At 39.7% G+C, this 72,089-nt stretch overlaps 1 protein-coding gene across 1 annotated transcript; it reads left to right on the plus strand.

Annotated features, from left to right (window-relative positions):
• Positions 1-37,672: 37,672 nt before the first annotated feature.
• On the plus strand, positions 37,673-38,995 carry LOC104439674 (stemmadenine O-acetyltransferase). Its single transcript, XM_010052699.2, has one exon. The coding sequence runs from the start codon at positions 37,673-37,675 to the stop codon at positions 38,993-38,995; it is 1,323 nt and encodes a 440-aa protein (XP_010051001.2).
• Positions 38,996-72,089: the final 33,094 nt, after the last annotated feature.

Consider the following 72,089-nt stretch of genomic DNA (forward strand, 5'->3'; position numbering starts at 1 on the left):
ACCCATTGGGTCGGTATGATCCCTAGATGCCCTTTCAAAGAATGAAAAATGAAATAAAAAATTATTGGTTGGTCCTAAGTTGGCCTTGAAACTGGATTGAACCCATTGGGTCAGTTTGGTCCTCAATCATTTTTTTAAGGAGTACAAAAAATGAAATAAAAAATTATCGGTTGGTCCCGGGTTGACCTTAGAATCGGACCGAACCCACTGGGTCGATCTAGTCCGTGGTCTCAAGCTCAATAGGGTCGGTCCTCGGTCCCAAAAACTGAAGACCAGTACTATGTGGGTTGGTTTAAGGTGGGGGGGTGGACCGGCTCAACCTGGACCATGCTCACCCTTAATTCTTGTACTGTTGTTGATTGTGGTCAGGGACTAAGTGTCACACGATAATGGAACTTTGTGGGGGTCACCTCTAGAACCTTGAGTTAGAATATGGAGTTTGGATATTGAGAGTAAATATCGGATGTGGATTGAACCACCGATATGAGTTACCCACGCTGATTATGGGATGAAATTGTGGGATACAAAATGGGACGTGTCATAATGATTTGACCTTATAATTGGGACTTCTATGAATATTTGATAAGTGAATCGATGTGTTCTAGTTCTTAAATGCATTTGCTGATATAGCTAGTATAAGCACCTAGAGGGGGGTGAATAGGTGTAAAAATAATTTCTCGAGATATCAAAACAATACTAGACAAATCAGAAAGGAAGCTCTCCTTTAGTTAACAAATCGAACTATGATTAAAGTAAAGCGGAGAGTAGGGAAGAGAAAATTGAACACAAGGTTTATAGTGGTTTGGCTTATTTCAAGCCTACGTCCACTCTTTCGCACCGATGCCCCACCGGCTGGATTTCACTATAAACAAAAGAGATGTTACAAAGATTGCTTTCCCTTGATTCCATAGTATAGATATTATATCACACTTCCTCAAGGTATCTCAAAGTATATACTCTCTTTTGTGTACAAGATTTCACTCAGTAAATGAATTGACTAATAATCAAAGAGTTTCAGACTTTGGAATTCTTCTATCGTGCACTCCTTGAACACTTGGAACGTCTTCCTTTTATACTCCTTTGTGCCATCATACCCGTTGGCACTTACCAAAGGAATTTTTCCAATCCTCCTGTTGGACAGAATCAATTAGGGAGATTATTCGAGCTATTAAAGGAACATGCCGATAGCCCATCAATCCTGCTCGCCCATACAATCAGGATCTTGGTTTCCATAAGTAGAACCTTCCAAGAATATTTCGTCAATCATCGGATCTTTAATCATTCTTGATTTGAATAAAGGAATCCGTTATGTCATATCCAGCCAAGAGATCTTCTCCAGTTGATAAGGCCAAATCCTTAATGAAGCAGTTCTGGATAGCCTTTCTTCAACGGATTAGAAACTATCAATGAGAATAGACTTTGAGTCTTGAGTCTAGTAGTTCCGGAGGTCTTCAAACTTTAATAGAAGAGTCTGCAAAACTTCAGACTAGACTGATAGAAACATTTTGTCAGCTTCCAAATATTCCAGAAAGATTTCTCCAACATTTGCTATATAATAAGTGTTTATGAGGTGTACTAATATGCAGGAAAGTGCTGAGGTGAGGTAAGTCTTGAGTGGTGCATGTTTAGGATGCCTCTGAGTGAATTCTTGTCCTAATCGGGATTTAGAAGTGTTGACTCACTGAGATTTATTCTCACCCCGTCGTGATTTACAATTTTTTAGGTCTCTAGAATAGAGGATTCAGGGTCCGAGGTGGAAGGGTCCGGAGTTTAGGTGGCCTGGTAGTTTCTTTTGAGATGAGATTCATGTGTATAGATTGGTAGGACCGACTTGCTATGTTTATAAAGTTTGATTCGTGAAAAATGGTTGTCTTGCTTTTACTATCTCATGTTTGTTGTTGTTAGGGGGTTTGTTTAATTTGTTTCCACATGTGCATAAAATAAAAAGAGTCAGCGATGCATCCTAGGAACGTCGCCAATTTTAGTCGACCACCGAGGGGTGTGTGCGCGCCCAGGGTTCGGGGCGTGACAAGTCTTGTTGATGTTAGCATCAAAATACATGACTATATTATGAAGACATAAATTCGGTTGAGGCATGCTCTAGAGTTGAAGAATAACTTTGCTTTGGATTCAATCCAAGTATTGATATACTTTAGAAAGTTGTTCGATATGCTTTGGTGATAATTAAAAAAATCAAGTTCTTTTAAGTGCTTTGGATTCAATTAGGTATCAATATACTTCAAAAGGTTGTTTGATGTTCTTTCATGATAATGAAAAAAAAAAAATCAAGCACAATGACTTGTAAGAGCTTCAAGACGAGATAGTGATAGATTTCACCGCAAAGACATCATATCCATCTATTCAAGAGTTTGAATTTTGGTTTATGCATTTGGGACGTATTGGTGAGAGAAGCCCGGAGTTTCTAAATGAGAGGAATTTACTGAATGATTTTGTGATTAATGAACTAAATATGCAAATGCTATAGTTAAACAAATAGTGGAAAGTGTAATTTAAAACAATTATTAGAGAAATCACAGAGATTTTGAAGTTGATTCATTTGGATGTTCGTAGGCTATCATGATTTCTCTTAAGGAAGAGTGTTATATTTGTGCTAATGTTTGTGGATGACTACTCCAAGAGGACGTGGACGTTTATGCTTAGGCACAAGTATGATGCTATTGTCAAGATCAAGCAATTGAGATATTTGATTGAAAAGGAAACAAGGAAGACGATCAATCATATGTAGCTCTACAATAGTATGGAGTTCTACATGGAACTATAAAACGAATTTTGCATAAAGGAAGTTATGGTGAGACATTCTACCAATGCCAATGAATCATGACATGTTGTAGAGTTGATGAGCACATTATTATTAGAGGCGGTCCATAAAATGCTTTATAATGCTAATAGAGGTAGGGGATATCTATCAGATACATAGCACAACAAGCTAGTTGGTAAATAGATCCTCATCGACTGCGATTATATGTTGGACTCTCAAAGAGGTTTAGTTAGGTAATGTTATAGTTTATTATGTTCTTTGAATGTTTGGTTACCCATAATATTTTCAAGTGAGTGATGGTAAACTTGATAGGAGGTTAAGAAAGTGCATGTTTTTAGGCTATGTATAAGGTGAGCGGGTTCATCGGTTATAGTGCTAGAAATTAAATCACTTATTATTGACAAAGAAATTACATTTGACAAATCTCCAGTATTTATGGATAAGGCTGATTATAGCAGTGTTAATGTGAATCTAGATGGTGTTTAGTTCAAAGTGGAGGTGCAATGAGAAACTATTGAGGTAACGCTTATTAGTGAAATAGTTGACATAGTGCTTATAGCTAGTTGGAGCCTATAAAGCTAATGGTTACTAAGATGCGTGTCAGATCTCCTCACAAATATGGATGCAACAATAGTTTTGCTTTATTTGTGATAAATAAGGTTGTCTCGGAAAATCCTTATGAAGCAATTAAAGGTGCAAGTGGAGTATGGTAATGGTGAAGTTCAAGTGAGGTTTGAACTTGAAAGATATTTGTGGCAATTGAGCCCATGAGGGGTTGTGGGAGAGTAGTATGTCGAAAACTCGTAACACAAGTCCAACACCTACACCTAGAGAGATCTCCAAGAGATGACCTATGTTTGAATCTGTTAACTTATTCAGTTGGACTTACTTTCACTAAAAAATTTAAGTCAATAAATTATGGGCTAGCTAGGATATATTACTTGCTATACACCATATCAATTTTTCAATATAAGACTTCTTTGATATAACTCTTATGTGCATCCCAACAATAGTAAAGTTCATATGTTCAACAACACTAGTGTGACTTGGTTCAAATGTTAAGTCAATATGGAGATTGTTAAAATATATCTTGATTTTGAGCCCGTGAATGAAGCTTGACCAGAGATGAATTAAAGGAAGGTATGAAAGTTCAATATTTGTGAATGTCTACCATGAAATTCTAGTGTGAATGATAACTATTCTATTTCAATAATTAGTTTTTGTCCCAAAAATTGATTTTTCTATTTCTATTTCTTAGACAAATTTTGAGTTAAAATATGTATTTAATAACAATAGAAAATTTTTGTTCCCATAATAGAAATTTGCATGATAACAACACAAAATTTCCCTCTCTCAAGTGGTGGCGATGAATGGCAACGGTAGTGAATGGTGACAGTGATCAATGAATGACGGCCAGCTACTAGTGGACGGTGGGTAGCAACCGGTGGCCAACAAACAATGGCAAGTGATAAAAAATGACAAGTGACCAGCGGCTAATAGACGGTGACCAATGGTTGCAAGCTGTGGGTAGTAGTAAGTTGGCAGCCAACTAGCAGTGAGGGTGAATAATGGAAAGTGTTTATTTTTCATTTCTATTCTAGGAATAGAGAAATAAATAAAAAAATTACTTCTCATTTTTATTCCAAGCTAAAATTTTGTTTTAGAAATAGAAAAATTGAAATTACTTTATCAAATAAATTTATGTTCCAAATTTATTTTTGAAAACAGAAAAATAGTTCTGATTGGAAATAAAATAGTTATCATGCGTGCTTATTCAACATTGGAATCCAAAATGATAGTGGACTTTGATTGTTAAAAGGAAAGTCAATATTGGAGTCGCTGGAGGAAAAATAATTCCTATTTTTGTTTCAGAATATTTAATGCGTGGGTTGCGAGGGCTTTTGCTTCTTTGTGGGTAGAGTACATATGCAATTAAATATGTACTCGTGGGTTGCTCTAGTGGTCACGAAAAAGCGGTGATGGATCGTCTTCTACAAGTGCTTGCTGAGGTTTTCTCATGATTTTCTTCGCGGAATTGCACTCATAATTTTAATGTTGAAGCGGATTAAATTTTGTGGTAAAATTTATAGATTCATTTACGAGATTTAATTATTATTTTGTGAGGAATTATGAGACTGTAAGGTTAAATACTATGTGAATTAATGAGTGTAAATAGGGCTTGAGAAATACTAAGGGTATTTGAGTAATTTAAGTATGATTGTGATTTCTATTTTATCACTTCATATATATTTGAAATATTTACTGCTTTCTTTACAGACCTAAGTCGCTCTAACCAAATCGTATAAATTTAGTGTTTGATTTATTTTCTCATTCTATTTATTTTATTGTTGAGCTGCTTACTTTTCACAATAATATCCAAGGTGTGGTGGAGCCCGGAGGAATTTATTTTTATTTTTGTTTTTATTTTTTTTGTGCTATGTCTCTCGTTCCTGAGGTGTGTGTTCTCCCAATGGCTCCTCTCTCTCTCCCCCTCTGGAATGCGAGCGGTTTTTGAGTGTTCCAGTATGGTCCCTTACTATCGGAAAGAAAAATATAAGCATCACGATCAATTCAGTTACAAAAATCTAGCTCGGCAGATTCCGGGGATATCTCCTCGCGCTGAATTGCTTCCATCGCGCGCGTGCGCTCGAGTTTCACGTTAGACGGGAGATAGAGTAGAGAGAGAAATAGAGATGGGCGGGCTTCTAGCTTTCACGGGCCTTGGAATCTTGGGCTCAATTTTAACCTCACTATCTCTCATCAGCACCTGCCGCCAGCAGTTTTCAGCTCTGCATTTCTCTTGATCCAGCTCAGCCTTCACTCCTTCAGTTGCAGCAAATACATCGGAATTTCTCTCTATGTTGTCATCTCAAGTGGCCTTTGAAAGGGTCAACAGAAGCAGCTGCATTTCGTCTGAATTCAGGCTTCGATTTGTACTATTGCAGCCGCCCATTCAAGGTGCAATTTCGGCAGTTTGTCCTTGCTTGGTGTCCCTCCATTTTAAGCTTAGTTTCCATCAAGCTTCCCTCGGCAGAGATTGCAGCCGTCCAGCTCCTTAAATTAAGCCAGAAAGGCCGTCATTCAGCATCAAGAGTCACGGCGAACACCCATGTTCCCTTTATGTCTTCACAGTTTGCGTGCTGCAATTCCCCCTGCAATTTTTCAGCAATTTTTGTCTGCCATATTTTATAATATAATACGTGAAAATGACGGATTTTCCAATTTACGTCAACGCGAAATCACCAGATAAATAAATGAGAAATAATAAAGACACCAGAAATTTGCGTTATTCAGTTTGAGTATTGGTACCTACATCTACGGGGAGAGCCAGCAGCAAATAATCTACTATAATCGAATAATTAGAGTTTACAATCGCTCACATGCTCGAGTGTTTCCTACACCTAGATTTAACCCCAAACTCAAAGTATTTATAAATAAATAACTCACTTGGACATAAACTCACAGTACAAAAAAAAAAAAAATATATATATATATATATATATATATCACACGTTCAAATTGTACACCAAAAAGAAAAGATCTTCAGCTTCCTTTTCTTTCTTTCGTGCAGCTCTTCTCTTGGCGTGGACATGTGGCGTGGGCATGCGGCTTTCTTCTACGTAGAGCTTCGGCAGCTTCTTACGGAAGGAAAAGAAGACCTGCAAATATTTATGTTTTTATACGTGTGCCCAGGTCAAAGTTTGACTTGAGCCCACCACGTTTTGGCTCCACGCGTGCAGAGGACTTCATCTTCACACTAAAGGGTTCTTATACGTGCGTGTGCCTAGAGTTGACACTTTGATTCTGGGCCCCACGATCTAATTGCCATTTTCAGATTCGGCAGGCTTCTGCAACAAAGAAGACTTTTTAAAAAAAATATATATTTCCTCTTTTGTAAATTTTCAAGAGTCCAGCGATCAGTTTTTTTTGTTTTAACTATTGACCTTCGAAAAAAGGTTAATGCCATGTACTTTGCCTCAGTCGAAGACAAGGCAATATGATCCTGTAAAGATGCTTTCCAACTAACTGCATCACCCGCTAGCGTAAATACATACCTTGCTAAAGACCTGCGATCATTCAAGTCACCGGCGTGATCTAAATCCACAAAATCAGTGGTCTCACTTCCATTGCTATCCCTTCGGTACACTATACTCATGTCTGTTGTTCCCTTCAAATTTTCAACAAGCTTTACCATGACACTTCATATAGCAACTAACCACGCTCATAGCTTGTGAAATATCAGGCTTAGTGCACACCATAGCATACATAGTACTACCCACGGCACTAGAATAAGGAACATGAGACATATGTTCCTCTTCATTCTCAGTTTACAATGATAATTCATCTGAAATTTTAAAATGCTTCGTTAAAGATGTACTTACAGATTTTGCAATCTATTCTAAATATATTTCTTTTGAGATAGACATAAAACTTCTGCAGTCCTATCATTCAAAATCTTCATACCCAAAATTTTCTTTGCAGCACCTAAATCTTTCATCTCAAATTTAGCATTTATCTACTTTTCCAACACATCAATATCAGACATATTCTTAGCTGTTATCAGCATATTATCAACATATAAAAGTAGATAAATCAAAGAACCATTCTTCAATCTCCTATAGTAAACGTGGCTATTCATCTGACTTTTTGTGTAGTCTTGACTAACCATGAAAACATCAAAACATTTATACCATTGCCTAGGAGATTATTTTAGCCCATACAAAGATTTATTCAACAAGCAAACATGATCTTCCTTACTTGGAATAGCAAATCCCTCTAGTTGCCTCATGTAATTCCACTCCTCCAACTCATCGTGAAGAAACATAGTTTTTACATCTAGTTGCTCTAACTCAAGATCCTGCGAAGCAACTAAGGCAAGTAAAACATGAATAGAAGTATGTCTTACCACAAGAGAGAACACTTTATTATAGTCAATGCCCTCATGTTATGTATATCCCTTCACCATAAGTCTTGCTTTATACCTTGCTACCTCGACATTGGGAATGCCCTCTTTCCGTTTAAAGACCCATTTACTTCCAACAATCTTTTGGCTATCGAGTACTTTGAGCAGCTCCCATGTTTGATTTCGATGGAGCGATTCCATCTCTTCACTCATAGCCTCTAACCACTATGATGACTCTAAACTAGCCATCTCCTTAAAGTAAGATGAAGGCTCATCTTTCTCCACCTCATCACATACAATCAATGCATAAGCAATATATGTATAACTATAACGTACCCTTCATTTAATTTGCCTTCTCTATCTTACTATGGCTATAGTGTGATGCGGCTTTGTTGGTTGTTCACTATCACCAACTTCAAGAACTAGCTTCATCTACAATCTCAACTTCTATTACCTTCGAGATCTCCAGAGTCTCCACCTGAAGCTCCACCTCACTAATGACATTATGATTTTTCTTATCTGCTAGTTATGTCTCAGAATTCCTCTGTTGAAGCATTGCAGTCTCGTTGAAGATCACATCTTTGTTGATTAGAATACCGGGTGATCTAGGATCGGTGCACCATAGTCGATACCCTTTCACCCCATGTGCATAACCCAAAAATATGCACTTCTTCACCCTTGACTCAAGCTTACCATCACTCGCATAAGCATATGTAGGATATCCAAATATACGTAATCTGGAGTAATCAATAGGTTTCCCCAACCATACTTCCTCAGAAGTCTTCCACTCAATAGCAAATGATGGAGATCGATTAATCAGCTAACATGCCATGTTCACTGTTTCGACTCAAAATTCCTATTGCCAAGTCCTACATGCGAAAGCATGTATCGAGCTCACTCAAGAAAATTTATGTTCTTCCGTTATGTCACGCCATTCTGTTGTGGTGTCCTAGGTATTGTGCAGTGTCTTACAATACCTTTTTTGCATAACTCACTAAAATTTTACCACAAAACTCAATGCCATTATCGGTTCTCAAGCACTTGATTTGTTTATCTGACTGCTTTTCAATCAATGCCTTAAATTTCTTAAACCGATCGAACATATCATATTTGTGCTTCAGAAAGTATACACATACCTTCCTCGAATAATCGTCAATAAATGTCAACATATATTGGGCATCTCCTTTCGAAGGAACCGAAGACGGGCCCTAGGCATCTGAATGAATATATTCAATTGGTCATTTGGTTGAATGAATAGTTGTAGTAAACTTAAATTGGTACCACTTCCCAAAGATGAAGTGCTCACATAAGTCCAGCTTCCCTATCTTCTAACCCTTCAACGACCATTTTTCACTTAGCATCGCCATACCTGCCTCACTCATATGCCATAATTGAGTCAAGTTAGAATCTGACTCACCTGATGAAACTGCGGGGGTTCCAATCACGGTCTCTCCTAGTAGATGATAGAGAGTGTTCACTTTCTTCCATTCATCACTGTCATGTCATTTCAAGAGATCTTCAATACTCTACCTTCACCGGTGTACCTACACTTGATGTCATCGAGTGTACCCAAAGAAATAAGATTCTTCTTGAGCTCTGGTACATGCCTCACATCTGTCAATGTGTACACCACCCCATCATGCATTCGGATTCAAATGGTCCATATCCCCACAGCTTACAGACTGCATTATTCCCTAAAAGAACTCTACCACCATTTGTCACACCCCGATCCTCAGGTATGCGCACATCTCTTACCTTGGTTGATTTTAAAATGCGATATCCCAGGACAACATATCGCCAACCATTTCCTTTTGAATTGCATATGCGGAAGCAGTTATAAAAATCCCTAGACAATAAAGCAATGTGATATATAAGTAGGACTAGAAACTTGAACCTGAAAACCAACACCCTTATGTACATCTATAACGACTCAATCATATATACAATCCATGTTAAAAAGGTTGGTTTCTACTCAAAATAGGTTCTACAGCAAAAGTCATTAGATAGGAATGGAGGCTCACTTCTCATCAAGATCCTACTTTGGATCATCCTCGGGGTTCTCCTTCTGGTACTCCTCTTTAGGTCTTTCTCCTCAAGTTTCTCATCAGGGTCTTGAAATGTTGTCCCACAACCGAGATGAGACTATGTCTCAGCAAGCTCTACCCCCAAAGACCCGATTAGTAAACTAATATATCTTAGGGCTGCCTATGCACAACATGAGTTAGAGGACTTACCTTGGCCTCAGATTCCACCCGCATACTAGCACGGATCAAATAGGCACTCAAGCAATCACATCACTAATCAAGCATCGATCAAATCGACCTAGTCAATTACACATCATTCGAACCATCACAAGGTCATTTCCACTTAATCAGTCAATTCACAACATCATATCGAACCATTGAATCACAATAAATCCACACTTAGATTGAATCATCGATCAATCGACCTAATCGATTACATGTCAACATAACCATTCCTCGGTCACTTCAATCAATACTATCTATGAGTTCGACCATAGTCTAGGACTGTTCACTCTAGCCTATATATAGATAGTATAGCTCACCAGAAGCTGCCAAATCTACTTATCCGATATAATAATATGCTCACTAGAAGCTGCCAGCCATACTTTTAAGTATGCCAAAAATAATATATATGTTCACCAGAAGTTGCCAGCCATATTTTTATAGTATGTCAAAAATAATATATATGCTCACCAAAAGTTGCCGGTCATACTTTTATAGTATGTCGAAAATAATATTTAATCAAATCACCATTTTTATCATTCCCGATAAAATATTTGTATGTGGGGACACGGTCCGCCTTAGCAAAAATATTATAATTTCATTTCCACAAATCCCACCATTATTTGTAGTTCACAAAAACACTTTTGGTGCTGTCAACCGACATTTAGTTATTTTCCAATTAATAATGAAAGACTATTCCATTAAAGAATAATTCACAATTTCACAAATAATTCAATTCAGCACAAAATAAAGCTCAATTAAATAAACAAACTGCGCCACTACAATCAGCATAAAATTCTAGTCGTCGGCTATCCTTGCCTAATTTTTGAAAATTAATAAATAAATACTAAAAATCCAATTTAGGCCTGTAATGCCTAATTGAAGCCCGATAAAGGTCGGGAAAAATCTCAAGATGCATTCAATAAATATTAGCACATGTCAATTTGCTAATTACACAATTCAATTGCCCAACATACATCACAATTATCTAATAATCACTAATCTATTCTAATCTAACCACCTAATTGCACTTAATTAAATATAATAAATATTTAAGTATAATTAGCAAACTAGGAAGGCATTAGTGAGCAATACTCACACAAAATAACGGGATTGACGCGAGCGTCCGGGCTCGGGAAGCTGCCCAAAATGGGCCACGAAGCTACTGCCATACCCATTTTTCTCCTCTCTGTTCGCTGCTGGTTGAGGCCGGATTCGGGGTTGAGATGGCAAGGCAAGGCCAACGGAGGGCGAGCAAACCTCCGGTGAGTTGAGGTGGCGGCGTACGGTGGCCGAAGGTGGTCGGGCAGCGGCTTGAGGTGGCGGAACGAGGCTGAATAGAGGTGGCTAGAAGTTAGGGTCACATGGCGGGGCAATGAGAGGCGCGGCCAAGCACGGCTGCACGCGTGCTCGCGTGGGGACGGGCGACCGGCGATGACGGTAGCTTTGGTCCAAGCGACGCTAACTACTGCTTCTGCTCTAGCGTGTCCTCCTAGATCTAGGACCCCGAGTAGCAACAGATGGAGGGGAAGACAGAGGGTGTGGACGGGGGCTGAGGTGGGTGAGTGAGAGGTGGAGGGCGAACGGTGAGTGGCGGAGCGTGTGGGCAATGCGCGGGTGGCGACGTTGAGCTGCTCCAGTCTTCCTCTCTCAATGGCTACTATCTCTACTTCCGCCTTGCTTTGTTTGAACAAATGGAGAGGGAGAAGAGGAGAGAGAGTGTCGAGGGGATGAGGGGGTCAGAGAGAGGAGTGAGAGAGAGAGAGTGAGGGGGTATCGAGAGAGAGAGAGAAGAAGATAATAGAGAAAGAAGTTTGAAAAGTCAAAAAGTAAAAAGTGAAAAGGAGAAGTAAAGTTGGAACTGGCAGAGGGAGTCGGTGGGGCTTTCGCATGTGAAGAGAGAGGGAGAGCGAAAAAAAAAAAAGAAAGAAAGAAAGAAAGAAAGGAGAGAGAGCTTGTGGGGGAAAAGGTGTTTGGCCAAATGGGGAAAAAGAAATGGGAATAAATTCGAAAGAAAAGAATTTCATCAAATAGAAAATTCTTATTTCATTTTCTTTTGAATAAGCTCATAGATTCCCAAAAGAATTTTAGATTAGAGTACTTGGTTTCCACTTGCATTTCTGCATCCAATTTCCCTTTTGAATTTCTCTCAAATGACTTTATAAAATCAATTGATGTCTCACTTATCAAATTGATTATTTTCTCATCCAAGAATCCCTCATGCTTCTCAATTTCACAATCGAATTAATCCCGGCTAACCGAACGAAAATGACCATAAACCGACTTATTCCCAAAAAGTCTCAGTTGTCAGAAAAATCTTCTAAGACTGAGTTGACGTTCCTAAATTTTATTGTGACATGACAGAATCTTCAATTTTTGAAATAGGACTTGAATTGGCGGTTAATTTCTATTCGACGCGTTTTTAGCGTGACCTAGACTACTAGGTAGTTTTAAGAACTTTTTAGGACAAATGACCTGTGGTCGATTTTCTTCGAGCCATGATAAACCCACTCGACAAATTGTGGATTCTTGGTTGTCGTGAAAATCTCGAGGTTTAAATACGGACACAAGGTACCAAAACGACAGTAAAATCAATTTAGTGTCGGTCGACGAGATTTTTTCAATTTAGTGGAGTCACCCACGATCGGTCACACATCTCAGTTGAACCGACCTATCTCTAATCTTAATTCGATTTTTAACTATGCCGTAATGATCTCTAAAGATGAGCAAGGTCGAGAAATCGATTTCTGGTTGAATTCTCAAGTTTATCTGCCTTAAAGTCCTTAATGGCTTACCCAGCTAGTCTAGTTATCTCGTGAGTGGCCAACTAAAAGAAAAATACTGTAGTCGCGTCAATGAAATGTCCAATTTATCTAATCGAAATCAGAGCCTGAAAATCAGGATGTCACAACTCTTTCCCTCTTATAAAAATTTAGTCTTCGAAATTTAAACCTTTATCAATCCTTATACAAAAGGTGGGGGGTGTTGTCGTCTCATTGAGTCTCACTTTTCCACGTTGATCCTTCGGTCTCGTGGCGTTGTCCAACCACTTTGACCAAGGAGACCATCTTTGTACAGAAAATCTATTCTTTCTAAACCAACAATTGAACTGAGCTTCTTACATATGACACTCTGTTGTCCACATCTGATTCTGTTCACAATAATTGCAATCATTGATTATTGAGCTTACTCTCTGGCCTATGATCTTTCTTCACTTCACTTTCTTTTCACCACTAAAATTCTGTACCCTCTGCTATGCACTGCTTAAGAATGAACCCTCTGAAAAATCTGTCAAACTTGTAACCTTTGATCTAGATTTGAAATATAATCATCCTTGGCACTTCATGCCGGTGAATTATCCGATACTCACATGCTTTGTCATACCCATTCAAAACTAGATTTATTCGTGATGTACTGAAGTGAACTAGCTTCGTCTATCGGTCAAGCACTATTCTCATAAGGAATCAGTACTTCCCCCTACTCCTTAGTAAGTCTATCACAATGCTCCATTGTGATATATTTTCCTTCCCACTTGGGACTCTCGAGTGATGATAAAAGTCCTCCTGGTTTGCATTACCGAACTTCCACTTACTGACACCTCTGACACTTGAAAATTGCCCGGTGGCATCTATCTTCATATCAGCCTACCAATCTAGCTAACGCGATTCTAATTTACTTGCACCGTCTAGTCAAAAACTTTAATACTACAATGAATTTCTGACAATTTTCCTTACCTGAGTGCTATAATATCAAGTACACTCAATCACTCTCATAACTCGAGTGTTCCATCCTCAGAAGTCTTAAAGTTAGATTCTTTCTTACCAATATCCTCTTATAAGGTCTTATGAACATCTTTGTCTATAAACTAAATGCCTGATAACTTGAACATCTAGTTCAATTTTGAGGGCGGCTATAAAATTCAAAAGGTAGCTTACCTCAAATTCGAAGACCGAATTTTGAACCCTTTTCAAGTAAAATCTATACTTTAGTCAGCCCGGCCACAAATGAAGACTCTCGACTCAAGCATCAGTGGCTTCTTTTGTTCCTTAAGGGTGATACCAAATAACACCATTATAGTCCTACCAAAATTCTGATTCACGACACCGTTTCACATTCAACTTATTAGGTCTCAACTGGCGGAATGTGTATGCAATAATCTTCTCATGTTGTATCAATACGTAACCAGTCCTCTGCAAACCATATCACTAAAGATTTCGTGCTTTACAAAACCAAATGAAAAGTTTAGCACAAGTGCAATAGCCAGTTCTTACTTAAGCTCTAGAAACTATCCTCACACTTGTCTATGCCGATGAATTTCTCTTCTTTCTTAAGAGGTCGAGTCCACGGTGATACCGATGCTGAAAATTCTTTCACAAACCTTCTGTAGTAATCTGTCCAATCCACTCGACTTTTGATCTTTGACATTGTTGCCAGTCCTTGTCCGCTAACAATTGATTTGATCTTGGCTTGGTCCATGAAGATTCCTTCACCTGGACTCACATGACCATTCTTAGGTGGCTCCTGTGATCCTCCGCACTTAATGAATACACTAGAATATTGTTACATCACACGATCACCATTGACAGCAGTTGGAGCATTCATCAAATCAAATGGCTTTACATTATTCTCACAAGGGCTAAATCAAGTGTGAAATGTTGTCTTTAGCATAACCTCCTTCCTCGTTCTCAACTAATGACAACATATCCTCAAGTCGATCCTTGAAGACGTCAACACTCTTTATAAAAAGTCGCCCAATTCGTCGATCTTTGACAATGAACACTTATCCTTGATTGTCACTTGATTGAGTCAACTACAGCTGATGCATAATTGCAATGAACCATCTTTCTTTCTTTCTTACTACGAGACTGATGTTTCCCCTAGGTAATGCACCGATATGCATGAATTCCTCATTCATCAATCCTCACATCTGCACCATTGGTTCTATCAATTCAAACAACAACAACTGGTAAGAAGCTCTAGAGAATGGTTCTGTCACAAGTGCTAACTCAATCCCAAATTCTATCTCACTTACTGACGACAGGTTTGACAATCCCTCTGGCAACACTTCCAGAAGTTCTTGGACTATCGAGGAGTCCTAAATTTTCAATTCTTCAATCTATTTTATCTTTGACAATCACCAAGTAACCTAGGCGTCCTCCGTCTAACAAACGGATCGCCTCCAGTGACGAGATTAAAGAAGTCAAGGACCCTTCTCGCTCTCAATAAAACTCGGCACTTCTACCTGCTCCAGGAATAAACTGGGTTACTCCCTTATAACAATTCATCACCACAAAATGCTCTAAGACCAATTCTTTCCACACTTGACAAATAAGTTGTACACCAATAGCCAATCAAGTACAAATCTAGTCAATGATTCTTTTCCTACAGCCTTAACAAACAACTGAAATTCCACAATTGTATTCTCAACACTCTCTGGCACCATTCTAATGAAATCACCTCAAAACATTCTTCCATTGAATAAAGCATAGTCAATTCCACTCCTCTTCCTTTTGCCATCCTAATGGCGTCTTATTTGTGGTCTCGGTATCAATGCTCCCTTGGACTCACACTGATGGTTTTTTTTTTCACCTGACAGCCGTGCTACTACCATCATAGCACATTTTAGCCATTCTTAGACATAAGATTAATCCATGCATTCCTTCCATACTTTTGGCACTTACCTAGTGAGTCTTCTACCTCCTGTCAAGTGCCAGCATGCACTAATTCTTGTACCGGAGGCCTATCCCAAAAATTCCACAGTGCGTTCTATGGCGTACTTATTATGACCTGTCCTATCGACAATGATAGTAGTAACCATTGTCAAGATTCCATCTACTTATACGGATACCCCATAAATCATTATCCGTGCTGGCGACACTTACCACAATTTCCTGTCCTCAAAATACATGAGAATGACCCATACCGTCTTCCATGGAACAACATGTTCCATTTGTCTGAATGCTGACCTAACTATTCCACCCTTCCTATTGGGTGGAGTAGAATACCCTTCCCTCAACAACTAGCCTTTACCCTGACCGAATTCCAAACCTGCTTGCGCTGAATCTTAATCCAAATATCGAAATCTATTCCATGATTATCCTTCTAGGTTGGACCTTAGCAAAGGTTGCAACAACAATAAATTGATCCTGATCTTACTGGCTCATCCAGATCCCAAGGAACACTTGCATAAGATCGATCTTATCGGACTTAGGATCATTCAACGCTACTACACTAGTACCAACTTGCGGTGGCACTCTTACGCTCGAGCTGGATAGAGTCACACTCTGCCTTCAGAATCCACACGATTAAAAGCAAGCAATTCACACATGACAAACAATTCTACCAATCGGCTATCAAAGACATGCACCGGTCATGAATTTAAAGGATTTTCCTACTACTATCCCATAGGTCATTGCACCTTATCACTCCAATACCTAACCATTGCTCTAATACCACAAAAAGGGGGATGTCACGCCCTGATCCTCAAGCATGTGCACATCCCTTATCTTGGTTGATTTTAAAATGCGATATCCTAAGACTACATATCGCCGACCCTTTCCTTTTGAATTGCACATGCAGAAGTAGTTATAAAAATCACAGACAATAAAGCAATGGGATATATAAGTAGGACTAGAAATTTGAATCCAAAAATCAACACCCTTATGTACATCTATAACGACTCAATCATATATACAAGCCATGTTAAAAAGGTTGGTTTCCACTCAAATAGGTTATATAGCAAAAGTCATCAAATAGGAATGGAGGCTCAATTCTCATCAGGATCCTACTTTGGATCATCCTCGGGGTTTTCTTTTTGGTACTCCTCTTCAGGTTCTTTCTCCTCAAGTTCCTCATCAGGGTCTTGAAATGTTGTCTCACAACCAGATTGAGATTACGTCTGAGCAAGCTCTACCCCGTAAGACCCAATCAGTAAACTAATATATCTTAGGGCTGCTTATGCACAACATGAGTTAGGGGACTTAGCTTGACCTTAGATTCCACATGCATACTAGCACATATCAAATAGGCACCCAAGAAATCACATCACTAATCGAAGCATCGATCAAATCAACCTAGTCGATTACACGTCATTTGAACCATCGCAAGGTCATTTCCACTTAATCCATCAATTCACAACTCAGATCAAACCATTGAATCACAATAAATCCACACTTAGATCAAATCATCGATCAATCGACCTAATTGATTACATGTCAACATGACCATTCCCCAGTCACTTCAATCAATACGATCGACTTTCCTTAAGGCGGGCTGAGCATCTGGGCTCAGGAAGCCGACCAAAATGGGCTACGAAGCTCCTGCTATACCCATTTTTCTCCTCTCTGTTCGCTGCTGGTTGAGGCCGGATTCGGGGCTGAGATGGCGAGGCAAGGCCAGTAGAGGGCGAGCAGAGCTTCGATGAGTCGAGGTGGCGTCGGCATACGGTGGTTGAAGGTGGTCGGGCAGCGACCTGAGGTGGCCAAACGAGGCTAAACAAAGACGACTGGAAGCTGGGGTCGCACGGCGGGGCGATGAGAGGCGCAGCCAAGCACAGCTGCACGCGTTCTCGCGCGGGGACGGTTGACTGGCCACGACGGCAGCTACTTCTGCTCCGATGTCCTCCTAGATCTGCGACCCCAAGCAACAGACGGAGGGGAAGACAGAGGGTGTCGATGGCAGCTGAGGTGGGTGAGTGAGAGGTGGAGGGCGAACGGTGAGTGGCGGAGCGTGCGGGTGATGTGCGGGCGGCAATGGCGAGCTGCTCCGGTCTTCCTCTTTCGATGGCTACTGTCTTTGCTTCTGCTCTTGCTGTGTTCGAACAAACGGAGAGGGAGAAGAGGAGAGCGAGTGTCGAGCGGGTGAGGGGGTACCGAGAGAGAGGAAGTACCAAAAGAGAGAAGAAGATAAGAGAGAAAGAAGTTTGAAAAGTCAAAATGTAAAAAGTGAAAAGGAGAAGCAAAGTTGGAATCGGCAGAGGGAATCGGTGGGGCTTTTGCATGTGGAGAAAAGAAGAGAGAGAGGGAGAGAGAAAAAGAAAAAGAAAGAAAGAAAGAAAGAAAGGAGAGAGAGCTTGTGGGGGAAAAGGTGTTTGGCTAAATGGGGAAAAATGGGAATAAATTCAAAAGAAAAGAATTTCCTCAAATAGAAAATTCTTATTTCATTTTCTTTTGAATGAGCTCATAGATTCCCAAAAGAATTTCAGATTAGAGTACTCGGTTTCCACTTGCATTTCTGCATCCAATTTTCCTCTTGAATTTCTCTCAAATGACTCTAAAAATCAATTGATATCTCACTTATCAAATTGATTATTTTCTCATCCAAGAATCCCTCATGCTTCTCAATTTCACAACTAGAATTAATCCCACTTCAACTGAAAGATAACGGCCATAAACCGACTTTTTCCCAAAAAGTCTCGGTTGTCGAAAAATCTTCGAGACTGAGTTGACGTTTTTAAATTTTATTGTAACATGACAGAATTTTCAATTTTGAAATAGAACCTGAATTGGCGGTTAATTTCTATTCGACGCGTTTTTAGCGTGACCTAGACTACCAAGTAGTTTTAAGAAATTTTCAAGACAAATGACTCGTGATTGATTTTTTTCAAGCCACGATAAACCCACTCGACACATTGTCGATTTTCGGTTGTCATGAAAATCTTGAGGGTTCAAATACAAACACAAGGTACCAAAACGACAGTAAAATCAATTTAGTGTCGGTCGACAAGAGTTTTCTAATTTAGTGGAGTCACCCACAATTGGTCACACATCTCAGTCGAATCGACCTATTTCTGATCTTAATTCGATTTTTAACTGTGCCATAATAATTTCTAAAGATGAGCACGGTCTAGAAATCGATTTCTGGTCGAATTCTCAAGTCTATCTGCCTTAAAGTCCTTAATAGCTTACCCAGCTAGTCTAGTTATCTTGTGAGTGGCTAACTTAGAGAAAAACAATGTAGTCACGTTAATGAAATGCCCAATTTATCTAATCGAAATCAAAGCCTGAAAATCAGGATGTCACACCATCCGCAGTCTGGTAAGTAGTAAACCAGTTATTATGAGGCGTCATATGATAAGAACACCTCGAATTGAGCACCCATTTGTCTCCTGACGAAGTAGTAGTCATACATAAGACAGCTTCTGCATCACTATAGTTCCCTTCGGCAATGTTCGCCACACTGCTTGTGGCATTCTGCCTATCTGCTTTATTCTTTCACTTTGGACAATCGCTCCTGATGTGCCCCCCTTGTAACACTCAAAGCACTTCACGCGTCCCTTGGACTTTCTATGTCGTGATTTCGATCTGCTTTTACCTCTACTACTACTAGGGCCTCGTTGTTGTTCTCTACCCCGAATTATCAGTGCTTACACTACTCTTTGTGCCAAACCTTCATCTCGCAACTTTCTTAGCCACTCCTTAGAGAATAAGGTAGACTTTACCTATTCTGAGGTAATTGTAGTACGCCCCTGTAACAGTGAATCAGTAAAGTGCTCCCATGACTGCATAACACAAAGTTGTTGCTCCCGTTAAACTTTTCAATTTCAGATTTCCTCTTAGACATAATTGCAATAACAGAATTTCTAGATAATAATCAGACAAGCAAAAGCTCCAAATCACAATCAAGAAATCCAACCCCAAGCTCTGATACCAATTGTTGGAATATAATACGCGACAAGATTTTGCAATTTACGTCAACGCGAAATCACCAGAGAAATAAACGAGAAATAATAAGGATACCAGAAATTTACGTGGTTCAGTCCAAATATCGGTAACTAGGTCCACAGGGAGAGCAAGCAACAAATAATCTACTATAATAAAAAAAAAAAAAACAGAGTTTACAATCGCTTACGTGCTTGAGTGTCTCCCACACCTAGATTTAACCTTAAACACAAAGTGTTTATAAATAAACAACTCACTTAAACATAAACTCACGGCACAAAAAAAAAATCACGCGTTCAAGCCGTACGCCAAAAAGAAAAGATCTCCAGCTTCCTTTTCTTTCTTTCATGCAACTCTTCTCTCGGCGTGGACATGCAGCTTTCTTCTCCATAGAGCTTCGGAAACTTCTTACAGAAGGAAAAGAAGACTTGCAAATATTTCTGTTTTTATGTGTGCCTAGGTCAAAGTTTAACCTGGGTCCACCACATTTTTGCTCTATGCGTGCAGAGGACTTCATCTTCACGCCAAAGGGTCCTTATACGTGTGTGTGCCCAGACTCAACACTTTGACTCAAGGCCCCACAATCTGATTGCTTTTTTTGGATTCCACAGGCTTCCACAACAAAGAAGAAACTTTGCTCCTTTTTTTTATTGTTATATTTCCTCTTTTGTAAATCTTCAAGAGTCCAGCGAAGTTTTTCTGTTAACTGAAAACATCCAAGCGAATCACACGTTTTGCAAACATTCAAACTCGAAGATAATTTAACACCATTTCCTACTTGATTCTCCAGCCTAGTCTACTGCAATTCCTAGCCCTTTGGGACTAGCCAACATCATGGCTATTCGAACTTTGTTTGCAGATGCACATGGGTGAGAATTGCTTCCATTTTCGGTTCTTGTCTTGTTCTCCAAATGCACATGCATGGTTGGAGGTCTAAAGAGATTAGTTACATGAGAAAATGAGAACAAATGGACTTGTATAGCATGAGAGAGAGAGAGAGAACCAAGGGAAATAATAATAATAATAATAAATTGCTAAGACCATTAATAGTTTGATTGATTTGGGAGCTCTTACGGTCTCGTCAAGAGTGAACCAAGGGAAATAATAATAATAATAAATTGCTAAGACCATTAATATTTTGATTGATTTGGGAGCTCTTACGGTCTCGTCAATTTGAAAATTTCAAATATAGGGCCTAAGTATCTTATTGGGCTTGTGCATCAGGCCCAGCCCGACTAGGTTTCCAGCGGCCTGAGTGGCGTGGCTCAGTCTGGTCCGGGTTCTAGCCGTTGGCCAAATCTGGTCCAAGCTCGGGCCGTCTTTTCAACGAACCGGGTCAGACCCAACCCGGGGATCTGACTTGGGTCTTTTTTAATATATTATAATTTTATAATGTTAAAATAATATTTTAAAAAATAAAAATATATATTTTAAAATTAAATATTTCGAAAATTATAAGAAATTGCAGGGTTTGTTTAGAAATTGACATGTTTTGCTTTCTTAGTGTAATTAGACCTTTATTTGCTTGCACATTGATTTATCGCGTGTTTAATCTGCATAGTTAATTATGTTTAATTGCACGTGCTCAATTTTATTACAATTAGGATCTTGGCAACTATGATTGTTACTATAAAGATTGTGCACATGCATGATCACCTCACATGTCAGTGGATAGGTATAAAATCAATCTAAACTGCTTGACAAAAATCTCTTCTTCTAAAATGAACAAGCTTAGGTACCAAAATCGCACTAATTGGTCAACTAGTGTAATCAAGTCCCCAACCCTAAAATTTCTAGTTGCGTAGGAAGTGAGGTATAATCTCCTACCTCACTTGGTTTTTAACTGACCCCAATAGGCTAGTGGTGACTCCATTTTGCAAAATTATTAGAAATACCCTAACGTCACATGAGGTATGGGCTTGGGAGAGCCCGCGCCTATCATGGGCCTTTCGCTCAATATTACCATTCGGCTTGTCTTGTTTGTATTGCCTGACGCATGAACGCCCAATATTTGGCCGAGTGAGCATCCATTCTGTCCATATTGCCGGATAAATCCCACTGATTCTTTCCCTAAATTTGTTTACCATCATTGCCGTTCCACAGCCTTGCTAATTTCCGGAGCACTAACTTCTGCAAATATCTTGATTCTTTTTGTGGCACCCGAGAATTTCGCAAACCGTGATGTGCGACGGTAGTGACTGATCAATAAAAGTATCGCCGAATGGTATTATTAGTATTTTGCATGAGCATTGTTTGATTCCATCGACGGACCGATATCTCATGTTTATTAAGGGTCTGATCATTGAATAGACTATTGACATATATTTCTTTTGATGACTCGACACAATTATACCACTTGAGTGCACATAAGATAAGAAAAGAAATTGAAACATCAAGACCATGGGACCGAGAATGCTCCACATTTGTGCAAGTTTAAGGATCAGTTTTTATTTATTTATTTGGGCTTTGTTATTGAGGGACTGGACGTCCACTAACTTACTAACCCAATACAATCCGAAGACCCCTTAATAGTCGACAATTAAGTCAACTAATTGGAAGAGATGTTGACTGAAGCATGGCTGGATGATGCCACATTGCTGGCGTATGGATAGCCAGCGAAATGCATGGGGAGGCCTGCTGAAGACACGTCCATCCCAGCTGTCCGTTCCCCTTGCAACCACCGAAACATGCATCTCTTTTGTTTAACTGGTTTTAGCAAAACCAGTGGTCTTGTGCTCGTGAAAGTGGGTAATCGAGAGAGTGAGAGAGAAAGGTTGCGAGTGAGCAGCGAGAGAGTGAGTCGGCAAAGGAAGGAAGGAAATTAGCCCTTGCCGTGCGTGCACGTTGCCACCGTTGTCGAGCTGCGCACTCCTCACCGTCTCACCACACGCCGTGGAATCGTAGGACATCGAGGCAAGTGAAAGTCCATGAATCTATATAATGTGATGTTGTTATTGTCCAGTATGGTGCAATATACTTGGAAACAATTGAATTCTGAAAGTATAATGTTAAATTGTGGGTAATCGAAGTAGAGCGGGACCATGAGATTGAGGAATTACTTTGGTTTTGTGTACATTTTGATCCTGTTGATGTATTGATGAAAGACCGACTATTAGTGGACTTGTGGAAGTAAGATAGTCACGGTGGGAATGGGATTTCATGGGATTCGCTTAATCCAGTGCAATTTCATGTGTAACCCTGTAACTTTGTGAAATTTTATGAAGAGTTCTAAAATGAATTTGATCCCGATTTCTTCACGGAAGTTGTGAGGAATTGCATGAGCTAGAGTATATATTTTTATCAGAACTTCTCGGAATCAATACGATGGCTTAAACCTCTTTTAATATGCAATGCTTTCTGTTGAATTTTATTCTGTGATAAAAGAATCTTGAACTGAGTTGTGTGAACTACCACTCATTATACATAACGAATCTGGCTTAGTGTCCTTAATGAAACTTTTTTTTCTAGATCTCAATTATAACGTGTTAAAATTTCAGAATTTTTCATGGTCATTTTCTGGTTATTTCGAAATCTCTATTGAAGGCGTGCATTCTGGCCTTTACACTGTTTTACTATGAAACTGTTCATTTTGTTTAAGAGTCATTGTATCTTGAGTTGTTAATTTTTATTCACTTGATAGATGCATTGACATTCAGTATATCGCATGACATTGGAAAATGTAATAAAGTCTTATAGATCCATGGAATCCATGACGTCATTGCATCAAAATGTATTTTTGTAATGAGATGTATATCATGATGTGAATGTTACCATCGGAGGTGTGAGCCGACGATGCCCCGGGAGTGTCGGGATGCCCAAGGGTTGAGTGAGTCGACGCCGTTGGATGCCCGGAGGTTTGTGCCGGAGGGTCCTCGGGGTTTCGGGATGCCCGGTTGTAGGGATTGTACGTAAATCCGGAGGGAAGGGGCAACCATTTTCATGGCGAGCCCTGGATATACCTCGTGATGCCAGGTGGGGTGCGAGATGCCCAGGGGTGTGACGGAACACGCTCGGATGCCCGGAGGTTTGTGCCGGAGGGTCTCACGATGCCAGGTTGGGTGCGAAAGCCCGGAGGGATGCAAACACTGGTCCTCGGGGAATGAAACCTTTCTTTGAATGCTAAAATCTGGTACATTAAAGGAGTGCATGTGTGTGCATGTGGCATGATATGAGAATTTGTTTATGAAATTGAAGGGGGCTTCATCTGGTATTGAAAATGCGTTCGTTATGGCATTGAATTGTTTTTATGAATGTGGTGCAAGTAAATAAACTCTTGATGGCATGTATATATATAAAAATGACATATGTGTTTTGCATGCATCTGGATGGTTGGAGTTTCTACATAATATAGTGTAATGGATCTTCTATTGCTGAGTGGTTGTACTCACCCCTCTTGGGGACTAACATTTCAGACTAAAAAGAAAAATGATGCTGCTGCCTGCGACTCCTGGTATGTTTTATGGACTCTTGATTGACCTACAGTGGGAGTGGTCAGAGCACCGTTATCTTGGGGTGCACGGGTTGGTATTTGAGTGCGTAAGGATTTTATTGACTGTTGAGATAGGCCTCTCTGCCAGGCCTATTCACCAGGAGTACATATCAGTTGTTGTTCGTATGGATGGCCGCCTTCTGAGGGTGCTACCACCACCACCGGCTAACGGACCTGACTGGATATGACCTAGAGTTGAGGGTAGCAGGAGATGCATTTTTGGGACGCCGACACATGGGTGATGGATGGATGCGGATGATATCCAAGGATAGAAGTTGGTTTTCTTTTGGGAAATCACCAAGCACAAAAAGACCTCGGCGTTTTGTTGTACCAACTATCATAGTCCATCCCTTATATAAATAAAAGTGTTCGGCCTAAATTATGAAAGTTTTAGTATGGTGTGCATCACTTTATATTTTGATGAAGGGTAGTTGAATTATGCTTCTGCCATATTATTTGCGCAGGGACCGGTAAAGAAAACAAATGAAAACCCCCATGTATTATAAGTTATGTTAAAATTTCTTTGGTATCAGAGTATTATGCTACAAGAGAATGTAACTGTGGCGACCCTAACGGATCGGGGGCCGTTTCAAGGGTGCCACACTTTCCATCATTACATCTCTTCATACGTTATTTTCTTTTCTTCCCATTCCTCACTCAGTATCTTGGTTTCAAGCCTCTGTACTTCATCTTATTTTGATAGAAAATGAAATAATCAAATGATTTTTCATTGAATAACTATTCATCTATTGTATTTTCATGTAAATAGGGGTAAGAAAGTTCTATGGAGAAATGGTGGTTCAATTCAATGTTGTATAAAAGAAAATTAGAAAATTAGAATATAGGTGTGGGCTAAATAAATTAATTGATAGGTTTGGTAATCCTATTTAATGACATTTACATATTTATACCCAAAAGGATTTCATCTATCTTGCCCCTTTGCCCGATTTTGTGGTATCCTTTTTAGTTCTGTTTTCAATTGCATGAATCGGATCTTTCATCGGCGCGCCTATAGTTCTTTTCCCTGAACTGATCACTTATGAGATAATTAGTCTATCAAGTGAAGCCGATAAGGGATTTTAATGTAATAGACTTGAGAATTCGATTAGGAATCCACTGCTCGACCATGCTAGTCTACGAGGTCATTACGATACAATTAAAAATCGATTAGAGACTGAAGATAGGTTGATTCGACTTAGCCATGTGATTAAGTGTGGGTGATTCCACCTAATTACAAAAATCTTGTCGATTGACACTAGACCGATTTTTCTATTGTTTTGGAACCTTATGTCCGTATTTGAAATCTTGAGATTTTCACGACTACTGAGAGTTACCAATGTATCAGACATGTACAATGTGGCTCAAAAATAACCGACCACGGGTCAATTGCATTAAAAAATCCTAAAAGCTACTCGGTAGGCCAGATCACATTAAAATCACGCCAGATCGAAATTAATCACGAATTTGAATCCGATTTCAAAAATTGAAAGTTATGTCATGTCACGATTTATTTTAGGAACGTCGACTCACTCTCCAAAAATAATTTCTGCAAACCGACATTTTTGGCGAAATTTCAAAGTAGGGCCATTTTTTATCGGAAAAATCAGGGGACCGTTTTTTATCGTGTTTTTGGGATTCCAATTGCATGAAGTGACGATAAAAAAAGTTGAATGTGATGATGGCACCTTGGTTGAATTTATGGGGACGATTTAGATTTCATTAAAGGAGAATTGAAGTGGATTTGGGAGAATTTGTGTCAAATTAGTAGGCCATGGTCACCACAACATTTGGACCATTTGGTGAAGCTTCTAAGGGAAGTCTTGGGCTGCAAATTGGCTTGGATGACAGCCAAGGCAAGTGGGGCCTTGCCAATGAGTGTTTGAAGATAGAATAGAGAGCTTTGGAGGCCAAGAGGGACCCTCCAACCTTATGTTGTCCCTTTCTTCTCCAGCAAGATTGTTTTTCCCATTGCAGACCATTTTGAACTCCCAAAAAACCAGAGGAAACCACCAGCCTTCCCCCCTGCCATCGCAAGCCACCCGTTAAACCGCTAGGATCGTCGTGTTACCATAGAGCCCCCGTGCGAGTATGTCACGTGCCGTCTGCCCATTCGCCCGCTCTTGCTTGTATCATGACCCCAGCTGTGCCCTCGAGCCTCCGTGGTCGCCATAGGTGCTCAGCCGAAGCCCCCTGGCCACCGTTGCCCTTGCTTGCCCGCTGTAGCCCAATACGCCCGTCCCTTGTCGTTTCTAGCTCCGTTCTAGCTTGCTCGGTCCTTGGATAAAATCGAGAAGCCTAGCTAACCATGAGCCTTTGAGACCCGTTTCAGACCTCTTTCGAGCCTTGCTTGGCTTCGCCACCAAGAGGTTTGTCGCTCGTCTCCGCGTCGTCGTTGCGTGGACTTACCGGATTGCAAAACCGGTGAATTTACTTGCTAAACTCTACTTAGGGAGTTAACGACGTTTAAGAGGTGTTTAGATTAGGCTGATTAGGGATTAGGTGGTTAGTTGGAACGGATTTGTGATTTAATTATTCGATTTTGCATTTTAGATGGTTATAACAGCTTTATTAGGGACTAGATAAGTTGTACTATTTACCTAGATAAGTTTGGAAATTTTCCCGGCCGGTTTGGGTGGTTAATTAAGTGTTTCCGGCCTAAGTTTGCATTTTTTGTAATTAATTGCATTTATTTAATTATTTTTAGTATTTATTTAATTATTTATTATTTTCTGAAAATTATACTCGAGATAGCTAGTGACCAAAATTTCGTGTTCATTGAAGTGGTATGTTTAATTTATGCAATTACTATTTTGTGCAAATTGAGTGGTGATTGTAATTTTGTGTATTTATTCCAAAATTGTGTAATTTCGGTATTTATTCAAAAAATATCAGGGCGTTGGTTTTAATGCCAAAAATATTTTTAGGCACTAAATTAAATAGTGAGATTTTTGAAATGCAAGATATAACATTTTGGCTTAAACAAACTGTGTACCACACACGACTATTTTTCTCCAGTATTTTTATCACAATGATATTAGGCCAAGTTCATTATTTGATTTGAGAAATGGGTGTGCAAAGCACAAGGTCTTTGGTCGAGATTGATTTATTGCGTATCAACTTTGATGATCAATAATAAATCTCAGCTTGTGTGAGCAGTGATCGAATTGAGTCGATTGATTGAGTGGATCGATGGATTGATGGTTTGGGTTGAATTGATTGGTTGAGATTATGACTGTCTTGATGTGCAGGAGGGAACTGAGGCGAGGTAAGTCTTCTGACTTGTGTCTATAGCTTTTAGGGGATGAACTTGCTGAGACATTGTCTCACCCCGTCGTGGGCTCAACCTTTTCGGGTCCTCAGATGGCGGTTCCTTCGGAACGTTTTGGCCAACCCAAGAGGATCACCGAGTAGGTCTTCATTATTCCTCTTCCCGGGGGCCAAGGAGCCTAGGTCTATGAACTCGTAAGGATCATTGTCAGGTTGATGCGGGTCTACCTCGGAGGGTACCCCATCAATTCAGAGCATGGTATCGTCCCGTGTGAAATGGACCCGGAGAAGGTCCCTTGTAGGATTATGAGATCGTAGTGTCGGTGTTAGAAATCACTTTTAGCAAGGGTACAGCGAACCCTTCTGGTGGTGCAGTGGTGGACCTAAGTCCCCAGGAGAGCTCAGGGTTATCAGTTGGGGGTTCAAACGCCTAGAGGATTTGTAGACTTTCTGTTTGAGTATACTTTTGTTTATAGACTAGTATTGTATATAAACTAGTCAGCTGTGTATAAAGGTTTGTTTTGGTTGTGAAATTGTGGTCCTACTTTTCTATCATATCTTTGTGTTGTTTGGAGATTTTTTTATACACTTTGGCATGTGCATTAAAATGAATGGGTCGGTGAGCGTCGTGGGACATTGTAATTTAATTGACCACCAAGGGATGGGCACATGCTCGAGGATCGGGGCGTGACATCCCCGCCCAGAGTGGTATCAGAGCAAGGAAGCATTTGTAGTGATAAGGTGCGATGGGTTATGAGATAGTTAGTAAGAAATGCATTTTTCTTATGTAGACGCATGTGATTGATTGATTTATTGTTTGTGTGGGTTGCTCAATTTTCCTAATTTTGAGTGGAATTGGAAAGTAGGTTTGTGGAGATCCTGTAAGATGACCGATCCGGAGCCAAGGATTTCTCAGAAGAGGAGCCCTGCGTTGGCCTCTTGGGGTAGGACGCCAACTAGGGTCGGTACTCGAGGTAGTTGTGGTAGAGTGTAGGCTTAGGCCAGCACAAGTGAGAGAGTACTGCTACAGGCCGGTACTGGTGTAGTAACATATGGTGATCCTAGAATCAATGGGATCGTTTAGACACTCGAGGCTTTGGGAAATCTGATGGAGTAGCAAGTTCAAAATCAAGCTGCCCTGCCATTGCTTGCAGCCGCACCTGCTAAAGTCCAACCTAGGAACGTGATCGAGGAGAGATCTGGAGAAAGCCTTTGCACTTCTGATGTGCACTGAGGAGGAAAAGGTTGTCTTGGCAGTATATCAGCTACAAGGTAACGCAAATACTTGGTGGAGAGCCACCGGAGACACAGTTTTTCTTGAAGGCACAGTCTCAGTGTGGAATGGTTTCCTCAGAGCGTTCAACAACAAGTACTTTTTGGGTAACGCCTAAGAGCAGAAGATAGAGGAATTTCAATGCCTCCGTCAAGGCATGCTAACCGTTGATCAGTATGAAGCAAAGTTCACGGAGTTGTTGTAGTACTCTCCAAGACTGATAGAGGATCCTGAAGACAAAGATCGAAGGTTCAGGAACGGACTCCAACTAGAACTGAAGAATCCACTGGTACCGCTTGATCTAAAGGATTATAACAAAGTTTATAGTTGAGCCCAGTTGATAGAGAGAAGTTTGAGTGAGCAAGCCGCCTCGTTTGGGTCGAGGTTCAGTTCGAATAGAGATGGGAACCGGTTTAGGAAGAGGTCCATGATCGATAGAATATATCATGTTCCACCCAATAGGAAGGGTGGAATAGGCAAGTCAGTGCCGAATCAGAATGGCTCGTGTCGCTTCTATGGAAGGCGACATGGTTCGGCCTTATGCCATCTTAGGATGGGTGCGTGTTTTGAATGTGGCCAACATGGTCACTTGGCCAAAGAGCGTCCTAGAAGACTAAGGCGACTACAACAGTTACTGCCACCGCCGCCAATGGGTCAAAATAGAAGGTTTGTATCGCAGATTGCATAGCAAGGAGAACATAATAGACCTCCAGCTTAGGGAAGGATGCATGCTATCACGAGAGGACAGGCTGAGGATGCACCTAATGTGATTACAAGTACAGTTGAATGACCACGCTGCTTATGCTTTATTTGATCCTAATGCAACTCATTCGTTTATAGCTGAACAATTTGTTAAGCTAGTAGGATTGATTCCTAAGTTGTTGGAGTCAGTGGTTAGCATATCTACACCGTTAAAGAATAAGGTGTTAGCTACACTGGGTTGTCCCGGTTGCAAGTTAGCGATTGATGAGCGAGAGAGGAGGATATATTTGATAGTCCTAGTCATGTATGATTTCGATGTGATAAATAGCATGGACTAGCTCACCAAGCAACGAGTTAAGATAGACTACTATCATAAATCGATTCAGTTTAACCTATTAGGGGGTGGAAGTTTCAAGTTCATTGGAAGTCGAGGAGGACCCTCGATTTCCTTAATCTCGTCGCTTGAGGCAACCTGTTTGTTAGATGGGGTTGTCAAGGTTACCTGGCAACTGTTGAGGAGCTAAAGATCGAAGATATTTCAGTGGTACAAAAATTTCCATACGTGTTTTTGAAATAATTGCTAGGCTTGCCGCCAGAGAGAGATATAGAGTTTGTGATTAAGTTAGCACCTGGGACAGAGCCAATCTCTAAGGCTTTTTTATCGGATGGCATTGTCTAAGTTGAAAAAACTAAAGGTGCAGATGCAGGAGTTGTTGGATAAGGGATTCATACGTCCCAGTGCATCACCTTGGGGAGCACCAGTTATGTTCATGAAAAGTAAAGATGGTTTGTTGCGCTTATAAATCGACTATCGCTAACTCAATCAAATGACGATCAAGAACAAGTATCCACTCCCAAGGATCGATGACTTGTTTGACCAGCTGCAAGGAGCGTCAATATTTTCAAAGATTAATTTGAGGATAGGGTATCATCAGCTGAGGATAAAAAATGAGGACATACTGAAGTCAGCATTTCGTACTTGATACGGCCATTATGAGTTTATTATAATGCCATTTGGTTTGACAAACGCTCCAACTACTTTTATGGATCTGATGAACCGAGTGTTCAAAGAATATTTGGATCAGTTTATGATTGTAATCATGACGATATCCTAGTGTATTCGAGAAGTACTGAGGAGCACGAAAGGCATTTGAGGATGGTACTTCAGACCTTGAGGATTCATGGATTGTACGCCAAGTTCAGTAAGTGCGAGTTTTGGTTGACTCAAGTTATGTTTCTAGGTCATGTGATTTCAGGCGAAGGAATCTCCGTGGACCCAACTAAGATTGAAGCAATTATCAATTGGCCAAGACCGATGACAATGACAGAGATCAGAAGCTTTCTAGGTTTGGTAGGTTATTACATGAAGGTTTGTGGAAGGGTTTTTAGCGTTAGTGTCGCCGTTTACTTGACTACTGAAGAAGGAAGAGAAGTTTGTGTGAACAAACAAGTGCGAGAGTAGTTTCCAAGAGCTTAAGCAGAAGCTGACTACCGCATCTATGCTGACCATACCATCTGATCCTGGAGGATACAAGATCTATAGTGATGCGTCGTTTAGAGGACTGGGTTGCGTGTTAATGCAACATGGTAGGGTTCTTACATACGTGTCCCGTCAGTTGAGACCTCATGAACTGAATTATCCGACACATGACAAATTATTTTCGCTCTGAAGATTTGGAGACATTATTTGTGTAGAGAAAAGATTTCAGATCTTCACTGACCATTAAAGTCTCAAGTTTCCATTCTCTTGGAAGGAGATGAATATGAGACAGCGTCGCTGGATAGAACTCCTAAAAGACTATGATTGTGACATTTTATATCACCTTGGAAAGGCGAACAATGTTGTAGATGCGCTTAGTCAGAAGTCTTCAGTTGTGCATATGATGGTTAAGGAATGAACTTTACTTGAGAAAGCTCAAGACTCGGTTTTCAAATTTGAGATAGGCCACCTTTCAAATCTTGCTACCCTCAGAATTGAGTCAGAAGTGCAAATCAGAATCAAGACGCTTCGGTGGACAGGCCTAGAGATTCAGAAGATTCTGCAAGAGAATACCGAAAAGAAAAAGGATGACTTTCAGATTTTGGAAGATGGAACACTAAGGTTCCGAGGACGATTGTGTATACCTGACGATGTAGAGCTTAAAGAAGAGATCTTATTAAAAGCTCATCGTAGCAGCTACAACATTCATCCCGGTAGTACAAAGATGTATCAAAATCTGCGTCAACATTATTGGTGGTCCAAGTATGAAGGTGGACATTGCAAGCATGTCACCAAGTGTCTGACGTGTCAGCAAGTAAAGGCGCAACATTATAAGCTATGGGACTTTTGCAACCTCTCGAGATTCCCAAGTGGAAATGGGAGCACATCACAATGGACTTTGTAATAGGCTTACCAAAGAGTCGGAGGGGTAATGATTCCATTTGGGTAGTGGTCGACACACTGACAAAGTCAGTTCACTCCATCGCATACGAAATAACCTCGATTTGGACAGACATGCAGAGTTATATGTGCGTCAAATTGTTCATCTGTATGGAGTGCCGGTAATGATTACATCAGATTGAGACCTGAGATTCACAACTACATGTTGGCAGAGTTTACAGGCTACCTTAGGAATGAAGCTGCAGTACAGTACGGCCTATCATCCTCAGACATATGGCTAGTTTGAGAGGACGATTCAAACCCTCGAAGACATGCTGTGAGCTTGCGTGTTGGATTTCAAGGGAAGCTGAGAAGAACAACTTCATCTTGTCGAGTTTGCCTACAACAACAGATACCAACAAAGCATTCAAATGGCTCATTTCAAAGCATTGTATTGCAGAGCATGCATAACGTCAGTGTATTGGGATTAGGCTGGAGAACGAAAGATCACAGGCTCAAAGTTAGTCCAACGGTCAGTGGATGCAGTTGCCGTCATTAGAGACGGATTAAAGACCGTTCAAAGCCACCAGAAAAGTACATTGATAAGCGTGGAAGGCCATTGAAATTCCTTAGTGAGCACGTCTTTTTGAAGGTGCCATCGATGAAGGGTACTTTGCACTTCAGCAAGAAAGGGAAGCTAAGTTTGAGGTACATAGGTCCCTTTGAGATTCTCTGGAAGGAATAAGGATTCTAGCGTATCGTCTTGCATTGTCACCGAGGTTGGTGCAAGTGCATGACGTCTCTCACGTGTCGATGTTGAAGAAGCATGAACCTAACTCGACCCACGTACTGAATTTTTGAGGAATTAGACGTGGACGACAGGGTGTCGTACGTGGAAAGACCAATTCAATTATTGATCGCAATGAACATGTTCTGCATACCAAAACGATCTCGTTGGTTAAAGTGGTCTGGCAACACCACGGTATTGAAGGAGCAACTTGGGAAAGTGAAGATTCGATGAGACAACTGTAACCCCACCTTTTTGTTTAAAGATTTATAAGAGGAGAAGACTTATGCCATATTGAATTTCCAGTTCTGTTTTCAATTGAATAAATCAGGCCTTTCATCGATGCACCTATAGTTCTTTTCCTTGAATTCATCACTCACAGGATAACTAGTCTATCAAGCGAAGTTGTTAAGGGATTTTAATGCAATAGACTTGAGAATTCGATCAGGAATCCACTACTTGACCATGCTAGTTTGCAAGAGTCATTACGGCATAGTTAAAAATTGATTAGAGACTGAAGATAGGTCAACTCGACTTAGCCATGTGATAAAGTGTAGATGATTCCACCAAATTGCCAAAATTCTCATCGATCGGCACTAGACCGATTTTTGTGTCATTTTGGTATCCTGTGTCCATGTTCGAAATCTTGAGATTTTCACGACAATCGAGAGTTGCTAATGTGTCAAAGATGTACAATATGGTTCGAAAATAACCGACCACGGGTCAATTGTATTAGAAATTCCTAAAAGCTACTTAGTAGGCCAAGTCACACTAAAATCACGCCAGGTCGAAATTAAATGCGAATTTGAATCCAATTTCAAAAATTGAAAGTTCTGTCATGTCACGATTTATTTTAGGAACGTCGACTCACCCTCCAAAGATTTTTCTGCAAACCGAGATTTTTGGCAAAATTTCAAAGTATAGCTGTTTTTTACTGGAAAATCAAAGGATCATTTTATTTTTATTTTTGCGATTTTGGGATTCTAGTTGGACGAATTGATGAGGAAAATGTTGAATGGGATGATGGCACCTTGGTTGAATATGGGGACCGATTTAGATCCAATTGAAGGATAATTTAAGTGGATTTGGGGGAATTTGAGTCAAATTCATAGGCCATGGTTACCACAACATTTGGACCACTTGGTGAAGCTTCTAAGGGAAGTCTTGGGCTGCAAATTGGCTTGGATGACAACCAAGGCAAGTGGGGCCTTGCTAATGAGTGTTCAAGATAGAATAGAGAGCTTTGGAGGCCAGAAGGGACCCTCCAACCTTATATTATCCCCTTCTTCTCCAACAAGCTTGCTTTCCCCATTGTAGACCATTTTGATTACCCAAAAAACTAGAGGAAACCGCTAGCCTTCCCCCCTGCCGTCGCAAACCACCCGTTGAACCAACAGGATGCCGCGATCGCACCCCCGCGTGAGCCTGTCGCACGCCATCTGCTTGTCCGCCTGCTCTTGTTCATCTCACGACCCTGGCCATGCCCCCGAGCCTCCTTGGTCACTGTAAGAGCTTACTCAAAGCCCCCTAGCCACTATCCAATAGCCGCCGTCGCCCCTGCTCGTTCGTTGCAGCCTGGTCCGGCCATCCCTTGCCATTTCTAGCCCCATTCCAGCTTGCTCGGTCCTTGGACAGAACCGAGAAGCGAACCAGCCGTGAGCCTTCGAGGCCCCTTTTGGACCTCTTCTAGGCCTTGCTTGGCTTCGCTACCAGGAGGTTTGTCGCCCATCTCCACGTTGCCGTCACCGTGGACTCACCGGATAGCTAAACCAATGAGTTTACTTACTAAACTTTGTTTATGGAATTAATGATGTTTAAATGGTGTTTAGATTAGGCTAATTAGGGATTAGGTAGTTAGTTAGAATGGATTAGTTATTTAATTATTTGATTTTTCATGTTAGGTTGTTAGAACGGCTTAATTATGGACTAGATAAGTTGTGCGATTTACCTAGATAGGGTTGGACATTTTCCCAGCTCGTTTGAGTGGTTAATTAAGCGTTTCCAGCCTAAGTTTGCATTTTTGGTAATTAACTGCATTTATTTAATTAATTTTGGTATTTATTTAATTATTTATTATTTTCTAGAAATTATACCGAGATAACCGGTGACCGGAATTTCGTGCAGATTGCAATGGTATGTTTAGTTTATGCAATTGAATGATATTTTGTGCAAATTGAGTGGTAATTGTAATTTTGGGTATTTATCCAAAAATTGTGTAATTTCAGTATTTAATTAGAAAATACCAGAACGTTGATTTTAACGCCAAAAATGTTTTTAGGCACTATATCAAATAGTGAGATTTTTTAAAAGAAAGAAGCATTTTGGCTCAAACCGACCGTGTACCCACACACGACTATTTTTATTGAGTATTTTTATCACAATGATATTAGGCCAAGTTCATTATTTTATTTGAGAAATGGGTGTGCAAAGCACAAGATTCTTGGTGAGCAATAATATATATATATATATACTTTGGTGAGCATTAATAATAAATCTCAGCTTGGGTGAGCAGTGATCGAATTGAGTTGATTGATTGAATGGATAGATGGATTGATGGTTTGGGTTGAATTGATTGGTTGAGATTATGACTATACTGACGCGTAGGAGGGAACTGAGGCAAGGTAAGTCTTTTGACTTGTGTGTATAGCTGCCTCTAAGCGTATTTCCTTCGTAGTCGACATTTAGGAGGTGAACTTGATGAGACATTATCTCACTCCATCGTGGGCTCAACCTTTTCAGGTCCTTAGATGGCGATTCCTCCGAAATGTTTTCGCCAGCCCAAGAGGATCACCGAGCAGGTCTCCGTTATTCCTCTTCCCGAGGGCCAAGGAGCCTGGGTTTATGAACTTATAAGGACCATTGTCGTGTTGATGTGGGTCTACCTCGGAGGCTACCCCATCATTTCAGAGCGTGGTATCATCCCGAGCGAAATGGATCCAGAGAAGGTCCCCTACAAGATTTTGAGGTCCAAGTGTCGGTGTTAGAAATCGCTTTTGATGAGGGTACAACTAACCCTTCTGGTGGTGCAGTGGTGGACCCAAGTCCCCAAGAGAGCACGGGATTTTCAGTTTGGGGTTTGAATGTCTAAAGGACTTGTAGACTTTATGCTTGAGTAGACTTTTGTCTATAGACTAGTATTGTATATAAACTAGTCGATTGTGTATAAAAGTTTGATTCAGTTGTGAAATCCCGGTCCTGCTTTTCTATCCAATCTTTGTGCTGTTTAGGGATTTATTTATATGCATATGCATACGCATTAAAATGAATGAGTCGGCGATATGTCTTGGGACGTCGCAATTTAATCGACTACCGAGGGATGGGCACGCGCTCGAGGATTAGAGCGTTGTGGAAGGAATTCCGCCGATTCCTCCACTTAGCTTCAAGCATGCCCCCACAATCACAGTCCTTTCAAGATCGTGATGTTCAATCCCCCTTTTAAGCTACTATTCTAGCCGTGATGCATTATCCTCTATTCATTATTGGCCAAATTTAGACTCCAATTCGGGTTGCCATGTCAAATATCCTAATTCAAATTGCGACCCTGATCCATTCAATGAATTTAAGACTTTCACTTAAAATATGTCAATTTCAATGGGCACCTGTTAATAAGAAAGATTCTGTAATACTCCACGGTATTTTGCGTGCCACTGAGGATGCCAATGGTAACTATACAATATTGATTTTTATTTTTATTTTTTGGGTTTAGGGATTGGACTCAATCACTAATTTTGACTAAAGAAAAATTAAAATTTAAATGTCAACATCGTCCCAAAAAAAAAAAATTGCCGACCAGTGCAATAAGTTAGTAATCTCGCGGCCAACATCGAATGGGAGCAAAAGCTCCAGCGAAACGACCGTAAGATGGGAAACTTTAACACTATCTTTACGAAGAAAAAACAAAATTTATCCTGCAAAGTCAGACACATGCAGACCTCATCTTAATAATTCATCGACATTTGAAATCCAAGCCGGCGATGATTCCGCATGTAAAAATAACATTCTTAGTTTGACTTTTGCAATTGAAAAAGGAAAAAAAAAAAAAAACGAAGGATACTTGCATAGGTATTATCCTTCCCCCTCATGGCATATACTCCAAATTAATCTTATTTATAATATGTAGCTCAAAGCGTCAACACAAAGCCGGCTCTTTCTTTTAACTCATAACAATTACTTTGTCTCATGCTCTTATTTCATCTAAAAATAGAAAGATATGCAAGGCATTACTCTTACAAACTTAGTGTTAAGCTAAGATAATCGAAAAGCATGGCTAAGATCACCAGGCACAAGTCCACCATCTTCTTCAACTTGGTTTCGATACTCTTGTTCATCCTCATGGTCACCTGGGTCAAGAGCCTAATAGTTGGAAGTAATGGGTTTCTAATCTCCATCAAATATATATTTTCTTCCTGCATACTTCAAAATCTCGTTCTGCAACTTCATCGTACATTGAGGATCCGCTTTCTATTTCAAAACCTCGGCCAACCACAAGTCACAACCCTAGTACCAGTACTTTCGACCAGTTTTGGAATAAAATCTGTTTTAATGCTGCAATAGTAGCTGGAAGTTTTTCTTTCCTACAAAAGGATAAGCAGCTTGACAATACCCACGTTTCTCATAATATTAAAGTAGTTTTCAATGCACGCGCTAAGCACGATTCTTTTCATTGCTATTGTAAATTATGCAATTAGTGTTTCCCTAGTCATCAATCAAATCATTTCGTTGGGACTCAAGTATTTCTCTGGTTTATGCATGGTGCTTTACAGGGGAACCTTTCCTTTTGTGCCACGAACTGGTGCAAGTGAACAGTAGCACAGCAGTAGAAATTATTCTCAAGAACAAAATGTCATTTTTTTTTTTGTTCCAAATTTATTTTCCCATCATTTTCTATTTTAAAGAATAAAAAAATTAATTGACGTTACGAAATATGTTTCTATGCTTTTTCTATTCTAGAGAGTAAAATGATAGATTAATAAAGAAACACAAGCATTGCCAAATAGAGCCTTATCTCTGATGCGGATCCCCAAAATCCATGTTTTTTTATTGTTTTCTTGGAATCATGCGTTCCCTTCCTGAACATCATGTGGATAAACTCGTTGACCTTCTTTTTTGCTTAGGAAAGCAGCACATTTTTCATGATTTAAAGCAATTAAAATGGACCAAAGAAAGTTAGAAGTGCAGACCTTCAAATCTCTCAATTTTCCAACGGACATGGCCACGAAAATTGAGGTTGTCTCCACAGAGACCATCAAGCCGTCCTCTCCAACTCCACCTCACCTAAGGAACTTCAATTTCTGCCTCCTCGACCAGCTGGCTCCATCGTTTTATGTTCCAGTAGTCCTGTTCTACTTGGCTCCTGACCAAAAGGCGGCGCCAGACTCAGCCTTGGTTTCGGGAAACTTGAAAACTTCGCTTGCGCAGGCGCTTTCCCTCTTCTACCCTCTAGGTGGAAGGGTGAAAGGAAATGCTGGCATTGATTGCAATGATGAGGGTGCACTCTATATGGAGGCGAAAGCTCGCTTCGAGCTGTCTAAAGTCCTTTCGAACCCAGACATCGATCAGCTGCAGCAATTCCTCCCATTCTCCCCAAGCAGAGTCAGTACCAACATTGACGAACAAGTCATTGTAGGGGTCCAAGCCAATTTTTTTGACTGTGGCGGCATGGGGATCGGCATCTGCATCTCTCACAAAATTGCTGATGGGGCGTCGGTTTCTGCTTTCCTCAACGCATGGTCTGAAATCGCCAACAATGGAGTCGACGGTGAAGCGAGCCTCATCACTCCCTTCCTGAAAGCATCCGAGCTCTTCCAACCAAAGGACATAAACTACCAAATGCCATCTGGAGTCATCAGCAGAGAGAAGCTTTCGACCAAGAGGTTTTGTTTCAACGGTGAGAGCTTGGCTTGCCTCAGGGCGGGGTTTGGTGGTGCCAATCCTACTCGTGTTGAGGCCGTGACCGCCCTCATATGGAAATCCGCCGTGGCAGCAGCAAGGAAGAGGCCAGAGTGGAAGGACAAGTATCCCCCATCGTCAGCAGTCATACATGCGGTGAACATCAGAAGCAGGATAAGGCCACAACCATTGCCTGAGACTACCTTGGGCAATCTGGTGCAGGCCGTTGTGGCACCACTCATGGAACCAAACAAGGGTGACGAATTGCAGGACTTTGCAGGCATTCTCAAAAATTCAATAAGGGCAATTGACAGCGAATATTTGAGCGCGCTTCAAGGCGAGAATGGATTGGCCAAGGCCTGCGAGAACCTCATGACGACACGGAAGCTGGCAGCGTCGTCTGCCATCGAGCTCTACAGGTTCAGCAGCTGGGCGAGGTTCCCGTTCTACGAGGCTGATTTCGGCTGGGGAAGACCTGCTTGGGTGTGTACCATTGCTCCCATAAAAAATTTGGTCATTTTGATGGGAACTAGATGCGGGGATGGGATCGAAGCATGGATCACCTTGGCCGAGCACGACATGATCGAGTTCGAGCACAACGATGAGTTGCTACAATTTGTTTCGCCAAACCCCCGATCATGAGAAGGGCGACGCGATGATGATAGTGATCCTTTATGGTCTGTTTTTTTCCATTTACTTAATTTAAGTTTCATATGTTCGTTTGCTTTGTTAGGTGCCATAAACTGGTTAAAGGGTTTGTACGTTATTATCTATGTGTGATTCAAAATGCAAATAAAAGGATGTTTGAAATTCAATCCTCGGACATTTTAGTTTGAAAAACCTTGTTGAAATGGAAAAATACTATATATAATATTTTTTATGTTGTATTATCCACAAAGAAATCTTGTTAACAAATGTCTTAAAGGTACTTTTACCGATTTATAAAATATTTAAAATTAGTAAATAAAAAATTCAGACACCCTAAGAAAACTTCAATATGAAAGCTATATATATGTGTATATATATATTTGTTATATCAAAGCACATCAAACCTAGCTTGGAAAATAACCGAAGGGTGCTGCAGTCATAATATTTATTATTAAAACAAGCAATGCTACATGTATTAAAAAAATTTATTAAAACATTTTTACTAAATGATGTGGCAATTTTGTATTGGATATTTCAAGAAGCCAACGATTCAACGCATGGCTTTCATATATTTATACCCAAACAAAACTTGTTATATTACTTAGTAAGTAATTTTAGTAAGATTTTTATGTGCATCTAGCATTCGTCTGTTAAAACTTGTTATATGGACTGAATTCAAGATTGCATTGGGTTATAAACCACATAGATGAGTTGACAAAGCCAACAGCCCAAACATCAGCCTGATGTTTCCAGCAATTCAATAGATAGAGCAACAGAAAAATAAATAAATAAATAGAGCGATATGATAGGAAAATGTAAGCAAGAATTCAAAATAGGAGAAAATATTAGATAGGAGTGGGATTCCAGCATGTCAAAATCCCACTTCATTTATCGGCAACATGTGTCATCTGGGGCCCACCATACTATAGCCGCCTTACCGTCTCGCCTCTCTCTTTCCTCTCTTATATTTTTCTTTATATTTTCTTCTTCTTTCCTTTCACTCCGATGAGGACGGCAACAAATGTTTGTCCATTTCCATCACCACCACCCCGCCGTTGTCTCAATCCACCACCTCGCCACTGTTTTAGTCCTTAGTCATTGAGCTTGAGCTTGGCCGGTGAACTTGGACCTCAAATTTTGGATCAAAGTTCGCGTGAGCCCTAGATTTGTGATCTAGAGCTTAGCTAGAACTTTAATCTAACTTGATTCGAGATCGACAAGGGTCGGCTTAGGCAATGAACAATGTGGAGGTGGCAGTGTGGTTCATCAACATGGCATGGGGCCTTGACATCTTGATTGTCATGGGTGTAGATGTAAAAGGCATCGGAGGAGTTGGACAGGAGGATGCGGCGCTGGAGGTCGGAGAAGGAGCGGGCAAAGATCGAGGTGATGTGCTAGAGGCAGTGATGGTGGCGGTAGGTGTGACATCTTGAATTTCAAATTCTGTTTTTGATTGAATAAGTTAGGCTTTTTATCGACGCGCCTCTAGTTATTTTCTTGAGTTGACCACTTATGAGATAACTAGCATATCAAGTGAAGTTGTTAAGGAATCTACATGCAGTAGACTTGAGAATTCAATCAAGAATCGACTGCTTGACAGTGCTAATCTGCAAGGGTCATTACGGAATCGTCAAAATCGATCAGAGACCGGAGATAGGTCGATTCAATAGAGATATGTGATTAGTGTATGTGTGATTCCACCTAATTGCAAAATTCTCGTCAAACGGCACTAGATCGATTTCTCTATCATTTATGTACTTTGTGTCCGTATTTGAAATCTCGAGATTTTCACAACAACCAAGAGTCACCAATGTGTTGAAGATGTACAATGTGGCTCGAAAATAATTTACCACAGGTCAATTGTGCTAAAAATTCCTAAAACCTACCTAATACACTAGGTCACTCTAAAATCACGTCAAACTAAAATTAACCGTAAATTTGAACCCGATTTCATAAATTGAAGGTTCTTTTATGTCATGATTTATTTTCGAGACGTCGACTCATCCTTTGAAGAATTTTCGGTGAGTCCGGGATTTTTACGGAATCATTTCGGATGATTCGGAAAATAACAGAAATTCAGATGGGCCAAATCGAATGGATTTTTGGCCTCCTTACCAAGCTATTTGGTGAAGGGGACTTGTAGAAATTTTGTGGACGTCTTCATCATCAAATTTGGACCTCAATTTGGAGAGATTGGAGATGCAATTAGAGTCCAAATAAGTGAAATTCGAAGCTAGGCTTGGGGGGTGCAACATTTGGTATTAAATTGAATTATTTGTGGATTAAAAGGCAAGAAAGTATTAGGGGGACAAGCAATTAATTGAAGGGATAAAATTGTTGACTTTCCTCCCCCTCCTTGGCTTCCTTTGTACGCTGGCCAGCTCCCTCATCTTCTTCGCGCTTCTGCTTCACCGAAGTACACATCTGTTTCTGCCTTGCTTTTCATTTTCCAGCAGCTCCATCGTTTCTCTCTTCCTACCAATGGCTACTACCATTTTCCTTTCTGTTTTCCCCTTGTAGTTGCCATGTCCGAACCCACCATCTTTGGTCTACCATCACCCTCTAGTCCAATGCCACATCCAACGTCAACCCTCGCCAAATGAAGCCCCTCCGAAGTCAGCCCACCATCCCACTCCATCATTTCTTCCCCATCTTCGGCCGCGCGTCCTCAGCATCGCCTCATTCAGTCTTCACCCCAGCAGCTCCCATCGATTCTTCTCCCCAGTCGAAGCCCAGGTCAGCCTAGTCTCGAGCCAAGCCCGCGACCAGCCTTGAGCAGATTTGATTTTTACCTCAAGCAGGAAGCTTGCGGACCGTTTTAGCCCGGTCAAAGCCTCTGTTGGCATCATTGCTTTGGAGTTTATCGGCCACCGTTGCACCGCCGTCGCGGTGAACCGATTTTCGCACTAAACCGATGAGTTTATGCACTAAACTCTACTTAGTAGGCTAATGACGTTTAATGGGTGTTTACTTTAAGTTAATTAGGAATTAGGTGATTATATTAGATTAGTGATTTAATTAGTTAATTATGCATGTTAGGTGGTTAGAGTAGTATAATTAGAGCCTAGATAAGCTGTAGTATTTATCTAAAGTGGTTCAGAATTTTTTCGGACCTGTCTCAGCTTTTAAGTAGGCATTTCTGGCCTAAGTTAGTATTTTTAGTATTTAAATTGAATTATTTAATTAATTTTGGTAATTATTTAATTATTAAATATTTTCCAGAAATTAGACTAGGATAGCCGATTACCGGAATTTCGTGCCGATTGCAATGGTGCACTTGGTTTATTTAATCGGATGCAATTTTGTGCAAATTGAGTGGTGATTGTAATTTTGGGTAATTATCCCAAAATTGAATAATTTTAGTATTTAGTCAGAAAATACCGAGGCGTCGATTTTTAACGCCAAAAATGTTTTTAGGCACTATAATAAATAGTGGAATTTTTTAAAAGAAAGTTATTGCATTTTTGGCTCAAGCAGACCGTATATCCAAACACGATTATTTTTTATCGGGTATGTTTAATATGAAGAAAATAGGCCAATGCATTATTTTAATCAAGGAATTTAAGTGCAAAGCACAATGTTCTTGGCCGTTAGTGAATAATCGTGTGATGGTTTATAGCCATGGCAAGATGACTATTGAAAATTGAGGTGATGTATGTTGTGTTGAGGGAACCCAATGGGTTGTGAGCCGGTAAAGAACTAAGTACTACACGATAATGAGGATTCGTGTGAGCCACCTCTAGTACTTTGTACTGTGGCCTATTTGTAGTAAAGGTCTAAGTGCTACATGGTGACTTGAGTCACATGAGAATCACCTCTAGAAGCCTTGTAGTACTGTCTTATATAGTCAAGAACTAAGTGCTACACGATATCGAGACTTCATGTGAACCTCTAGAACCTTGCACTAGTACTTTATATAGTAAAAAACTAACTGCTACACGACAACGTGACTTCGTGAGAGCCACCTCTAGTACCTTGAGCTATTGTTTAGTATAGTTAAGAACTAAGTGGTATACGATAGTGTGAATTCATGGGAACCACCTCTAGTACCTCATACTATGACTGATTATGGCCAGGGACTAAGTGCCACGCGTTATCGAAACTCCATGGGGAGAGGGCACCTCTAGAACCTTGAGCCTAGTATTGAATATTGAGTCAGAATATTGAGTGTGGATGTCGAGTTGAATTGGGAAATTGATTATTGAGAATGAATATTTGGTGTGGATTAAACCACTGACATAAGTGATTTAGCCATGCCTGATCATGGGACAAAATTGTGTGGCACGGTATGAGACGTGTCATGATGATTTAGCCTTATAATCAGGACTCCGGTGTTTGGTTGGTTTGAAAGTGAGTTGCTTCAATTGATGTGTGAAATTTCTATATGCATATAGTTGTGATATGAATTGTGCTAACGTGCAGGAAGGAACTGAGGCGAGATAAGTCATCTGTTCTATTTGTGTGGTTGTGTGGTTAGGATGCTTCTAGGCGTATTACCTTCCTAATCGGGGTTTAGAGCGTGAACTCGCTGAGATTTATATCTCATCTCGTCGTTGGCTCAATTTTCAGGGCCATAGAGCAAAGGACCTAGGAGTTGAGCTGAGGGGATCCGAGGAGTAAGTCAGTTAGGACAATTTCTTTTTTAGAGTTGGTCTTTTGAAGTCTTTTCATGGTAGACTTTTGTACATGATTCAGTATGTTTTTAAAAGCATGTTTCATTAGTGAATCTGTTATCATGCTTTTCTATCTCGAGATAGTTACTGTCGGGGATTTATTATTCGCTTCGGCATGTGTAATAAAATGAAAGGGTCGGCGACTCGTCTTGAGAAGTCGCAAATTTTAATCAACCACCGAGGGATGGGTGTGCGCTCGAGGATCGAGGCGTGATAGTAGGTCTAAGGTCTAGAGGGAGGAAGAGCTGAGAGTGTGAGTAGAGGGAGAGAGAGAGAGAGAGTGTGTGTGTGTGTGTGTGTGACATCTTGAATTTCCGACCTTGTCTCGACTAAATGAAATGGGCTTTTCATCGATGTGCCTATGATCCATTTTCTTTGAGCTGATCACTTATGAGAAAACTAATATATCAGGTGAAGACGTTAAGGGATATATATGCGATAGACTTGAGAATTCCATCAAAAATCGACTACTTGACCGTGCTAATTGGCAATGGTCAATACGACACCATTATAATTGATTAAAGATTGGATATATGTCGATTCGATAGAAGCACATAATTAAATTGTGGGTGATAACACCTTATTGCAAAATTCGCATCGAACAACACTAAACCGATTTTTCTGTTGATTCTGTACCTAGTACCCGTAATTGAAACCTTGAGATTTTTATGACAACTGAAAGTCGCCTATGAGTCAAAGATGCACAACATGAATCGAAAATATTCAACCACGGGTCAAATGCGTTGAAGTTTCCTAAAAGCTATCCGATAAGTTAGGTCACGCTAAAATCACGTCCGGTTGATTTTAACCACGAAATTGAAATTGGTTTCGAAATCGAAAGTTCGAGCATGTCACGATTTATTTTTAAGACATCGTCTCATCCTTTAAGAATTTTCGGTGAGACTGAGATTTTGGCGGAAAATCAAAATTTGGTAAATTAAATTCAAGGAAATTCGGATGGGCACTTTGTTGTGAATTTTTGGCTACCGAGTTAAGTTGGTTTGGGAAGAGTTTAAGGGAAAATTGTAAGGGCTGCTACCATGGCATTTTTGGGCCACCAATTTGACTTGATTTGGTGTGAAATTGAAGATGGAAATCAAGAATTCGTAGGGCTGCTGAGCTGCTGAATTTTGGCCATCAATTTGGCTTGATTTTGTGAAGGTGTAGAAGGAAATTAGTCCTTGGGTGACCTATTGATCAAGTTGGCTGAAGATAAGGGTGAAAAACACTCAAATGCAAGAGATATTTAAGTTTGACTTGCTTGGCCTTTGTCCCCTTGTCCCCCTCTCTTCCCTCTTGTCCCCTCTCCTTCCCCTTATACTCAACCAGCCCTATCCCTCCTCCTGCTGAACACTTCTTCTTCTTCCTCAGCTTTTCTTCTTCATTTTCCTCCATTGTTATGTTGCCACCCCTTGCATCGTATAGGCCAGCCACCGCATCACGACTTGCATCGTCCGAGCCGCCCGTGAGCCAACCAGCTCCCATGACCAGCGTCCCCGGGCCCAAGCCAGTCCGTGTCGCAGCTCCTACTCGACCGTCGTCTAGCCCAGTCGCGGCCTCCCTCCCGTTCGAACCCCAGCCCATCTCACCACCGCTCATCTGCCACTCACCTGCCCTACTCCAGCCCCTAAGCCGAGGCCTAACTAGCCCCTTGGTCTAGCTTTTCTAGCCTAGCTTAGCCCCAAGCAGAATCGGTCCTCCTAGCTGGACCTATGAGCCTTGTGGGCTTTTTCAACGTCTTTCGGGCCTCATTTGGAGTCGCCATAGGCCCGAGTCTTGGTCGCCATCACGCCGCCGTCGCCGTGGACCATTAGCTCACTTAACCGGTGAGTTGACACCCTAATCTCTAATTAGGGGTTAATTGCACTTAAAGGGATATTAGTTTAGGCTAAGTGAGGATTAGGGGGATTAGTTTAGTCCTAAATAGGATTAAGGTTAATTTAGTTAGTGTAATTATTTATTTGGTTAATTAGTTAGATTAATTAGGTGGTTAGATAGATTAAATGATTGGCCTAATTAGAGTAATGTACTTATCCTAGCTAGATTAGGTAATTAGTTTAATTAAGTGGTTAGATTAGCTTATGTAGATTAATTAAGGGTTTAATTTAAATAATTTGTAATTTATTTAATTATATATAATGCAATTTATTTAATTATATATAATGCAATTTATTTAATTAATTATTAATTAGCGTAAATTATATCGGGATAGCCGTTGTCAGAATTTTACGCCGGACTATATCTGATTAAGTTCAAATGCCCCACGTTAACGGATGCCGGTCGCAGTGGAGGCTGGGCCTATGCTCCTTCAGGAATAACGTCTAGATGTAGATGTTGCTATGCTCGACAAAGCGGAACAACGCCCGGTTATGCCAGATGACCGCTAGCTATTGAGTTGGCTGTGGCCGTTGAGTAGTAATTAATTGGGACACGCTTGAGTGATTGATATAGCTGCGCCTAATTATGGGACGAAATTGTGTGGCATGGAATGTGCCGTGTCATAACGATTTGACCTTATAATCAAAACCCCTGTGATTGATTGATATATGATATGAGGTGTTCCAATTAATGGTTTATGCTTACTACGTTCATATATGATATATGTGATGTACTAATGTGCAGGGAGAAGCTGAGGCGAGGTAAGTCCTATATGTTGCATGTTTAGGCTTCCTCTATGTGAATTATTGTCCTAATCGGGGTTTAGGGTGTGAACTTGCTAAGACTTTGTCTCACCCCGTCGTGGTTTAAAATTTTACAAATCCTTAGATGAAGGTGTGCCACATTCGTTTTGGGTGGCCACGAGAGATGGAGACCCAGCGTACCAAACTACTAGACCCGTGAGCTCGTTGTGACTACCATTTAGGTCGATGAGGGCTTACCTCAGTTAGTACCTCATCAATTCAAAGCGTGGTTCTGTCATGACCCTAACGGTGTTCGGGAGGGCCCATTAGATGGTTTCGACAGGCCTATCGTCGATGCCGAGTATGTGGTGGATCTCGACCCCGTGCATGATGCCGATATTTTGGCTGATATCGAGGCGAACCAGGGGACCGAGGTTGAAGAGCCCGTTGTAGAGGTAGCTGATCCCCTAGATATCGACATCCCAGATGGTGTCGTAGTAGACCTAGATCCTAAGTAGGTATGGTCTGGGGTAGGGTTAGCCTAGTAGCTTCTTTTGGCTTTAGACTTTTGTATATAAACCTAATATGTTTATAAAGTGTGTTTTGTTTAAATTGGTTGTCTTGTTTTTCTATCACATGTTGATTGTTGTCTAGAGTTTATTAGTTCGCTTATGCATGTGCATAAATTGATTAGGTCAGTGACGCATCCTGGGAATGTCGCATTTTAGTGGACCGCCAAGGGATGTGTGTGTGCCTAGGGTTCGGGGCGTGAGAGAGAGAGAGAGAGAGACCTTGAACATTTGAAATTTGGTTGGCTGACATAGTGAGCCCAAGCAAACCGTGTCGCCCAGTGAGCACCTAGTAAGTGGACTCGGAATTTGCCACACTGGCATCAGAGCTCTACTCAATATTTTATCTCAAAAGAGGGCAGGCTATGATTATTCCCTTTGGCCATGTAATATTTATAACACTTTTTTTTCCATGTCTTCCACATTAGACTCTCTATCAAGTCAATCACTACTGAAATATTTCATCAACACTTGTGTAAGAATTTATGGGATCGCATCAAGTCTTTTGAATAGTTACACTATCATAAGAAAGCAATATTTAAATTGTCAAGGAAAAATTACAATCACGTTCAATTTTGGTTGTATTTATTTTTTCAACAAATTTGGCCCCCCAACTAATATGCAATTATGATTTTTATATTTCGTATTTATTCGTTCACATGCAAACAAAAATGCTAAGTACTAAAGATTAACATATAGAGTCTGCCATTTGTAATTAGTTCAGAAAATCAGTTACTTAGTAGTAATTCAATACTTCAATATTGCTTTCGACGAACTTGGCCAATAAGCTCAAGCAAGTTTTTAATCGTCTACATAATGGCGGAGCAGCATAAGAGGTCCCAAAATAGATCACATTTACCCTCTAGCACCGAATCCATAGTGCTAATGCACAAGCAAAGGCATAAGAAGCTCTAATGTTCACAAGCGCACAAACCCTAGGCTTTTGCTACAAGGGATGAATGGGAGCCGCTAATGTGGATTTGACAGGTGATGGTGGGGCTCGAAGAAGCGTTAGTGACGGCGATGGCGGAGGCAACCAGTGAAGGTGAAGGCGGGGCTGTCATGTGGGAGGAAAGAGAAGAGTATGGTGGAGGCGAGGCAAAAATACAAGCTTTGGAGCGAATTTTAACAGAGGGTGAGAGAGATATTTCTTCTTTTGATTGCTCCGTAATGGAACGGAGCGACAACGGGGAGAGAGAAAATTAAAGTATGAAAAATAATTATAATTTCGATTTTTTAATTAAAAAACATTTTTATAAAATTAAAGAGGGAAGGCCATGGGTTCAAAGTGGGTTTCCTAATAACCCATTTAAACCCTTTTTTTATATACTTTACTTTCTTAGACCCATTTCTGACCCATATGTAACTTTCACTTGACCCATATATGACCCATTTAACTAAAAATTGGTATAATATGGGTTTATGACCCATTTTGCCAACTCTAGAAACTAGGTAATAATCCCAAGGAAGGCCACGTCACACCCAACATTAATTTCATATCCATTCGTAAAACATATGAAATTAAAATTCATAAATTGAATAGAAGAAAAGGGATGAGAGAGAGAGACGTCGAATAAACTTAATACAAAATCTTAGTTTTTATTAATAGTACATCATTGTCTGCTTTGCTCCTACTCAATCTTGGACTCATCACAACATTCACATATGAGATACTCATTGCTATTTTTGTTTTAAGGCTCCATTTGTTTCGAGTAAAATGTAGCATTTTTTAGAATTATTTTTCGGGAAACCATTTTCTAGAAAAATGTAATTATTTTTTGATGTCCGATTGAAGCCTAAAGATGAAGTGGCAAATATTTTTCGTTGTTATGTAAAGAAAATATTTTCCTCCATGCACTCTTTTTAAATAATTTTTATATTATTTTATTTTTAAAATCAATTGATCAATTTATTTTTATTTAAAAAAATTAATTTTAAAATTATTTATCATTTTCTTTTTCTTTTCTATCATTTTATCTTCTTCTTCTTTAGTCACCGGCCATCGCCATGGCCGACAATCAGCCAAAGGCAAGCTCAAGGCTTGCCAAATTCCGATGAGCTCAAGGCCTCAAGCCTCGCCAAATCAACGAGCCAAGTGAGGATGAGATCAATGGCCGGCGACCAGCCAAGATAGAAGTTTTTAATTTTTTTTTTAAAGAGAAAAAAACTAGAAATTCGAGTTTTTTAAAAATGAATAATATATAGAAATGTTAACATTGGTGTGAGATAAGAAAAGTGAGTGAGGAAAATGTTTTCCTCAACATTTTCCCTATTTTAGAACTCTTTTTTGGCTGATGGAAAATGTTTTTTCTAACTAGTTCATTTTCAATGAAACGAATGCCGGAAAATCTAAAAAATAAGTTGTTTTCTGCAAAACAAATGGAGCTTTAAGTTATAAAACAAATTTATTTCATCCAATTTTTCTCTTCCTGAGATAGTCCATCATAAAATAGACAAATTGTTGGATTTTTGCGAAAGCGTGTGTGTGTGCAAGTGTGTATGTGTGAATAAAAATGGACTACAATGCAAGGGAGTATGGGTAAAAAAGGCTTTTATTATGAAAGTTTGTATTACAAAGGAATAAGTGTTTTTAGTTTTTCTACAGCATAGAATAGACACCACGACTCCTTTTTATAGGCATGAGTCACCGCCTTCCTTCACCGACATTGAGTACAAAAATCAATATAAAATTACAAACTTGCTTTTTGTCTCCTGTTTGTGCGGCTTCTTCCAGATCTGCAGCTCCTCAACTTTTGTTGACTTTTCTTTTCTTTTGCCTTTTTGCTGCCCACGTGGTCTTGCTGCCCATCGTACCAAAAACTTCTTCAACATTTGAGAGTTTTCAAGACTTGCTTTTCTTGCATGCACGTGCACTGTTGTTGCCGACTTAGAGCAAGTTGTTGCCACCAACTTTTTCCTTCTCCATCAAACATGAATAGTCTAGTGTGTTCTAGCACTTTCCGAAAAATGGATCACATTCTAATTTTATAATATTGAATCAATACGAGTTTATGATTTTGTCTGAACTTTCTAATTTTATGATATTGAATCAGAATCTTACCACGATTCAGATCTCGATCCTGTCTAAAATAGAATCTGCAAAAAATGGCATTGTCCTGACAGTGGAGGTTCAAGATCCTACAAATTTACGAGAAGTATGGATGGCATGTTTCAATGGCCGCCATGTAAGGATGCTGGAGCGCCTCCGTCACCATGATCCTCTTCCTCAGGTCGAACACGAGCATCCGCTGCAGCAAGTCCGCGGCCAGAGAATCAGCCTGCGGATACAGCCGGGAGAAATGGGTCCCCCTTGAGGTATTGATCAACTCAATAGCCTCCTACCTCTGGCTACGGATCGTGTTCATGATAATCAGCTTCAGTTGGTTGAGGCACTCTCGTCTCGGAGGATCTCCACGAAGATGCAGCCCACAGACCAGACGTCGATCAAGGTCCCATATTTGTCGCATGAGAGCAGCTGCTCAAGGGCGTGGTACCAGCGTGTGACCACGTACTCGGTCATGAGTTGCCCGTCACTTTGGGTGGCCCACGCAAGCCCGGAGTCGCATATCTTCAGGTCGCAGTTGGCGTTCACCAGGAGGTTTCGGCCTTGAGGTCGCGGGGGAGAAAATTGGCCTGTGGAGATATTTCAGCCCTCGCAGTAACTGTATGTGCAGAGTCAAAATCAGAAGAAGAGTTAGAACTGGAAAATACATGGGCTGCAATGCAACAGCGTATATCATGAAGTTAGTCAAGCTAAGTCTAGTGACTGAAAATCAGAAAGTCAATATATTCTTAAGCTTCAATTAATCGAGTTTATTCTTACCCAAACGATGAGTTAGTGATAAAGACCTAAAAGACTGGAGGGCGGCGCAACTCCAGTAAAAGGCGGCAGCATGCAAGTAAGCCATTCTCAACGGAAATACCTCTGCAAATCAACAAAAGAGGAACGACATGATTCAACTAAACCAACTACAAAAAACCACATGAACGAGAATGTTGGACTTAGCTCACCAGTAACTCTTTGCTCATTGTGCAGATGAACTTCCAAGCGGCACTCGCAATCACTGAGTTCATCATACAGTTGCTGGAACTCGCCGTGGGAGGCATTGCAGGAATCCTGTTGTGGTGGGGCTCGCTGAACCCGGTGTGAGCTTTGGCATAACGCGATGGCTGGCTGTGGCAGCAGCTCTGCTGATGAGAGTTAAACACAACGAGAACAGTTGCAAACCATGGAATAAAAAGGATAAAGCTTTGTCGTCTTCTCCAATTTTGGAACGATCGTGCCCCCTTACCATGAAGTGATGATGACCATATATAGGCGCAGAGAGAGATTCGGTTGTAGGAAAATCCTAGCGTTCTCTCTCACCCATTATCGATTCCAAAGATCCGCTGTTTCTGAGGATCGTTCCGGCGTACCCTGTCTAAGTCGAGTGAGTCATCAGGTTAAAAGAGAGAATTCGGTGATCTTCCTTTTTCTTCGGGTGCGCGCGCGAGTTTGTTCAGAACAGTTCAGAACAAGAGAGGGGGATACCATTGTTCTCTTATGACCGTACTTTTCTAGGTGTATAAAAAAGATAATATAATTTTCTTTACGTAAATGACTTGATCAGGGGCATAACATTTTCTCCTTTACATTATGATAGAGGATTGGTTTTTTATAATTTGGTTGCTATATAAGTTGTTCATTACGTAGATTTATTTCATATTGTTAGGATTCATATCCATGAAGTAAAAACTTAGATGATGATATTTATATAGTCTAGAAGGAAGGTAATGACGAGGATGAATGTCGTCTTTTCAAAATTGACTACAATGGTCATAAGGAGCTTTTTGTTAAAGAAGGTAATGCCGACCTCCTCAAATGTATAAGGCTTGTAGAAGACGACGGTATTGATACCAGAGCCCTATTGGAAGAAATCGATCCTAATGATGCAAATGAGGATATGACAAACAGACGGCATTGGGTGAAGGGTGGGATCCTGCCACACGCACTCCCCAATGCTCATAATGGTGACCTTGATAACGTTGTTATTGCACTCCTCAAGGTTCTTGACAAGAGGTGAATGACATTGTTAATGACATTCCGTAGATGACCCATTATCAAAATCCCTTATGAGTGCAAGACGACATTGTCAAATTCACCAAATGAAGTATCAAAGAGGGTGCATGACGGGATCTCCTCCTCCGCCCAACCCTGGCAATCTGACATATGTCATTTGCAATGCTGGGATGGACTTCTTCCAATCTAGTATCAATGCCAACGTCCTCTACAACCCTCAAATATTTAAGAAGATAGACATCACCTCCATCAACAAAAACTCTTCGGACCATTGCAGTCGACTTCGTCAAGATAATGTTCGTCTTTGTCACAATCTAGCCATTTCTGCAAAGCAGCACAATGGGATAATCTTCTCACTCAGCTCTCTCGGAATATGTCTCACCATCATCGACCACAGCCACCTGAAGCTAATATGGGCAATGGCTCTCTGCATCGCCTTATTGTTGTCCTACTTGGCCTTCTTCTCCATCTGGATGGGGCCGATCATGTAAGTGTACAGCTTGAAAATCTTCCTGTTGAGGCTGCGTGTACAAGGGGGTATGCAATCAACGTCACTTGAGCCGTGTGATGAGCGGAGTGTTACCGAGGATGTTCGTATCGCTGTATAAGGGAATCACCATCAACGGGGCTTTATTCTCGTTTGCAGTGATCGCGATATGTTCTTTTACATGATGTTGCTGGAAACGTAGTGATGGACACTCAGAGATGAGCAGTTTTTTGGTAAATAAAACTAGTGGAAATCTGCTGCAAGGGAGATGGAGATGCAAAAAAAGAATGGGTCGACGGTGATGCAACGGAGACAGCAGCGAGGGGTAGTTAGGGATATGATTTTGAGGTAAGGGGGTACCCGGTAAAAACGGATGCCTTTGTTGAGCTATTTAGAGTAATTATACATGATATGAATGGGGTGACGTTTGACAACGTGGATGAGGACAAAAAAGAATTACCACCATGATCAAAGAAAAAAAACCAACAAAAAATTCTGAGGAAATTCAATTCCATTGAGCATAAGGAGTCTATGATAAAGTGGTTGGGACTCTTTTGTTTCACCCATCTGAGCCCGGCCCCACCATGTACTTTGTGCCATAAATGTGTCATGCATTGCCGTGCACATGCAGTGCTCGCACCATGCATGTTGAATCCACGTTTTTCTGTAAGGACTTCTAGGTAAGGATTAAGGAGAGTTTTCCATTTGAAATTTTTATTTACTTATGGTCAGAAAGTGCATTAGTTCTCCACTGTTGGTAAAGTGGGAAGGACAACATTCACCTCTGGAGAGACAAATTAGGAGTTTGCGAAGATGACCCATTATCAATTTCCAAAATATTGATGAAGTACTCGATTTTCTAAAACCCTATTATGGGGATTTAAATGAAGAGAATTAAATTTTGTGTTTTCTGTGTAGAGTATTGAAGAGAATTAAATTTTGTGTTTTCTGTGTAGAGTATTGAAGAGAATTAAATTTTGTGTTTTCTGTGTAGAGTATTGTTTCATGGAGATTTTGACATATCTGTGGATCATTTGATGGAAATTTGGAGAGCGAAGGGATTTAATAAAGACGTTGATGAGCTTCGACATACACGAGATAATTTGACATATTTGTGAATAAGTTTTGTTATTATTTTAAGATTTCGTTTATTCCATTTGATTTCTTTTTCCCCTTTTCATTCTTCGTTTACGCCCAAACGCATGTTGCACACCTAAATTTTCTCTCTTTTTCTGATTTTTAATTTTTAATTTTTAATATATTTTTAGTTTTTTACTGTTTATTTTATTTTATTTTCTTTCTTTCGGTCTCTTTCCCAGCCATTACCTTCAGAACATGAACTCATAGTTCGCTTGGTTTCCCTTTGCCTCCATTTTTTCTTCTTTCCAACATCCTAGAGAGACATGACCAAATCTTTGCTTTGTTCATCATTCACCTTGCTCTGGTCATCACTGTTCTAGCTTTAAAAACTTAACATCATAATAAATCTTCATCAACCAGGGAACTCATTAAAGCCAGGATCCATATTCTAAACATCACATATTCAATGAAACATGTTCAAAATCACAAACAGGAACTTAATAGCAGACAATCTTCAGGGAACCCATAGTTAAGATTTCTTGTCCTTGTTTCTCCAAGAATAGTGTATAGAGATATTTACCTGGGAGATGCAGATGTAAATTCCGAAGGATGATCAAACTAGGTATCCGATGTCTTGGGAGGCGTTGTTGCTGGTGATCCGCCTTGGTGAAGAAGAAACGAGCAGGAGTTGAGCTTTTCCAAGTCTCTGATCAGAAAACAAAGTAAAACAGAGGCGTGATCAGTGAGGTTCTGTGGCAAGTGGTATCAGTCGGTGGTGGCTTTTGGCGTTAGGTGGCGATTCAGGCAAAGATCGAGGATCAATGCCATTGACTGAATCAAAATAGGAGAGTTGGAGAATGAGAGAGAACTTAGCTTTAATCTTGTTGTAGTAACCAGATGATAAATTGCTTGTCGTGATTAATCCGAGTTCAATCTGAGTTCAATCATGATTGTTCGATGGATACCCGACTTCCACATGGTTGGCTAGCAGTTGAGCATTTCTCCCGCTTAACTGGTTTACAAAATAATAGAACAAAATCTTGATCATGCCTCTCTTTCATATATTTAAGAATTTGCAGAGGTACACAGCTATAATTGACTATTCACGCAATTCGTAAATGTTAAGATACACCTCAAAATCATCCTTTCATACTTGGTATGAATGATTGAGCTCATAACAAATTATCAATTTGGTTTTAGTTTAACTACTAGTATGGTTTAAATTATATTCGAGGTTTGTCCAGTATCTCCTAGCAACTCAAATAGACAAAACATGGAAAGTTCTGTCCAAGAATACCTTCGAGATGACCGGTGAAGAGATGATATGGAGCCTGCAGATGTTGATATTCTAGTGCTTGTACCTTGGTTTGACTTTCTTCTTTTTTTTCTTTTTTTTTTTTGGCTTTCTTTTTTTCTTAATGTCTATCAACTTCCCCATGTTCAACTTGATAATATTTCTTCCTTGCTGGCGACTCACTAATTTCAGTGGAAACTGAGAAATGTACTGAATACTCTTCATGAACTGTGGTTCTTGATAATGAGGTTCCTGTACATCGTTGACCGTCGCAAAATTCAATTTCAAATTTATAGAATGTAAAGGAAAAAAGAGAGAAATATGTACCCCATGCTGTGGATTCTTGGAAGAGGATATACCTGATCGGCACAAGCAAATCAGGTTGCTGTGGGCATGAAGGCAACGGAGATCTCCATATTGTCGAACAAGCTGCTGGAATTGCCAGACACTCCCAGATCGATGGGAACAGGGCTTCGGGCTTCGCTGGTGTCTCGCTAATTTTCCTGAACGTCTCCCCCCTCCCTCCCTGAGTGGTGTGTGGATTGCTCGTTTGAACAGCAGATAAGACTTTCCCCCATCATCTCCTTCCTCCATCGTCACCATCAAAAACCTCATCACTCCAATCGACAAGAATCCCACCGTGAAGAAGCTCTACTGCAGTTCAGCTTGCCTTGCCGCCGCCACCTCCCTCCTTGCTTCACCTGCGACTGCCTCCTGTGCTTCATGAGCTACAGGGTCAGGTCGGACTCGTCCTTGAATGAAAGTATTATGGCCAGAAAAAAAGTAAAAGAAAAAAAGAATATGCTTCTCCTATTTTTCTTTACAGATTTTCACAGTTCACGTTCTGTGAAATTTACAAATATGGTATCTAGATTCTAAAATGATTTGACAATTGACAAATTTTCAGTGCGCTTGGTCAGGAAACAACCGAGTAGTTTTCGCTATGAAACTCCTCTCCAAGCGCTAAGTCTTTTTTGGTGCATAAATTCATCCATTTCCAAGTAGAACGCTGGAAAGAACCTGGGAATTCACCTAGAGACTATGATTCAAATGTTATCTTGTACAGTAGTAAATGCTTCAACAACACGCCTAAGGTACCTGATGATGCCCTCAAGGTAGTCAGCAGTTACTAACTTACAGGATTTCGGCTACCAGTGATATGTAGTGGACGCTATCGGCCTTAGAATGGATGGAAAGCATTGTCTCTTGCTATTTAGACGATTCTTGCTTGGGCTCACTCAGCCGGGCGCTGGTTTCAACAACTCGGGCCTTGGCAGCTTCCAGTGCCTTTGCCTTCTCAGCCAATCCATTTGAAGTTCCAGCTCTTGCCTAGTAGATCCTATGTCTGCATCACGGGTTTCTCTACATGACCTCAATTTCAAGGCAATGCTTTTTGGGTTCGATGGCTTCGGCAATCTCATCGAGCACGTAGCGGAGCCAGCCCATGTCGATCCCTGCAGCTTCCACATCCCTAACGATGGCTTGCATCTCTTTGATTGTTTGAGAGATTATTCCATGCTTCGAGGGCTTTTGCGGAGGCTCGGAAGGAGGAGATTGGAGGTCTCTCGCATCTCGAAGCTGATTTGCTTTGAAACGAGCCTTTGGAAACATGAGTTCGGCATCATCCCACGACTCCACCTTCTTGAAAGACGGATCTTTCGGGGATAGGTTATCGGATAGGTTTCGAAATTCTTCAGGACGGGATCGTCGGAGGGCTTTCGCTCCAAATTACTTCTTCTGCGTGGTAATGATCTATTTTAAATGATATATTGTTAAGACTTCCTGAAAGTGTTGACCGATATTGAGGTGAAATGATAAGAATTCAAACTCCAAAAGAATTCTGTTTGAGTCCTTATCTATTTCACCGGCCGAATCTTTCTCTCTTAGTTCTCCAATTCTACTCGGGAAGAGTCCCATTCGAAGTTACTTTCGAAACCTCATCAATTTCCTCGAATCCAGTTTTATTTCCCCTTACCATTTCTCCAACGTTAACCCTTATGATGGATGACAATATGAGAAGGCAATATACATTCGCTTGTCCATGGTAGTACTGTGTAGAAGCCATGCGACCATCGAGTGACCGTTGTGCAAGGAATATGAACTCTCCTGTTAAAAGCCTACTCTAATGCAAGATAGCCCTAAAATGCAAAGAAATGGAATGAGGATACAAATTTTAAATAAAATTTTTGTTCAGGGTCACATTCTAATGGGGAAAAATTGTCCAAGCATGACATCTAATGCCCACGGCTAACCCTTACGCGTATACGTATCATTTGCATGGCGAGTGGTGAAAAGGTACATCTTGAGTGAACTTTCTATACCAAAAGTGTCTAACATGAACTTCACCCCTACAGCAACATCAGAAGGCAGGAGACCAATCATGCATGATAAAGGAATAAGAGGACCATCCATCCGCTTTCATTTTCCATTTCCACCTTCTATTTTAGCCTTATCGTACCAAGAAATTGCCTCTTGTATATCCCTATTTAGACCCATTCTCTGTTCATTCATTTCTTCGAATGCTGTCAAAGCTTTCAATGATCAGAGTAACAAGCAATTAGATGGGTGGTTCTACGTGTGCCCAATTTGGTACAACCATGGCAAATCTAAATTTCTTTTTGTCATTAAATTTATAAGCTTACAAACTTGTATGGTGGCTTCCCTTCCATGATAGCCTACTTTTCTTTTTGCCGCACTTAAGTGAATCCACTTGATACAATTTTCAAATTTACTATGGAAACTAGGTAATAATCCCAAGGAAGGCTATGTCACACCTCCGGACGATGAGGGATGATGTTGATTCGAAGTGCCGAAATGAGTACGATCAACTCGGGGGATGAGATGACGATATTGTTAAGATTTCCTGGACGTGTTGACCCGATAATGATGGTGAAACGATAAGAATTCAAACTCCAAAAGAATTCTGTTCAAGTCCTTATCTATTTCACCCCCCAAATCTCTCTCTTAGTTCTCCAATTTTCGGTTCTTATCTTCGACCCTTTGACCAAGGATCAGTCCCTCCAATCTTCTTTAAAACCTTATTCCAATATCTCTTCAAAATCACCCAGCCTAATTTCCTTCCTACTCGGCGGAGTCTCATTAGAAGTCACTCTCAAAACCTCATCAATTTCCTCGAATCCATGTTTATTTCCCTTACCTCCCATCCAAAATCTTTTGAACTTTTCTTGGTCCCACGGGATACCAATTCTCCAATGTTAACCCTCATCATGGATGACAGTATGGTTTAGCAAGTATTCAACCAGTTTCAGCCATGAATAACATAGTATATATTGCGAAGAGATATGATGTAAGCGCATTACGTAATTGACGCTATCATCGTCTAGAAAAAGGAGCTATTCAAGGGCTATAAATAGAACTCATATTCGACAAGTTCGTCATTCACCAAAGAAGCTAGCTTTTTCCAAGCAAAGTAGATTAAAAATGCAACCCTGCTCGATCAGGTATACTTGCATCGAAGTGGAGCTCGAAAAATTTGCAAAATCGCCATCTAAAGCCACCAAGATAAATAAGATGTCACATAAAAATTTCACAATTGCTTTTTGTTGATGTTGAGCGCTGCGGTGGAAGCATAGACCACGGAGTAGAAGTACTACCCGTACATGACCAATTCATTCAAGGAAGGCCAAGAGTGCGGCCATTACATGCAAATTGTTTAAAAGACGACAAGGTGGATTGGGTGCACCTATGTGAAATTATGATGAAGAAATTTTTTTATTTCTTCAACGGTGTTTGGTCTATAAGTTCGCATTCGGTTCATAGCTAGGAACTATGGTTTACACCAAAGTACATATATTCTGGTTCTTTCCTCAGCAACGTCCCGGTCTCTTTTAATTCCATCTCATTTTATGAACCTAACGTCTTTCTTAACATTTCCATATCTTTTTTTATGACAAAACATTTTATGTCTTAACATAGTGAACCTCCACCTTGATTATAAAGTCAACTTCACATTATTTTTCCAAGCTACTTAAACTAACTGAGATTTTCACTAGGCTCAAATTGTGACGTTGATTTGGTTTTCTTATGTACGCTAAATTAATAAATTGATCCTAAGCATAAGATTTTAGCAATAATAACTGACCGCCTACAAGAATCCACACAATCTGAAATTAAAACGAAATTGAACATGAAAAAAAAGTGAATAGTGTTTAAACACTTCTGTACCGAATCTCTTTCCAATCAGAATTCAAGTTAGTACTTCATTCACCTCTCTTATGTCCAATAGACAATTTCTTTTTTGTATTTTCCACTCTTGATAAAAAATAATTCCAAATGACATGCATCTGATGTAAAACTGCCGGCATAATATAGAAAAGGAAAATAAACGCATGTAAAGATATATTTAACAACATATGGACGGGTCATGTAACTAGTTAATATATAAGGCCGATTTCATTTTTTTATTTCCCAGCTTCTTAACCTACTGATATATATATATATATCAGAGCCAGCAGGAAAGTATAGATAGTCTTTGTAAAAACATACTCTCAAATCGAGAGCCATTCGTTGGCATCCTTCTTGTTTTCTACAGAGTGGTCCAGGCCGTAAGTCCCTGAGTAGCTGTTAGACCGTTGGTTTAGCTCTGTAACGGTTCTGAAGAAGAAATAGTTCCGATCTTAAGTATGAGTTTACATAGAAGATCTACATCTTCCTCTAGTTCTTTATCACAAATGGACTCAGATCCAAGTCCTATACATAGAGAAGAAGTAAGGATAGAAGATTTCAACAAATCTATAGAAAATTGGGAAATTTCTAAAATACAGCTTAAGGAAATATACAAGCAATCAAAGCTGAAGTTTTTCAAAAAATCAGACTATGTTATAACTACTGAAGAAAGAGATGTTCCTCTTTCTAATTCTTATGAAAAAATACATCTTTTAAACAAAGAGTCTATTCTAAAACATAAACAAAAATACAACTACATTCATATAGGACTAGTCCAAGTAGGAGTCAAACCTCTTACTAAAGAAGGCCTTAATACTTCCATTCTCTTAGTTTTACGTGATTCACGTCTTTTAAACTATGATGAATCTATTCTTGGTACTGTAGAGACAAGTCTCTGCAAAGGACCAATACATTTTGATTTATTATCCCAATTTCTCGTTTCCCTCAAAGATAAGAACATCCTTAGAGCTCTAACACTCCAAATCAAAACCCATAATTATAAAGTAGCAGATGGATCTATTCCTTTAGCCCTTGTCTATAAAATTCATTACAAAGCCATGTCCTCCGCTTTTGGAGAAAATGCTTTCAAACATAGTCCACGGGGAGAAACACTCCTTCTCCAAACTGATATTTCTAGAGCAAATACTACAATTCCTAGGTCCATTAATTGGAACCAAGTTACTTTACCAGAACAATGGGAATTAGAAAACCAAATTCCCCAACAAGTTGTTCAAAATACAGATCCTACTAATGTCATTCAACATCCAGAAGGGAGAGTGACCATTAGATTTCCTAGAAGATCATTCGATTCAAGATCTAGTCCTTCCTTTCATAATTCCTACACAAGGTCCATAGATCTTAATCCTAATCTTCCTCCTATAATCACCATTCCTCCAAGTACTCATAGAAACACTCATCCTCCTAGTATGCATAGGGATACTCCCACACATGATACAACACTTTTACCCCCTTCCACTAGTAGAAGTAATCATGAGACACCTCCTGAACCGGAAATTAGTGGCTTAGATAATAGATCAGGGATTTCCAGGCCTGTTTGTCAACAAAATCAACCTGAACCAGTCCTAGAAAATACAGATTCTCCTCATCATTCTCCTACTTATTCGCAAATGATAGATGCCGAGCTTAATGTTTTAGAAAAACATTTTGAGCCTAACAAAGCTTTTCTTAATAAAGAATTTAATTCTGAAAACAACAAACAAATCAGAGAATGGTTCTTCAAAACCTTTTGCAGATAAAGCAAAAGACATCAAACAAAAATATTACGATTACATATATGAATATGAAGTCCATATATTTTTCTTTGATTGGCTAGAAGAACAATTCCTTGAGCCAAAAGAAATATTTGTTTTAGATCATCATTATAAGTGGAAACTTGATAATGGTGAAACCATAGAATCCAATCATCCACCCCTTAGGAGAATAAAAATACAGCATGGAGATAGCGAGGTTACAGCCACTCCCTTTAGACTTCCCGGACAAAGGAGACTCTCTCTACACCCACAAAGTTATTGAACAAAACAATTTTACTAATCAACATTTAGTAACCATAGGAAAACAGTTGAATAGGATAGAATCCACATTCCGTAATCCTACTCACTTATTACACCACAAGTTGACACACTCAAAAACCCATTTTTAAAGCCTTTGAATTTCCAAAAATCTTAGCCCCAGAGTTTGCCAAAGCTATAGAACAAAAGAAAAAACTCTTAGGAAAATCAAAGCTATAACCTGATCCTATACTAGACACTCCTAAATTCCAGAATCTTATCATTAGAGACACTCCAGACCAACCCACCATTAATACTCTAACCAAACCCTCTGATAATCCTGATAATGAGTTAGTCAATGAGATTAACAGACTCAATTGGAGACAACCCCAGAAGCTTTATTATAGTAGAGCTACCCCACCAGACATTGCCCAAGAAGAATCATCGCAAAAAATACAAAATAAATACTCTCCTGACGCCATCTATGAATGGAACATTGATGGTGTTGCAGAAACCAATATTATGAACATTCTTAACAACATGGTGATGCTTGCTAATGCCTACAAAACTCAGCAAGATGTTTCTGACCATGCTGTTGCTAATCTTTTAGTAGCCGGATTTACTAGACAGTTAAAAGGTTGGTGGGATAATTACCTGACAGATGAACAAAAGACACAAATTTTAACTGCTTATAAGGTAGATGATTTTGGTCAACGCATGGATGATGATTAAGGTCATCTCATCCAAGATGCGGTCAATACCCTTATCTATTCCATTTCACAACACTTTGTAGGAGACCCTTCACATATTAGGGATAGAAACCAAGACCTCATTTCCAATATGCGTTGCAAATCCTTAGGAAGGTTTAGAGAATACAAAGAGCTTTTCTTTCAAAGGGTTCTTATTAGACCCGACTGTAATCAACCCTTTTGGAAAGAAAAATTCTTAGCCGGTTTACCACAAATTATAGGTGATCAAGTTAGAGATAAAATTAGAGAAGAATACAATGGCCAAATACCTTATGATCTTCTTTCTTATGGAGAAATAGTCTCTTATGTCTACAGACAAGGAACACAAATGTGTAATACTATCAAATTACAAAGACAACTCAAGGAAGAACAATCACTCACCAACAGAAGTCTAGGAGATTTCTGTGCTCAATACGACCCTTCTTATAATGAAAAAACAAAACCAAAATGTAAGGGAACTTGTCCTTCTGAGAAAGAAACAAAGAAACATCACAACAAACCTCAACCTCGTAGGAATAAACAAAGACACCAGAATAACCAAAGTAGACCTCAAACTGATAGGAAAAATTTTAAAGACATCAAATGTTATTCTTGTGGTAGAAAATGTCATATTTCAAAATACTGTAGGATTAATAAAAAATTAAATGAACTATCCTTTGACGAGAATACTCTTAACCAGTTAAACAACATTTTCATAGAAAACAGTGATACTTCCTCTGATGAACTTCTTGAGGAAGAATGTCTTCAGATTAATGAAATAGATTCTTCTTCTGACTCGATTATGAAGACGCCTCTCGAAAAAACCCGTTCTGAAATAAACATGTTAACAAAAGAAGAAGAATTTCTCCTTAGCACCGCCGACAAAATAATTGACCCCGAAGCCAAAAAAGAATACTTAGATAGACTACACTCTACTATGAATATTACTTCCAAGCCTAATACTTCCTACAATCTTAAAGACATTTTGAATAGAAACAAAAAACCACAGTCTAGACCTATAAATATTAATGACCTCCAAAACGAAATAAAACAGCAAAAATTAGAAATACAAGCCTTGAAAGAAACTCAATTAGAAATGAAACAGGAAATTTCTGATATAAAATCTCTTGTCATAAAAGGAAAAACAAAACTTGATGACCAAAATGAAATCACTAGTACCCCAGACACCTCTGATCCAGCCTTTCTTATGTTATTAACAGAAATAACATCTAGAAAATGGATAATAAATATTAAGATAAAAATCAATAATGAGTATATTATTGAAACAACAGCACTCTTTGATACAAAGGCCGACCTCAATTGTATCAAGGAAGGCCTTGTTCCAACAAGATACTTTGACAAAACTTCTGAATCCTTAAAATCAGCCTCAGGAGACAAACTGAATATACAATACAAGTTACCCGAAGCCCTAATAATAAAAGACCAAATGTCTTACAAAACATCTTTTCTTTTAGTTAAAAACATGAGGCAACAGGTTATCCTTGGAACACCTTTTATACAATTAATCCAACCCTTTACTGTTACCAATGAAGGTATAGAAACTCTTGCTTTAAACAAAAAAATCACCTTCAATTTCATAACAAAACCACAGAAAAGAAGTCTTAATATTTTACAAGAACATTCCATTTCAGAAATAAATTGCCTTATAAAAGACAAAGAAAACCAGCTTGAATTTTTAAAAGAAGATTTAGAATTCAAAAGAATAGAAGAAAATCTTTTGAAACCAAAAATTATAGAAAAAATTGCTTCCTTACAAAAATACATAGAGAAAACCATATGCTCTACCTTACCCAATGCCTTTTGGGAAAGAAAAAAGCATATTGTAGACCTACCTTATGAACATGATTTTTCTGAAAACAAAATTCCTACCAAAGCCCGCCCAACACAAATGAACCAAGAAGTTTTAAAATTTTGTCAAGAAGAAATACAAGATCTTTTAAATAAAAAACTCATAAGAAAAAGTCAATCACCTTGGAGTTGTTCTGCTTTCTATGTCAATAAAAATGCTGAACTAGAAAGAGGAGTTCCTAGGTTAGTTATTAATTATAAACCTCTTAATACAGCCCTTAGATGGATAAGATACCCTATACCTAATAAAAAGATTTACTAAACAGACTTTGTAGATCAAAAATATTTTCTAAATTTGACATGAAATCAAGATTTTGGCAAATACAAGTCAGTGAAAAAGATAAATACAAGACAGCTTTTACTGTACCTTTTGGCCAATATGAATGGAATGTTATGCCATTCGGCCTAAAAATGCCCCTTCGAATTCCAAAGAATTATGAACGAGATTTTCAATCTCTATTCAGAATACATCATAGTTTATATAGATGATGTTCTAGTATTCTCTTTCAATATAGAACAACATTTCAAACATTTATCTACTTTCATAAAAATAATCATACAAAACGGTCTGGTAGTCTCTCCCACTAAAATTGCACTCTTCAAGACCAAGGTTAGATTTTTAGGTCATTACATCCATTTAAGCACCATCACTCCCATAGAAAGATCAATCTCTTTTACTGATAAATTCCCAGATGAAATTAAAGACAAAACTCAATTACAAAGGTTTTTGGGTAGTCTCAATTATATTTTAGATTTCTTTCCCAATATAAATATCCTTTGTAAACCCCTACATCAAAGGTTAAGAAAGGATCCTCCACCATGGACCTCTGTCCATACGGACATTGTCAAACAAATCAAAATGCATGTAAAAGATATACCATGCTTACACCTTGCTGACCCTTCCACTTTCAAAATAGTTAAAACAGATGCCTCAGAATTAGGATATGGCGGTATTCTCAAACAAGTCAATAACAACAAAGAACAAGTTGTTCAGTTCATTTCAAAACATTGGAATTCCACTCAACAAAATTATTCAACAATCAAAAAAGAAATACTTGCTATAGTTTTATCTATATCAAAATTCCAAGGAGATTTATTAAATCAAAAATTCCTCTTGAGGATTGATTGCAAATCAGCCAAAGACGTTTTACAAAAAGACGTTTTAAACATTGCATCAAAACAAATTTTTGCCCGATGGCAAGCCATACTTTCAGTATTCGATTTCGACATTGAATTTATAAATGGTTCTTCAAATTCATTACCTGATTTTCTCACAAGAGAATTTTTACAGGGGATACCAATATGCCAAGATCCAAAAAAGACAAAGACAAAGGCAAAGGCAAAGCCACTGCCGAACCCTCCAATACACCACCAAAGCCAAAAGGTTTAACATCTGTCAAGACATGGCTCCAAATGGCAGAAAACAACCAGACATTCTTACAACAAACACCCTTGACAACAGAACCCATAACATCTGAACCCATGCTAGCCTTTAATCAGTTAGCCAACATATTACCAAAAGAAACAATATTGCTACTTGCCCAGTCTTTACAAAACGTAAAGAAAGAGCCATCCAGTGCCATAGAGGTAAGTAAAAATCCTTCCCCGCTTGCTACACAAAAACAAGCGGAATACAAAAGAATTTCGAGTGAGGTGGTTATTAGGCCTCAGGCAACCCCTCCTTCTCAAAGATCAAAATTTTTCCCAAAAACATCTTTTCAAAAAATATTGATCAGGAAGACGGATTCTTCGATGAAGATCCAATAAAATTTGCAAAAAACATATTTCCAAAAATTGACTTTTCAAACCCCACAATACAAACAAAACCCTTGCTTATTATGAGCAAATTTTAGTGGAAACAGAATCGGCAAGGTTCACTCACTTTGCTGATAAAAACAATACAGAAAATATCCTTTATTCCACTAAATCCATCAGTAAAGTCATACACCCCTCACACTTGGGAGCCTCACCCCATACACCCAGAAAATTCCAAACCAGACTTACCCAAAGCCTGCCATACTCCTCCTCATATACATACTGGGACTACCAACAAGCTTGGTGGAACGTCTTTTCTCACAGAATACAAATTTCCAACACTCCCGGTTATTATTCTTCAAAGACTACTTCCCAAGACAAAGCTTACCAAACTGGTTTGACTCTGGTGGGATCTCTTTGGTCCTTTAGACATAATATTACACCCCACAGTCAAACAAGGATACAAGGCTTTCAGTGAACACTTCATACCAACACCTCATGATATAAAGTTCACATGCCTTATGCATTTCTTCATAATATTCAAAATCTCTTGGGTAACAAAGATGGGAATTTGAATACAATACATCAATAAACCAGGTGTACCAGTACTTGTCTGAAAATACAAAACAAAATGGTGGGATGGATTCAGATTTTTTGATCAAGGATCCGAAGCTGCGGTTAAAACATGGCTAAATAGCTAGAAAACCCAAATAATCGCATCCCCATCAAATACATCGTTCTTACAGGAAAAATCCATGGCAAGTGCAGCACTTGCAGCAGTCCAAAACAGAGAGAAATACTGCAACATCCTCAGGACAATGCTCTCAGAAGCAGAAGAATCACAATGTGGATCTTCCAAATCTCAAGACAGTCAAGACGGATCCTCCCAGTCATATCATAGTGGAAACACTAATGAAGACAACTGCTACGGGATCAATCTGGACAGAGATTAAACTCAAGACATCACATGCCAACACTATTACGAGCGGCGCAAAGGCTATACACCATACCGTAATAGACATACACTGTTCATACACTGTTCACTATTCACTATTCACTTTACACTGTTCACTCAGTATTGTTCACTTTACACTGTTCAGCACTGTAGCAATTTCACTGTAGCACCCACTATAAATACACCCTCTCAACATAGAAGAAGGGGCTCGAAATTTTCCAGATTTCTCTCTTCTTCTTCTCCCTCTCTCACTTGTAACCCATCACCCCTTCCATCTCCATCCTCATCTCTTCCATCTCCAAGCTCTCTTACCTTGTATCCCCGGTTTCAAAGTAAGTTAGTTTTCACATACATAGTTTTATACAAGGTTACCAACTTACATGATAGTTGGTTAACCATTTCTTGTAATACACATCAATACTCCCTGGAGTGCGGATTACCGTCCTAGTGGATGACTTGATGCTTTAAGTTTCTGCATCTTTCAATACATGTAATTTCAACTTTTCAGCTTTATTTAATACAAGTTCAGACCACCTTCATGGTTGGTTTTTGTTTATGCATACTCTTACTTTATATCTTATATGTTGCTTTCGGTCTTTACATTATTTTTAATTCTCGCGATTTTATTTAAGTCATTTACTTTCCTGTTCTAATACATTATTCTCCTTTTTGATACATCCCTCTACTTTCATATAGATCTGTTAATCTCTATACTTCCTTGTTCTCTCATATAGTACTCCGATCCTAACCCCTTTTATGGTATATATATATATATATATATATATATATATATATATATATATATTGTTTTTTATATGCTGGAGGAACCGCACTAGCCAACAGCGGTGCGTAAACTCCCAGGTAACACGTAAGCAGGAGGACCCACCACCTCTGGCGTCACACTTAAGACACCTAGTGCCTCCCCTAAGTTTCAAACTCCTCACCTTTGCTTAAGGGTCACCGTAGTTCTTATCCAGCGGAGCCACAACGGTCGATGGTTTAACCTACTGATATTTTCATTAGGCTTAACTCCATGAAAATGGATTCCACTTAACTATTTTATTCAATTGATAAGTTGCTCGTGGGCATATGATTTTAGTGATTATTAGGTAACCGATGACCAACTAGATCTTTTATTTTGAGGGGAAATTACCAAAAAGTTATAAACCTATTGCAATTGTGTTAATTCAGCAAGACCATCCCTGTCCAAGGGAAGAGGAAAAAATTAAAGAAAATAAAACAAAATTAAAAAATTAAAAATATTTTTAAAATGCCTTGTCAACGCCAAAGAATGGCACATCAGCACTTGTTAGCCAAAATTGGTTAGATAGACTGAATTGGTATAAATGCAAAAGGTTTAGAACTAACTTAACTAAAAAAAAATTATAACTAAATTGACATAATTGTAATAGATTTATGACCTTTTTAGTAATTCCCATTGTTTCGATAAAATCGGACTATGTTGGCTAAGGCCAACTCAAATGTTTTGCTAGCCCATGAAATCAAAAACGTGTTCCAAAATGAAAAAAAGAAAAAAAAAATGAGATTGAATTTGGAAAAATGGGATTAATTTGGGATAAGGGAAAAAATCAACCATCAAAGCAGAGGGAAAACATTTGATGCGCTACATGAAACCAAAAACGAAATACGAAGGCTTGCACAGTGCGGTGTAACATGTGTATACTACATTTGACTTTTATTTACACAAGTACTTACTTTAAATTATAATGACAATTGGCTTGTATATCATCTTGAAAGCGCCTGTATAAAGAAAAAACTATGTTGATAATACTTTCCTATATACTTAGATCCAATATTCTTTACTCGATATACATGAATGGGGCGGCTGGCAAATTGAAGGTTCGAATATGCTCTGTTAATGGAAAGAAAGATGTAAATTATATGTGTCATTCTTGTCGATGTTGAGAGCTCCAGAATCAAAGACGTTCAATATGGTCGCTGCCCGACATAGTTCTCGTCATTGTTGCAAGTCGTGAACACGTCCCCATCGTTGCAGACCCCGTGGGCGCACCCGATCCGCCTCGTCGTCTCCGAGACGATCTGCGTGTAGCGGCCACACACTTGGCCTTCCTCGGAGGTGTTGGTCATGTACGTGCAATATTTTTCCTTCGCTGCTCAAGTCACTTTAGTTGTCGGATTCTATGGGAAATATATCATAGTAGCTTGAACCATATCTAAATGAAATTTTCCTTATTTATTTCTTATTAGAATTTTAGATCTGTTCTGTAAAGTTTCTACCAATTTGAGTATGTATGAACCTCACGTAATTGGCTTAGTGATTAAGAAATGAATTCGCACGTGTGTAGCATGCCGCACAAATTTAGTTACCCATGTCGCCCAGTACAGATACTTTCCTATTTGGACTTACCATCCTATTTTTTGCTCCGGTTCTATTTAGTCCATAAAGTTAATAGTGCGCGTGCCAATTATAAATGTGACCCTCCCTTGTTCAAAAAAAGTTATGCATGTACGTAATAGATCCTGTGAGGGGTACCGATATTGGTTTAAAAAAATTGAATTATCAAATGATGCAACAAATTGTAAATGCCTATATAATGTAATTGGGCAATATCTGAATTGGGACGAGATAAAAGAAATTCACATAAAATGTCCTGGCCAAAGAATTTGGTTCACCCAACTGAATGGAGAGGGAAACCGCACCAATTGAATAATGAGGAAGTTGGATGAATCCGGGCCAAGTAAATTGGCAAGTTTCAAGCGTGCGCTTTAGGCGTTTCTCCGGCATGAGATTAGAGATATAAAGTAAACAAATGATTGAAGGCCGTCTCGTGAAATTGGAGGAGGGTGGCTTCTGTTGTTGAGCACCTGCGAACTCTTGTCTTGTTCGCATTATAGGACAAGGTCGTCCATAACCGGTAGTCTGTTTAGGGTTCTAAACTCAACAATGCCAACCATTGTGCAAATAAAGCTTCCTTCAAAGAGTTTATCTCCCTTTCAAATTCATCTAGCCCCCAGCTAATTCTGACATAGAGGGCAACAATGGACCTCATAACCTAAGCGATAAACGTGCTACAATGGGTGAGAGCAATAGGTAACGTAGATCTAATACCCAACCAAAGGGCCACTATGGTACCCATAAAAAAGACAGTTGTTCAGAGTATATCTTCTTGATCAGTTGACAGTCGTAGTTGATGAATGTAGTGATTTCAAAATTCAAGCTATTTTGAACATGTACTTGCATTTAAGCATTACTAACGTTTTACACCGTCCATTACTCTGGGACATAGGGGTCCACTGCTCATCTTCCACGGAATGTATGCCTCGAGATTGCGGTCGGGGCCGCCAGAGGCCCAGCTTTCTTGCACAGTTCTTAGAGGAAACTAATATTCAGGGATTTCAAACCCCAGAAATTCTGCTATAATGGTTACTGTCCTAGAACATGAGATTAGACCATGAACCAATTCCCAGCTGCTTCCAGATATCCCCATGTTGTATTTTGCTGGAATATGAAAATTTGCAATTTATATTTAGGCTGGAAACCGAGTCTGGTTTACCCTCCGGTTCTTTCACAGTCTTACATGGCCGAACTTTCAGACTTTTAATCAGTGAAGTCTGGTCTTTCGGAGGGCGAGTCGCATGTTTCAAAATGAATGGTTGTACCAACATGGGCTATGCTGCCCCTGAATACATAATGAATGGTAATCTCATAAATCATTTTCTACTGTAAACAGTGTAAAGTGTTGTTCTCTCTGTTCTCAGTGCAGTAGATTGGAACATGCGAGTCACGTGATTGGCATCATGTCACCTAAGTGAAATAGATTGGAACCGTCCGGCATGGAAACATCATTTAGTGAAATGGGCTAGACCACTCTTATCAAGTAAAAGAAAACTAAAGACTATAAAATGGACGCTAGATTGGAGGACGATCATTGCATAGATTCTGTGACACCCCCAAACCCTTCGCAGGTCGTCACCAACACCAATGTTACACCTTATTACCTTTCTGTCTTTCGAAGAAGTGTCCTAATTTGCAGACACATTTTTTTTTAAACAAAACGGTCCCAGGGCAACTCATTAGCGGAAGCAAATTAAAACATCACCATCTCTCCCCCTACCAACCATGATACAAATACACACCACTAATCACCATCATTTTATAAACAAGCCACGACACTTTATTTACATATATTTCAAGATGGGATTTCCTTCGGGTCGGTACAACAAAAGGAAAAGCTAGGACTCAGCCACGTCCAGCCTAAAACCTCAAAAAAGAACCCTCGACCCTCAACATTACACGTGCACAACCCCCATTAAAAGTGTCGGCTAACTATCCCAAAAAAAAATCCAGCTCCTACTCATCGCGCGCGGGTCTCACACCCAACCCGGTGCATCAGGCGGTGGCGGCGGCAACATCCCTCACATCGCTCCATCCCGACGAACGTGCACAGATATGAACTCCTGAATGACAGGGCCCCTAGCCAGGCCTATGTCGTACATCACTAGACATCGTACTCGAATAAAAGTCAGTCCGGGAACAGAGGGACAGTCTATCTCAGCACACTCGACCTCTACATCGGATGATAGACCGTAAAATACCCCCCGCGTGACGGTAGGAAGCGGCATACTGCTAATTTGAAATGTGGGTCCCCAAAGGGGTGAGTACAACCACGCAGATAGGGAAATCCAATAACAACTCAATGCATCATGCAATCATACATGCATTGCAGGCATTACTTATCTTGAAGCCATACGCATACTATCATGCATCATCATATCAATTCATAACACATTCATGTGTATCATCATCGTAACATACATGTCATTATCATCATGACATCATTACATCATACATGTCATCATCATCATAGCATCATTTCGTCATACATGTCATCATTATCATGACATCATCACATTACACATGTCATCGAGCCATATCATATATCATCATCATTATCATTACCATGCATATCATCATGCATACCATATCATAGGTGATCATCAGTATTTCACATCACATATCATCATCATACATATCATCATGCATATCATATCATGGGTGATCATCATTATTTCACATCACATATCATCATCATCATCATGCATATCATCATGCATATCATATCATGGGTGATCATCATTATTTCATATCACATATCATCATCATCATCATCATCATCATCATCATCATCATCATCATGCATATCATCATGCATATAATATCATGGTTAAATTTCCACTTTTAGATTTCAATCTTGATCACCACATCACCCATTTCTCAATTCATCAATTTTATCATCCCCTCAGGCAAAGACCTCCGAGGCTTTCGGCATTCAGCCTCCCAAGCCACCGGGCATCCAGCCCCCCACATTCCGGGCATCTCGCATCTCAACTAGCATCACGAGGCATTCCCTTCGGGCAGAAACCTCCGACAGGGCTTCCGGCATTTACACTCCCTGGCCGGGCATCCCGCACCCCAAATCCTGGCATTGCGAGGCATTCCCTTCGGGCAAAGACCTCCAACAGGGCTTCCGGCCCCCCACATTCCGAGCATCCTGAATCTCCCAGGGAATCCAGCAATGCATCTCTGTACATTCCGGTCTCATCCTCCACCACAACCACTTACTCACTTATCATTATCCACATTTATCATTATTTTGATCTCATTTTAACATGGCATATGGCATGACATCAAACAAGTCATACTTGGCATAGGATTCACACATGCATCATAATTCAATGTCATACCTACACCAATATCTTATCATACATGCAACAATGTATAATTATTTATTAATAAATTCAATGGAATTTATGGCCAATAA

Source organism: Eucalyptus grandis, chromosome 3 (assembly GCF_016545825.1).
Source record: "Eucalyptus grandis isolate ANBG69807.140 chromosome 3, ASM1654582v1, whole genome shotgun sequence".
NCBI lineage: Eukaryota > Viridiplantae > Streptophyta > Magnoliopsida > Myrtales > Myrtaceae > Eucalyptus > Eucalyptus grandis.

What these genes read in the sequence shown, in the direction of transcription:
- LOC104439674 (XM_010052699.2), top strand. Translation starts at nt 37,673, where the DNA reads ATGGCCACGAAAATTGAGGTTGTCTCCACAGAGACCATCAAGCCGTCC.